Source organism: Podarcis raffonei, chromosome 8 (assembly GCF_027172205.1).
Source record: "Podarcis raffonei isolate rPodRaf1 chromosome 8, rPodRaf1.pri, whole genome shotgun sequence".
NCBI classification, from domain to species: domain Eukaryota; kingdom Metazoa; phylum Chordata; class Lepidosauria; order Squamata; family Lacertidae; genus Podarcis; species Podarcis raffonei.
In genome coordinates this window covers 32,560,014-32,631,954 of record NC_070609.1, presented here as the reverse complement: position 1 = coordinate 32,631,954, position 71,941 = coordinate 32,560,014, and the positions used below count along the sequence as shown (strand labels likewise).

The following is a 71,941-nucleotide window of genomic DNA, read 5'->3' as shown; positions in this document are numbered from 1 at the left end:
CTCTCTCTCTCTCTCCCCTTCTCTCTTTCTCTTTTTCCACCCTCCTTTCTCTCCTTCCCTGCCACTTTTGCTCTGCAAAGCTTGGAGGAAATTCTTCCTGGGATTGTGATGGAGAAGAGACTAGTCAATAAATCTCCCGGCCTGCGCAGACGTGCTCAGAATAATCCTGTTGCTCAGGCAAGAAGTGTATGCTGAGCACCCCCAAATTCAACAGGAATGCTGTTCATTGGCCCAATTCCCAGGGAATTACCCTCTCTCCTGGGTGAGATGGATTCCCCCCTGCCCCCCGCCGGAGACTGAGTCCCATGGAATCTCCCTGCCTCCCTCAAAGCTAGCCTTTGCCAACCTGGTGCCCTCCATAAATTTTGGACTACAACTTCCAGGAGTCCCAGCCAGCTGTGGCTCATGGGAGTTGTAGTTCCAATGTATCAGGAGGGCACCAGGTTGGTGAAGGCAGCTCCAGGCACTCCCCATCCTAACACTTTGGACCAACTCAGTGCATCAGAGAGAAACTCATTCCTTTCAGCCTGAAATCTCTCCCGGACTCTGGATGGCAAAGCAGTGCATCACTGGATTTGGCCAAGAGGCGAGTTTGTGCCTTGCAGCTGTTTCTGGTTTTATCTGGACAATTGTCAGTTTAGTTGCCACCTTGTTGTGCCTTCAATAGCAGTCTGACAGGCATTATTTCACTGGTGGTCTTCCTTGGAGAAGAGTGGCAGGGAAAAGCTCTTCTTTAATTCCACTGGGTTGGGCTTTTAAAGGCACAGGGGGAGGGCCAGTAAGGGAGGAGGAAGGAGTAGTCATGTTCCCTCTTTAAAGTGAGAACCATGATTTCTGCAGCTGTTAGAGCTGCCTGAGGGTCCCATTCTATTCTGTCGGTGGGCAGGACCAGAGCAACGACATGTAAATGTTCCCTTTGTGCAGTAGGCTACTTTCTCCATACACTCAGACCCCACTCTCCATCCTTCATTGATAAAAGCAAGGGACTTTAAGAAGAATAAACATTAAAGGGTTGAAGGCAGAACAAAAAGCATGTTCTAATTGTTTGAACCAAGAAAGTTTTAAACCATCAAGGGAGTTCTGAGTGCTAGGAATTTTAATTTTTTTAATTCTCTGTTTTCCCGACAAAAGCGTTGCCTTGAAATTGAAATGTTGCTACTTCATATTTCCTCTGGGGGAAAGGAATGTGTTTTGATAAGAGAGAATACTGTGAAGATCCTAAGGTGGACATGGGAGATTGTAGGTCTTAAGGTGGAGACGGACTTGTGAATAAGGTGAAGAATGTTTAGTATGGCAAATATACATTGCTGGACAGTCCATTCACTGTTGGCATGCTTTAGCAATTGTTTGATGAGCAAATAAAAGTTATTAGAGCAGAGATTGATGTAATGGTGAATGAAAGCGGACCAGAGAAGGATGAAATGGAAAATGGAATTAAAGAGGGCACAGGGACTTCAGAGAACAATATAAACAGGAGGTGAAATGCTATAAAAGCAAAGGGCATGATCAGAGTTCAAGGGCACATCCCAGCCAAGCAAAAACACTCAGGGAGGGTGCAAAGCAGGGCTGGTGAGGGGTGTGGCCTAGGGAGAAGGGGCGTGGCTGGGAGGGGTCTGAGGGCGAGGTGGAGAGGCCTGGAGGGCTTCTCCATAGATCTCTTGCATGGAACAAAAACCTTTTCTCAATGAATACCTCACACTCTTGTCAACGCTGCTGAATGCAGCCTTGACTTTATAGCCACCTCTGCCTGTACACACATTCCTTAGAGGAAGGGAGGGTGGATGAGTCATGTTCCAGGCATTTAGCCTTGGACTCTTTCTAAGCCACCCAGGGCAGCTGGGGTGCTAACGCTAAGCAGAATCCAGACATAGGGGATGGGCAGTTCAAGACATGGCCCAAGCACTTAGTGCAGTTTCACTCGTTTTTCCAAATTACACCAACAAAAACCACCCTGTGCTGGAAGCCATCATACCCCGTGTCCTGAACCATGAGGTATCTGGCAACTTGTCCCACTGGAGTGCACGATCGCATGGCAGATGCTAGCACACAGCCCAGCAGCCAACAGGGCCAGAGAGGCCAGGTTCCCACCTCTGCAGTCAATCCAGGGGTTGAGGCACTTGGAAGTCAATCCCACACCAGCAGTCCCAAAGAGCTCCCTGGAACATCCAAGCCATAGTCCAACCATCATGGGCAGTTGAGCAGACCCAGCACCTCTGCTGCCCTTTTATACCTTGCATGCTGACTGCAGCATCTGGGCTTGACGAGGCATGGGACCCTCACCTGTTCCTACTCCAGCTGAAGAATCACATCCCTCATCCCAGAGCTAGCGAGCCCCACCTGGCCAGCTAGGGAGCTGGGCTGTGGGTCCTTGACTGCCTCAGCCTCCTAGAGCACCCCTCCCGCTGCTCCCTATGTTGCAGAGCCCACCGTGTTCATGGAGACAGGGGCCCCTCTGGCTCTGGTGATGGGTCCTGCTGCTCTGGTTCCTGTGCACTGACCCCCACATGGGCATAGCCAACGGGGGCAGCTGTCCCCCCAAATCAAGTAAATAAAGAGAAATACTAAACTAACTGATCACAAATAACTCGGTTCTGCTCCCACGACATAAAACTTGCCCCCATAAAATAAATCCTGACTACGCCCATGGTCCCCCATGCCCTCACCAGCTTCCATCACCCAGTGAGTATTTCCTACAGCACCCACTCCTTCCCCTTCCCCAGCTTGCCCCAGTGTGTCCCAGTCCTAGCTATACCCCTCCCCAGGACCCTCTTCCACCTCCCTGTGGCCCTGCCAGTTCATGACACCCAACAAGTGAGCAGGGGAGGTGACTGCTGGAAATAAGTTGGGTTTGTGCTTTGCATCATTTGCTATTTAACACATTTCCTTACCTCAGATATGTTTGCAGGAACTTGAAGCCCAGCTGGGGACTGGGGAGGGCAGGAAATTAGAAAGGCAAAGATGGCTTCCATAAGCAGGATTCTAGTTGTGCAGCAAAGATCAGTGGCTACACACCCATGCATGGAGCCCCAGAGCTGTGGCAGGCCCATGAAAAGCAAATGGAAGTCTAGAGTAGGAACTTTGTAGGGCAGGTGTGTGTGGCTAACCTTTGTTTGCCTCAAAGGCAGCAATGCCTCCCAGCAAGCCTTTCACAGGCCTAGAGATGGGAAGGCCTGGAAAACCCCCGGAAAATTTGAAAAACAACAACCCAGTCCCCCCCCTGTTTTCCCCCAAAGTCTCTTTTCCCCGGAAAAAACGAAATAAAAAGTGTGTGGAATATTCAAACTATCTCAAACTGTTTTTTCTCCAATCCTTCTGGGGGGAAAATGGCTATGGAAGAAAATGAAAAAAATGGGGGGGGGAACAGGAAAAAAACAGGAACCCCCCCAATTTTTCTGTGTCCCCCCCCCGAGGCCTTCCCATCTCTTCACAGGTCCTATGCCAGTTACCCAAAGCCATACCTGGCAAATGCCCCGAAAACCCCCAGACCTCCTATTTCTCCGCATGAGATTGTAATGGCCATTTTGGGTTCTGAATTCTTGTGTCCTCTCATGCTGAAAAAAACACTTTTTTGGTGCATGAGTGAGGCATGGGTCACGTGACTCACCCTGGAAGACACGTTTGTCCAGGTTTGGGGCATGAAAAAGTTGGATGGTAGGCCAAGCCACTCCCTGCCCCCCACTGCCTCTCCTCAGGTCACCACACACTCCCCTACATCAGAACATGACCCCCAGAGCCCCCTGAGGCCTTTGCCAAAGATGTCAAACCCTCCCCCGCCCCCGGGAGCTAAGGAGCGGCAAACTCCCAAGAGCCTGGTCCTCATTGATGAGGGGAACGCACAAGATCAAGAGCAACCTTTAATTAGCACCCTGGGCGGCTTCTGAGTGGTAGACGGTTATTGTCATTGAACTCCAATCAATGGCTGGCTGAGGGACCAGTGGGATAATTAGGGGAGAATAGAACAGGTTAGCTGGATGTCAATAGGGGGATGACTAATTTTCTCTCTTTACCGTTCAGGCAGAAGGAGGGGGCTCTGGTCTCCGAAGGCTTGGGATAGCAAGGCAGAGGCAGCTGCTCTCTGTGGTCTGCTTCCCTGGCAGGGGACCCCCCCACCTCAAACCAGATTCCCCCCTGGGCCAACCAGCCACTGTCCCACCTGCATTTGCTAATCTCCACCTGCTGCTTCTTGTCCGCTTCTTGCTTAGGTATCTATTTCTGGACAGGGTCGCTTCAGATTCAGGTGTGTGTGTGGGGGGGGGGGACTGGATATTCACACTTGCGAAGCTAGCATGTTGGAGAGGAGGCTTGCTGAGAATCAGACTCTCCCTCATAGGGTAGTTCTGAATGGGCAGGGACTGGTGGTTGTTGCTGCTGCTGTTGCTTTAGATATGGCAGAGCAGTCAAACATTTGCCCCCGCACCCTCCACCCCTGCAAGCTGAAGTGCTTCCACAGGGCATAATCCTGGCTCTGGATCCCTTGAGAAGGGGCCACATGCTCTGGTGCTTCTTCAACATCTAGCATATAATGTGTTATTAATAGTCCCAGTATGAGCAACAGAGGCGAGGGAATCTCTCCATTTTGGTTTCTCATCTCTCAGTCCTTTGCATCTCCACAAAGTTTTTTTTAAAGTCTTCATGAAATTTCAGAAGCATTTTATGGTGAAACCCCCCCTTAATATAGACAACTTTTGCTCTAGGGTATTTTTATCTTGGCTGCATGCAAGGTTTTCCCTGAGCATCTTGGTCTGACCATCCCGTCCCTGAAATCTAAAATACTGCACCTGGCGGAAGGGGGCAGAGATGGCAAATGCTGCTGCATGCTAGCCCCACATTGGTTTCAAACAAACTCTGTGATTCCAGAGAGCTGACTCCCCTCCCTCGGTCCCCTCATGGCTGGCTGATGCTCCCTCCCCCACTAGTTGGGCCAGTGGGCTAGTTTTGCTGCAGCCCAGATTGTTGTGATCACCCTCCAGCCTGCTTGTGGAAGGAGTCCAGTGGTGTGTGTGTGTGTGCCCCTGCTGAGCCACATGCTGCAGAAGCAGGCGTCCAAACCTGGCAAGCGCACAGAGGTGGGGCGAGTGATGGCAAGGAAGGGAAATGGCAAAAGCAGGTCTGTGCAATGAGAGAGGGAGAGAGAGAGAGAGAGAATGAATGAGTGAGTGAATGTCAATCTGGCTGGGCACACCACACAGCCTTATCGAGCCAGATTGGTGGTGGTGGTGGGGGAAGCTCTTAGGGAAATGAACTTCATGAAATAGCACCCTGCTATGAATGGAGTTTTAATGAGCAGGGGACATGGGTCTAAGTGGGCAAATGAATAAGCCTATTAAAGGCAGATGAACGGTGATGTTTTTTCATGATGCAATGAGCACTGATTAAAAGGGCAGTGTCAGTCACTTCTAGTGGGAATAGATGATAGCGCTTTCCCTTCCTTCCTGGGAGGCTTTTTTTCCTTAGAAAAGGCCTGTTTGATTACAGACAACTGCACAAGGACATATGAAGAGCCTTGCTGGGGAACGAGCCCTGTGGCCAGGGGTGGCCTGCCCTGTTTCAGTGCCGGAGGCAAAATGGGAAGGTGACACAGCTACTGCCTTCCACCGGAGTCTCACTTACTGGGGTTCTGCTGTTGTTGCTGCTGTTGCTGCGGCCTCCAGCAAGAATGTGTGAGGTCTTGCAGGATTCTTGCAAGATCTCTCCAGAAGCCACAGCCATGCAATCCTAGCAATGGCAGCAGGGGGGTACGGAATATCCGTGGGTACACCACATCATGGGATTCTCCTGCTCAAGGTGGCTGCTTCACTCCACCTCATTTGTGGACCAGACCGGTGGGAGGAACATGATGACTATTGTGTGCTCCAGTGCTTTTTTCCTAGAAAAAAAAGATATCTGTACTCACCAGGTTTGTGGCGATCTACCACACTGTGACAAGCTCCCCTCCTGCCTGATCTCCCAGTACCTATAAAGGCATGAAGTGGGAGGGGAAAAGGCAGGCAGGCACAGTCTCAGATTGCTTGGGAAAACTCTGAAGAGGAGGGGACTTAGGCAACTGTGGGAAGGTGGAAATCTCCAAAACTGCCTCATAGGGGCAAGACCTACTGGAGATGAGATGCTGTGCTCATTAGGCCTTGCACTCCTGTGCAGATCCTGTTTTCTCTAATAAAGAGTTATCTTCATTCACACAGTGTGATTTACTGCTGGCTTGCTCCTGACACTTCTCCTCTGCCCCCTGATGCCTGCTCCTTCTCCCCCTGCCCCACTCTCTTTGGTGCCCCAAGCTGCCTCCAGTTGCTTTAAGTAGGAGTGGAGGAGGAGGCGATGGCAGCGAGGGTGTGGGGACAGAGGAGGTATCAGAGGCAGGGGGCATTTTGTGTTTTGTCTCAAGTGGGCTGGCCCTGCCTGCCATATAAGCTCCTTTACTCCTCCCTCTGTGAGACTTCTGTATTCTCTTGAAGGGACGTCTCCCTTGTCTCACCCATGAAGGCTGCCGGATGGATTCAAAGACCTGGTCTTATTAAGCCTCCGGTCAGCATTTGCGCTGTTCCTGATAAATCATCTTTCGACGACGAAAAGGGAAGGCGATCTGACTGCCCTGCTCCCTCCAGTGAGCGCATCTTGAATGAACCTGTGTGGCGAGGATTTGTTTAGCCTAATGAAAACATCAGATCAATTTAGTTGCCATTAAATCAATACCACATGGTCCCTATTACAGCAGTGGTTGACAGCGAGGCCTGTTGGAGACCCCTTCTAAATCGCCCAACTCTGACAGTCGCTAAGGCCTGGTTTCCCCTGATCGAGGGCACTGGCAGCCAGGGGCAGGGGTGGGGGAAAATGCCGTTCAGTTCACATTTCAGTGTGTGAACTGGCCTCGTTTGCACTTCCTGAAGGAACACACAAAGCACATCGTGCTTTGCCGTTCAGACTTCTTTGAATTTTGCAACAGGTGTTCTCCAGCCAAAACATGTGCCAAAATGTGTACACCGGGGGGGGGGATAGTGTGCATATATTTGTGAAAACAGCATACAGCAATTTATTATTTAGGGTTGCCATATTTTGAAGAGCAGAAAAGAGGACACACCTGCCAACTTCTACTTTTAACTATGGATCACTATGACGACTCTACCCATGAAAAAGAGGATGTGTCCTGGAAAAAGGGGACATATGGCAACCTTAGCATGCATCTTAGGCAAAATGGCATGCCAAAAATGTGTTTAATTAGAGAAATGTGTTCTGAATTGTTTTCAAAACACACACATACACATAAACATACACATGTATGTATGTATGTATGTATGTATAAGGGATGCGGGTGGAGCTGTGGCCTAAACCACTGAGCCTCTTGGGCTAGCCAATCAGAAGGTTGGCGGTTCGAATCCACTCAACCGGGTGAGCTCCCATTGCTCTGTCCCAGCTCCTGCCAACCTAGCAGTTCGAAAGCACACCAGTACAAGTAGATAAATAGGTACCACTGTGGCTGGAAGGTAAACAGCATTTCTGTGAGCTCTGGCACTCATCACGGTGTCCCGTTGCACCAGAAACGGTTTAGTCATGCTGACCACATGTCCTGGAAAGCTGTCTGTGGACAAACGTCAGCTCCCTTGGCCTGAAAGTGAGATGAGCGCCACAACCCCAGAGTCGCCTTTGACTGGACTTAACCGGGGTCCTTTACGCTTTACCTTTTACCTATGTATGTATGTATGTATGTATGTATGTATGTATGTATTGCAAACTGATTCAGGAATGAAGTGAACTGAATTTAGGAATGGAAAAATGAGACATTGAGAGAAGCCAAAAGTGTTACAGCGTAAAGTCCTGCCATGTTGCAACAACCTCTGCCCCAAGGTGTCTGTAGCTGACGGAGCAGCCCCAGCTGGTCAAAAAGGCTCCCTGAGCGGCAAAGCTGGATCCATTGACTCCCTACTTACTGTCTTCTTGGCACTGAACTCCAGCTTATTGTCCCTCCTCCAGCCTCTCAAGGGCTCAGGACTCTGGCCTTGAGCCCCACCATGCCTGAGGAAGCGGCCTAAGGGCAGGCCATGAGAGTCGGGCCTCCTTGTTATCCCCTCCACCTCCGTGCTCTTCCGACGGCAGCAAATGGCAGTCACGTCTCATCAGGGAAATGTGAAGCAAATTCTGCCTGAGCAGAAGGCGCACCCCGGCTTCTCTTCCTCCCTTTACAATTTAAATGTCAAAATCATTATCTGCAGCAGAGCACAGCCGTCAACTGCTTGGAAGGGAGGTGGATGGCAGTGGGAGGGGGGCAGCGAATTGTAGGGGAAATGGCATATCCTGCTGAAAGGCTAACGGAGGGATGGGAGCAACAGGAAACCGAGGAATGTAAAAGGCTGCGCCAACGGTGAGATCCTTACAAGTAAACATTATACAGAGTCATAGGAATGTAGAGTTGGAAGGGATCCCAAGGGTCATCTGACCCAACCCCCTGCAACGTGTGCCTACCTGTGGAACACACAGCTTGGCTCACTTGTTAAGAGCCTCACGAGAACGCACGAAATGGCAGGATCCATTCCTTGTACAGTTAGTTCAGAACGCACAGCTGCCATGCGGCTAACTGGGACTAGCTGATACCTTGGCAGTGCTTGAAGAACACCATCGCCAGCTGCTGCTCTGTTTCTGGGCACAATTCACATGCTGGCGTCCCCTTCGGGGAGAACTGTGGGAAGGTGACCCTTCTTCAACATGACTCTGTCCACACGTGTGGCCTCAGACCCACTTCTGGCTGCCTGAAATGTGGGAGGTGGTTGGGTCAGCCCTTCCATTTGGTAGAGAGAAGCATTCACCTCAGGGCATGGGTGCAGCTGCCCCCCCCCAGATCAAGTAAAACAATAAAAATGCTTAACTAACTGATCAATCACATTGGTCCTGCCCCCCAACAAAAATCTTGGCTACATCCATGCCTCAGGGAGCTGGGGGAGCAATGGCATGGGGTTGGGGGACACCACTGTTTGTGCTGGAGGCCAGCCCTGTGCCCCCTAAGCTATCCTGCCCTTGGAGGCTGTGGACGACACTGTCATCCCATCATCACCAGCACTGAAGTAAGACCCACCTACCAGTCTGGTTGGATTCTGTAGGTGGAACGGGAAGGGGCCTGCCGTTATTATTCTTACTACCTGCCCAAGGTCCCAGGACAGGATACAGTGGTGTAAAACTACAATACTGAACTCAGTTGAAATAATTTATTATCAAAAGAATTGTGTGGGTCCTAAAATATATATCTCAGGTGTCAAAGGCCTGGTAAAGATGTGCTTCTTAAGTGCACCCTGCCCTTTAAGTAGTAAAATGTCTTGGACCGGCTCCGGTGGGTGGCAGTGGGGGAAGACGCCTTTCACAGCAGTGAGTGGCATGCCACTGTTGACATTTCCATTCCACCTTAAGGAACAGGCATGTGGAATTGTTGCATGTCACATGTCTGTTTACATTCCAGCACAGTATGCTGGGAACTTCCATTGTGTGTATAGCTTTTGCTTTTGCTGTTCTCTCTGAGATGACATGAGACAGAGACAACATGTTTCTTTGTCCTGATTTATGCTTAATAAATTTGTAGTTGTAGTGTGCTTCCACAAGCCTCACACCTATTCTGTGTGCGCAGTTTGATCTGCTGATAGTGTGCCCTGGCTGAGTAAGCCTGGGTCGCTGATTTATGTTGGGCAGAGGTGATGTTCCTCGCAGTGGGATGGCTGAAAGGAGATGACCCAGCCGGGGCTAGCCAGCTGGCCTCCCGGCCCTCTGCATGCCAAAGCCACTTGGGGGATGTTTTCCTCATGGAAGTGCATTGATGCCTTTTGGGCACTTGCACAAGACCTTTGGAAAATTTTTTCAGGCTTTAAAACTTTTGCATTGTTTTAAGTGTTCTTTTCTTCTTAATTGTGCGGGTGTGTCTTGTTTTATGATTTTTAACTTGGCAGCTGCTCTGGAAATATTATATATATTTCCTAAGCGTTCTTTAAATCAATGAGCTTTGCTAGATCCGACCAAACAGTTGATCCCATCCATCCTCCTTTGTCCACAGCAGGCAGCCAGCTCTTCTTGGGGGTGCCTTAAAGTACCTCGACTCCTGAGTGCCTCTGGCTGTTCATGGCAGTAGAAGTGAATGAATGAATGAATGCAAACACGGCTTCCTCTGACAGGCTTTGGAGTTACCAAAGGCATACCATGGGCTTGCTATGGCCAATAGCCACAAATATTCCATGAATCCATTTAAGTTAGATAACCTGATCTGCCCATACCTTTGGGTCTCTTTGCATCCCATCCCCATAGAGGATTAGGGGCTCTTGATTCACTTCTCTTCTATCCAAGGCTACACAGTCATTGGATGGACCTGTGTGTTTTATTTAAGGTTTGGGTCAGATATAGGTTACATATCAGATTTCAATTTCTCAGAGATGTGGAACAGTCCTTACTTCTTCTGTACCCCAGATTCCACACTGTGGAAACCTGATTTCTGTGGCACAGGAGTGGGACGTCACCATGATGCCAAGTGGCTTGTTTTCCCCTTGCAGCCTGGCCTGAACTTGAGCCACACTGCCAAGAAAGATGCCAGCTCATCCCAGCAGTACTGGGATGCCAGCTGCATGGCCATGGCTTCAAACCCCACTGGGATTGGCTACACTCTGGGCTGCCTAGTTGGAAATCCCCGAGTGTAGCTGATCTCAACAGACTTCCTTGAATGCACCTAGGCCTCCACTGATCTTGGGGCTCAATCCTGACCAGATTCAGTTGAAAGCAAACAGAGGCATGCTCAGTACATGCCATTTGTATGTTCTGCCCTTGGATGGTGACTGGCAGGGGTGGGGGGATGGGTGGAGGAATGGAGAAGACAGTGGTCAATCAAGAAGGCCTCTCCCATTTGGCACATACTCCGGAGATGGGGGCTGCCCATCCACAGGAATTAAGGCAGGAGAGGTGTAAACTCCAGGGGATATTTTCCTCTCTTGCCTGCCAGACAGAAGGAGAACATGTTGTGTATTTAGGAGAGAAACAAAATAATAAAAAAGGCAGGAGTGAGAGGAATGAAGGCAGCTCTTTCATTGCAACCGTCCTTGGTATCGTCAAAGAATCCTTGCAATTGGAACAGAGAGCCTTGTGGCACATTCAAGACCAGCACATTTATTATGGCAGAAGCTTTCGAGGACTACAGCCCACTTCATCAGATACATGAAATGTTATCCTGAGCTACAGCTGATGAAGTGCCCAAAGTCCATGGAAGCTGATGCCATAATGAATGCGTTGGTCTTCAAGGTGCCATGAGCCTCTTTGGTTGGTTTTTCTGCAATAGACTAACACAGCTGCTCTGGATGTCCTTGTAACTGGAGAATGCTGAAGATCCACTGTTGCTACATTTTTCAGAAAATGGTGGTTCTTATGCTCCCTAGCAGGGAGGGAGACACATAGCCTTCCTTCCTTCCTTCCTTCCTTCCTTCCTTCCTTCCTTCCTTCCTTCCTTCCTTCTTACTCTAAAGCTTGTGACAGGTTAAAAGCAGTAACAGCAATACAAACACCAGCAAAATGGACTGCCTCTCCTCATATGAACTGACCTGGAGCCTAAAGTGTGTGCCTTTTCTGTGGTGGCTCCCCGTTTGTGGAGTGCTCTCCCCAGGGATGCTCACCTGGCGCCTTCATTACATATCTTTAGGCATTCCTGATTTTCATATGTCATCTATTCCAGCCTTTTCTGATCTGGGGGCCTGCAGCTGATTTGGACTACAACTTCCATTGGCCTTAGCTAGCACAGGAGTTGTAGTTCAAAACTTCTGGAGGCCACCAGTTTGTAGAAGGATGCAGCCAATTTTTATAGCTTTTATTTTTTTAAAAAACTTGCTCAAATCCTCCTCCCTATCCTCCCTTAGCCAGTGTCAAGTCTGGCTATGTGTTATTATCGTGTGAAAAATAGACCCATGTATGCAGTCTTCCCGTGACTGCTGAGATTCCTGGCTTTGCCAGAGATAGGCAGATAAATCTGGAGAGGACGGTAGGCAAACACTCACAGAAACAGGATACTCTGCTTTCCTTCCTCCACTCTATTTACTTTTATCTCTAATTAAGCATCTCCTTGTCCTGTTGCTCCACTTCAGCTGCCAGGGGAAGGTAAGCAGGAAGTCTGCCCTCTTGGCCTCATATTTGGGAAGCTGTCGTAATTCTCCCCAGTCAGAGAGCCTAGATTTAGAGGGGCAACATTTCGCTGGCTGAGTGCAATAATATCAATAACTGGGTGCTGCCAATGGCAGCCTCTTCCCCCATAGGTCCCCAGTGTGTGTTTATTTATTAGGAACATTTATAATCAAAGGTCCCAGGGCAGAATGAAAATCACAAATGAAAAATATAAAACTAATAATGATACAACATATTTTTTTTTAAAAAAAGACAGCAACAGCTCCACAATAAACTCAGAAACCAATAAAGTCCCAGGGAGCCACAGTGCAGGGAGCCCCCTCCTCTCCCTTGCTCAAAGAGCAGTACAAAGAGATGGGTCTTCACCGGCTGAAATAGCAAAAGCAAGATGCTGTAACAGGTCATGTTGGTTGGGGAGGGACATGACACCCACAAAACCCAATGGTAGCACTCCCCCCTCCCACAAATTGCAACAGATCGTAGAATCAAAAAGTTGGAAGGGACCCCAAGGGTCATCTAGTCCAACCCCCCCCCACCATGAAGGGATCTTAACTAAAGCATCCATGAATGCAAAGAGTGATGTTGCCACTTTATGTGTTTTCCCCCAACCTGCAACTATACATTGCCAGGGAGATGCAGAAGGGAAGCATGTCCAGGGGCTGTCTGGAGACAAATTTGCTGCTTGAGGAGAAGGAGAAGAAAATAGCCACTTGAGAAGGGCTGGAAGACCAGTTACAAATCTGAGAAATGAATAAGTTGTCGTGTAATGGAAGCCATACAAGGTACCTGGTTTGATGGCATCATTATCATCTACTTATTTATAAACCGTATAAACCATCACCCTGCATCTGAACAGAGAGGCATATGCAAAATTGTAAATTACAAGAACAGAGCAGTGAGACTAAGCAGAATAAAGCTGTCCAACCAGCTGAAAACATGATCTAAAATGCCAGGGCAAACAAAAAGGTGTTAGCCTGAATGCAGTGCTTGTGCCAGGGGAAGCACATCCCTTGGGACAGAGGGCGTTTCAGAGCTGGTGCACCACCTCTCCTTTGCAGATGCATGAGGAATGTCTTCTAAACATGGAACACCAAGAGGTGTCTCCTCACCTGACAATCGCAATGCACAGCTTGGTACAGGAAGAAGGGATCCTTCAGGTATCCTTTAGGGCTTTCAGGCAAAGGACGATCACCTTGAACTGGGCTCAGGAGCATACAAGGAGACAACATAATTCCTTTAGAACTGGTGTCACATAGCATCAAATGGCTCACATGGCTCCACCTTGGGAAGCCGTTCCCAGGATGCAGGAGGAGACTAAGGACTCATCCACACTTCCCTTTGTCCCACAATTTCTTCCTTTTGGTCCATGGCTTCTAAGCACGGCTCCAAGACGTTTTTCTTTCGTCCCACTGGTTTCCCCAGAAAACCAGCTATTTACTGCTGAATCAGAACAAACGTCAGTTCTCAGAAAACTCAGTTGATATTTGCTCCAATTAAGCAGTAAATAGTGGGTTTCCCCTGGGAAACAAAGCAAAACCTCTTAGACCTATGCTCAGAAGTCAGGGACCAAACAGAAGTTTGGACGAGGCCTAAGTCATTTTGTCCTCTCCTGCTCTGTTTGGTTGCGAGAATCTCAATGGTGCTGCTCACCTCTTGCAAAGCTTATCTTAGTTCCCTGGCAGAGCTCCTCTAATCACTAGATGACTCGATTCAGGAGCTCAGCTCTTGCAATTCAGATCTTGCGAGAATTTGCACATGACTGCTGGGCTGATGGTTTCAGCGAAGAAGAGAGAGTTGCTCTACAGCAATTTAAATGGAGCGGAAATGAAAGCAAGTGACAAATTCGTCAGGAGGGTAGCTGAACAATTGTATCAATAATGTAATATCCAAAGAGGTCAGCTTAACAGGTCTCCCATACATAATACATTTTTCAGTGCCTGCGTGATTCTGGGATGCAAGCCGCAGCCTTGAAGAGAAAACCCTGAGGGAGAAGTTTCATGGCAGCTTTCTTAAAAGTGTGGCATTTGCGCAACCAGGAGCCTCCTTCTCTCTGCTCTGTTTAAATTAGTAGGAAGTAATTTAGAGTGAGGAAAATAAACCCTCTGGATGCTATAAATTAAGAAAGCAAGCGTTCCACATTTCCCAACATAACTTTAAATAAAAGCAAACCCTCCCTCAACCCCACACCAGCCTTTTGTGCATGTTGCCAAGAGATTTTAGCAGGAGAAGGACTTTATAGTCGAAAATCCCATATAACGTACTCCAAATTACCTAGCACTCATTTAAAACAATTACAGTTTTTATCCTTGGATATTTTTTTTAAAAGATTGTTCACTGTGGTTTAAAGAAAAAACAAAAAATGGAGGCTTAGAAAACCCCACTGTATAATTTTTATAGCTCTAAGGGGGAGAGTGTTGCTGCATGATATGGAACGTTGACTACTACATCAAACAATGCAGGCGATGGAGAGGGTCTGAGTAAGTTCCACTGAACAGGAATTGGACCTGGGAACCTGGGTGTCCAGGGGGGAGGCACCCCCAGAATAAATAATGTTCCCCAGATTTCCAGCTTCATTTCTTTTTTCAAAGAGTGAGTTTCTTAGCATTTGTAGAAGAAGTATTCTTCTGGTTTCCCCCCTTTTTTGGTTGTGATACTAGCCAGCTTCCCCTTTCAGTATTTTCCCTTGCCCTCCCTCCCTGGGGAAATCCCTGCAGATGTCCAGAAATTCGTCCATTGATCAGCTCAGCAATTGACACACATCATTTTGTAAATTTGGCAACAACACTGTAGAGTAGGGCAGTGTTATTACTCCTGCACAACAGTATTTGAAACAGGAATTTTCCAATTTGTGTCAGACTTTTTAATAATAATAATAATAATTAATAATAATAATAATAATAAATAAATAAATAAATAAATAAATAATTTATTATTTATACCATGCCTATCTGGCTGGGTTTCCCCAGCCACTCTGGGGAACTTCCAACAAAATATTAAAATACAATAGTGTGTCAAACATTAAAAGCTTGCCTAAACAGGGCTGCCTTCAGATGTCTTTGGGGGTGCTTTTCTGGTGTAAAACCATGAACATCTGGAGGGGACTGTACCAGGATCCCTTCCAAAGACACAGAAGATGCAAGCTGGGGACTCACTTCTGGGATTCCCACTTTGGGTTAGATCAGCTTTCCTCAACCTGGTACCTTCTGGCTGTTCTGGATTACAACTACAACCCAGCCTCAGATAGCACAGCTGATGGGAGATCAAAACAGCAAGAGGGTTCTGGGTTGGGGAAGCCTGGCTTACACTATAACAAAATGTGCTGGTTCTTAGGGTGCCATATGACTCTTGGTAATTTCAGAACAGGGATGGGGAACCCCAGTCCTCAGGCGGAATGTGGTCCTCTAAGCCTCTCTATTCGGCCTTTGGGAATATTTCTAGGTCACAACCCCTCCCAGGCCCCACCCCTCACCGTCCCTGCTTCACACCTTCTTTGTGTGCTTTTGCCTGGCTGGGATGTGGCCTTGAAGTCTGACAATTTCTCTCCATTGCCTGGATGGAGAATGGAGAGGTGTGTATCTATCAATCCATCTACTGTACAAAGTTAAAACTCACACCCATTGCTCCGCCCATTTTGACCACTAACCCCACCCACCACGGCATGTGGCCCTTGGCTTGAAAAAGGGACCCCACCCCTGTTTTGGAGCAAGAGAGTCTAACAGCTGCATTTCAAGCACCAGCCTCCAACTGCCCCACTTGGCTTCAGTGCCCTTTGACCGGGAGATCCATTTGGGTCAGACTGCCCACCACCTCACCCTGGAGAGCAGTGCTGCCAGAGCCCTCCAATCCCTCTATTTGCTCATCCCCAGACGGCTTCTGTCCTGCCGGCTGTTACTCTTCTAATCTTGAGTAATTGGATTTACAGGGAGTGCTGTATCCAATTACGGAATCCTAATTAAAGGACCAAAGTTACAAGTGTGATGTGTCTTGCTTTCAGCAATTATGATTAATTTTGCCAGAATACACACGCAGACGTTGATTATGGGATCTGCAGGCAAACAGGAGCTGAATGCTGATAATTGAGCCATCAGCGGGGGGAAGAAAAGTACTCTGGCACCCAGGGGGATGATGGCATTTCTGTATAGGCCTCTGTTTCTGTGGGGCGGGAGGAGGAAGAGAGCCCCCCCCCGATGCTGTCAACATGGATGGTGCAGAGGGACAAAGTGGTGGTGCGGCTCAAGCAGCTGCCTTCTTGAAACATCGCGACTCCTTTTCACAGACTTTGCAATGTGGCAACTGGAAAAACCTGAGGGGGAAAGGGTCACGGAAAAGAAGATTTGGCAAATGGGTTTTCCGCACACTCACAGGCTGACAGTCTTCCACCATCTCAGTCTGGCTAATAGCTTTGGTATTTGGCGCTGTGGTTTTGCCTTTTTCTTCAGAGAAATGGAAAGGCGGCAGCTTAGTGGTAGAGGTACTTTGCATGCAGAAGGTCCCAGGTGGGGCTGGGCTGTTCTCTGCCTGCCCCATGGAGAGCCACTTCTAGTCAGTGTGGACAGTACTGAGCTAGGTGGACTGTTGGTCTAACTCAGTATATGACAGCTTCCTATATTCCCATGCTAAATAAGCTTGGGCTATTGTCATGAAGAATATAAGCAGAACCTTCCTGCTTATGACACATCCTGGAATGGACAGTGCAGGTGGTTATTGCAAAAGTCTTCTGACTCCTATCTGCAGCTTCAGTCCAGCAGTCTCCTCACATGTGATTCCTTTTTCTTTTATGGGTTTCTTATTTCATGCTAGCAATTTTAAATGGTAACGCTTTTAGAGCATGTATTTCTAATGAAAAGCGAAAGGCTGCCTCAGAGATCTTTTCAACTCATTGTGCTTTACCAGTTGAACTTCTGCAGCCAGAAGAAAGGACCACTTATTTCCAGGAAACCGTGTATAACATTGCATCCATTTTAGTTCTAATAAACAGGCTGTTGTGCTCTGTACATCTGCTGTTTGGTGTGGATACCAACACAGCTGCTTTTCTGGCCTCTACTTGGAGACAGAGAGATAAGACTTGTCCTGATGAGCTCCAGCACTTCAGAATATGCCACTCTACCCCTGCGATTCTGAAAGGAGCCATGTTGAACCAGCAGTTCCAAAGGCTGCATTTTTAGAGGGGAATGGAAGGGAAGAAACCATGGACAGCTCCCTTGTGTCAAAACAGTCTGGTGTAGCTCAACATATTCTGCACCATTTCTTTCTAGTGTAAAGAGAGAGGCCTAGTGCGTAGGCAGAAGGCACAGCAGCTTCCTCACCCTTGGTGCAAACCCAGCAACTCCTGACCACCATAATTTACATGTCAGGAAGAAAAAAAAGGCTGGTTAAGCCACCATTCTTGCCAGCTTGCCACCCTCCCCAATACTTCAGGCATATTCAAAAAATATGCTTTTGGAACCAGCACATGAATGTTTATCACCACCCACCATATGCATGTTTAAAAGAAACATTTTTTAAAGGAGCTGCAAAAACTGATCCAGGGATTTCAAGGCGGATGGTTGGTTGGTGACATCATGGGCACCAGCCAGTTGGAACTGTTCACAGCCTCCTTCTGCTAAAAACTTGCAGAACAGAAGGCATATTTGAAATAGTGAAGCTGCTTCCTAACCACCCCCAGATGTTACACCTGCCTTCTCCCGAGATGTACATGTAAGGCCAACCCTCTCCCTGCAATAATTGTACCTGTGTATATGTGCATTTAGAGGGTTTAGCCATCTGGCATTTACCTTTATTCTCTATAAAAAACCCCAGCCTGCTTCTGAAGCAGAAGGGTGGGTTGCAACATCTCAAAGCAATCATGTTTTCAAGAGCCCCCGTGGCCCCGACGGCATCTTCTCCCAGAATCAGTCCTGGGTATTGTGTGATCCTGGCAAAAGGATTACAAGTGAAGTGGGTTGCTGAGGGATTTCTGAGCTGAAGAAGAAAGGGCAGTGCAGGCGTCGGGTGCCTTGAAACATTTGTTTGGGGGAGGTGGGGAAGGGGTAGCCATGCGAGATGGTTCACCAACGTCTCAATAATGGATGTAAAATATAAAGGGTGGGAGAGGAAGAACACCCCCGCCCCGCATTTCATCTGTTTTCTCCTCCCCTTCCCCCTGTTTTCAAATAGACAATTTGATCGAAACAAAGGAGCAGGCAGAGCCTTTGGATGCAGGCAGGTAATTATAGTTCTTGCCTGGTCTGATTTGGGTAAGCGCTGCCTTCATCAAACGAAGGGAACTTTGGGGAGGGGGGAATCTTTTGTTCTTCATAGCAGGCTAGGATCAGGCGGGATGGGCTGTGGGGAGCAAACAGCAACACAAAGCAAAAGTAAGGCTCAAAACGATGTCTTCTAGCTCACAAAAGAAATAAGGAATGAAGTGGGGGCACCCAGGAAAAAAGGAACCTCAATGGAATATAGAAGAGCGGAGGACAGGATTCTGGCAGGAGAATGAGCAGCTCTTCAGAAGGTCTGAAATAGAAAACAAGGAGGTGAAGGTGGGGGAGAGTGTTTTAGAGGCACAATTTGAAGTACTGCAGTGAGGTGTAGTGGTTAGAGCAATCCGCCCCAGCATAGTGTCCTCCAGATGTTTTGGACTACAACTCCCACCAACCCCAGAGAGCAAACGGGGAGTGGTCACTCAAAACATCTAGAAGGCACCTGGATGGGGAGGGCTGGGTTAGAGTGTTGGATAAAGGCAAGGGAGAACCTTATTCAGATCCATGCTCAGTCATGAAGCTCAGCAGACAATGTTGGGTCAATTGCTCTTTCCCAAACTCATCCACCTTGCAGGATTGTTGTGAGAATAATGTGCAGAAATTGTAGAAGAAAAAGGATACTAATATATACTTGGTTGTTGTCTCACAACCCAATCCTATGCGTATTTACTCATAAGTTAAGACCAACTGAATTCAGTGGGGCTTACTCCCAACTAAATGTGCGTAGGGATTGCAGCCTTGATGGCTGTTTTTGCCACCACCGCTATCACTCCCCTGCAACATAACTTTGTTCCAACTCTCTGACTCCAGATCTTATGATATACTTACCTGTGACCTTTACTTATTCTTAGCCACCCAGGGTCTTCTGCTCTAATAAATTACTCCACTAATTCCTCCTTATTGCTCCTACCTATTGCCTAAAATACTCTCCCAGTTTCTCGATGCAGTGCAAATCAGGTCACCCCGGGAGTCATTTCACCTTCACACTCCCCGTCTGGGCAATTTCTTGCTGAATAAAGGCACAAGCTATCCCTTTGCCCTTCCTGCAGGGCCTGTCCTACTGTTAGGCAGAATGAGGTGGCAACATGTCTTGGTCTGCCCCTGACTGCCAGACAGCTTGCCTGCCTGGCTCAATAGGGGAAGGGCCACACCTCTGGCATCTCTGTATAGGACTGAGAGAGACCCTTGTCTCAAATCCTGGAGGGTAGCTCCAATATTGAGCTTGATGAACCAATGGTCCGATTCTGTATAAGGCAGCTTCCTAGATTCCTGCTCCTTTGCTCCACATATGAGCTGCTTTCCCAGAAACTGGAAAACTGGAGCGTGCCTGTACTTGGACCTGGACACTTACTGGAATGCTTCACAGAAAACCATCCACACACACCCCAACCCAGCCTAGGAAAAGACACTTCAAGAAACAATTGATGCTGCTTTTTATTTATTGAAACAATTGGTGCCTAATTTTATTTATTGAGACAATTGAGGCTTAATTTTATTTATTGAAACAATTGGTGCTTAATTTTATTTATTGATGTAAGATTGCATATAACCCTCTCCCTTTCTATTTGCAAAAGTCCCAGAGTGACTGTCAAATGGAAGATAAAACAATTACAAATACCATAGAAATCCATACGGATAAACCAAAGAAACAGTAAAAATAGATCTGTAGGAGAAGCAGCGTAATCAATACAACCACCAGCTAGATGATGTACCGGGAAGCCTGGACAGATAAGATACATCCACTGGGCATCAGAAAGGCATTAGGTTCAGTGCCAGGTGAGCCACCCTGGGGAGGGCACTCCATTGCATGTGGTGTGTGTGCCACAAATTAGAAGCCCCCTCCCTGGGCACCACTTGCCTAACTTCAGAAAGCTTGAAAAAGGCTCTCTAAAGACAAGTGTAACATACAGACTGGATTCAGCAGCCTAGTCTTGAGGTTACCACTGTAAGCATGACCAAGACCATGGGCTTGAGCAGCATTGCCCAAGCTGCTGCCCTCCAGGTGTTTTGGACTACAGCTCCCATCAGCTGTGACAACCAGGCTGATGGGTATTGTAGTCCAAAACATCAGGAGGGTTTCAGCTTGGGGAAGGCTGCGTATGAGGTCTCTGAAGTTGTCGGTCCACACTGCAGTCTGGAATGTGTGAGTTGACCTGTGAGGTTTGGTGGAGATGGTCTTAGCTTTGTGGGTGAGCAAACTGAGATAGATGGCCTTTTGGTCTCTATGAGTTCTTAGCAGTGGCAGCTGGTACCCGCTGGACTGAGCAGGGCTGCCAGGAAGTCACTGGGGCCTGGCCAGTTGTTTGGTTTTCTCTCCATCCCCTTCCCTTCCAAAGACACCATGGACACTTAATTACAGTAAAGGGACCCCTGACCATTAGGTCCAGTCGTGACCGACTCTGGGGTTGTGACGCTCATCTTGCTTTATTGGCCGAGGGAGCCAGCGTACAGCTTCCGGGTCATGTGGCCAGCATGACTAAGCCGCTTCTGGCGAACCAGAGCAGCACCCGGAAACGCCGTTTTGCCTTCCTGCCTGAGCGGTACCTATTTATCTACTTGCGCTTTGACGTGCTTTTGAACTGCTAGGTTGGCAGGAGCAGGGACCAAGCAACAAGAGCTCACCCCGTTGCGGGGATTCGAACCGCCAACCTTCTGATTGGCAAGTCCTAGGCTCTGTGGTTTAACCCAGAGCACCACCTGCGTGCTGTTGTACAAATACTTAGCACCTTAAAAACTCAACAAATTTATTATGCCATAAGCTTTCTTGGGCTACAGGTCATTTCTCAGATGCATCATTCTCGCTAATCCATGAAATCTGACGTAATTATACATTTGGTAATAATCATTTTGCTTCTGCTGTAAGCCATGGTTAGCTGGCTACCCCTTTGATTGACGGTGTACCACAGTAATATACCCAATACGATACAAGGAGACTGTGGCAGAGGGGAGGAATCTTAAATTGGGTCTCTAGATCTTCCAGTGGGCTGGCTTTTTTAAAAAATGTTAAAAGTAATGACTTTTCTAATTGGCTTACCGAGAAGGAAAATGTGTAGACATGATTAGGAATTATGAACCTTGGAAATAAATTAGCCTTCTACCTGTAGATCTTCTGGTGGGCTCCAATTTTTTTAAGGTCTAAAAGCAACCAATCTCACCTTTCTCCACCATCCCATTGATTTTCCCTTTTGTTCCTCCAGGCCTACTAAACTGGGTCAGCATATTTTCCTCATGAACCACATCCCATGTGTATTCTTACCTGCTTGCCTTTCCTGTCAATCTCCCTCTCTCCCCTCTGGAGACTAGTTTTCCACCAGTTGAGCCTTGGACCTGTCACACGTGCAGACCACCACCTTGGGGTAGCCTTCATTGCACTGGCCAGCCCTTCAAGACTCCAGCTCCCAAAGGGAGGCCCTTTCCTCTGCCCAGGATAACATATTCTGCTTTTGACATCTGCTGCAACCCTCCGGGAAGCCTGACACAAGAGGGAACAGTGGTTGTTGTTTTAACCTACCTGGAGTGAATCTTAAACAGGCACCCATTGGATGTGGACCATGCGCAAAAAAGTTTGGAGGCTTAGAGAAGCTGAGCCCCTGCTGATGATACTTCCTTACATGCCCCGGCACACGGAGGGGGCCACCGAGCCGCTACCCTGAGGATTTTGGAAGGAACTTCTCACCTTCGTTTTCCTAGAGCGAGGGCTTTAGAAGATACTCTGGATTTTTCACAGCCTGCTTAGTGGTTTCAGATGATGCTCAGTGCTGGAGCTTATAAGGCGATTAAACTCCTTGATTTATTTAATTCCACTTTGGAGTTTTAGTCAGGGAGATGAGCAACCAATTGCATGTGTCGACATAGGTGCAAATGTGCAAGAGCTGAAGCAAATGGGATACATTCCCAGCAGAGGCGGTGGCTGTTGTATTAGCATTCAATGTTTTAGAGAACCAGGGAGTGTTGTTCAGAGATTCACAAGGACAGCCTCTGGCTTACTAGCGTAACACTCAGGGCAGCGGTGGTAGCTCCTGGGCTGCTGCTACCTCCTTAAAAGTTTATGCTTTTGGTCAGTCTGGTGAATAAGCAGAGTCTCCAGGTCTGCCTTCACCTATCAGGTGCCCTCCAGATGTTTTAGCCAACAAGCCCCATCAGTCTCAAAAAGCAGAGCTGTGCTCCTATTACCCCCAGCATCATATGGCTGCACTGCCTAGAGTTATAGTCCAAAATTTCCAGGAGGCACCAGGCTGGCAAAGGGTGCTCTAGACAATCAGGTGGGGGAAGCATGAAAAAAGTAAGTTCTTTGTAGGTGTCTTTAAAGCCAGAAATGACAAACAGGTATACAGCAGTCCTGCAGGCAGTAACTTATTCAGAGGCGGGCAGATTTCAGGTTTGCCAGATCAGCCAAAATGAGTGGGGTGCAGAAGACATACGGCAGAGTGCCTCTGAGCCTGTTCTGAGCCTAGGAAATCTACAAGGATCAGAAGGAAGGAGCAATGGTCAGTGGGGTTAATAAGACTTGGCAGCCTCTCTATCACATCTTCAGCATATCCGTCAACTATCCTGGGAAAACCAGAACATCCCATTTTTGTGTGTGCAAGAGCACAACAGCCATTTCGGGCAGCATCATCTTGCCCCAAGACCTTGCCCCCCCCCAGCTCTTTTTCCTGGGGCTGCGACCTCACACAGTGTCCCAAAACATGCACTTTCAGGTGCTGTTCTCTCGTGTCAGAGCATGCCCCTGAAAAAGCGCTTTTATTTTGGGCTGCAATCTCACGAGGGTCATGTGGCTCACCTGAGAGCATGGCCCAAAAGACGTGCATCCCAGTTTTTGGCCTGGACATGTTGGAGAGTATGCTTTCAGAAAGAAATGCTAATACAGTACCAAAATCAGAGGCGACTCCTCCATGCGTTCTGAGGCTTAAGATCTGGCATTGCAAATAGAGGCCTTGCTGTGAACTTCAGCAGATAGATGCATAGGTCTGTGAAAGAACCTGGTGAAGGCAATCATATAGCTCTGCTTCTCAGTCCTCATGCAAAGAACCACCTGCCTTTTCCTTGATCAGGCCCTTGCAGTTAATTTCCTTAATTTGCCCCCCTCCCCCAAAAAATCCTGGCAAGTGCCCACAAGGCTAAATAACTGTTTCCACACAGAGGAGAAAGGCAGGGAGGAAGGAAAGGCTTCCAAATTAGTGAAAATGGAGAGGGAGAGAATGCCTGGAGCTGATGGACTCACTTTTACTAATAAGGCCACTTGATAGAATTGAGCAAGATTCTCCCTTTTGACTTTGACCTTTAACTCTCACTGGCTAATTAGTCTCCAAGATGACAAAACCTGATGAGGCGCGTTGCCTCCGTGGTCTTGCTCTGAGACAGCTCTTTGACAAATGTTGAAGCTAGACGGCACTGAAGGAAACAGGCAGAATGACCCCCTTGAGGTCTTGCCTGCCCCTCGCTCTTCTCTTGATAGAAACAGAAATGCATTTCATTCACCCAGATTACTTTGGTTAATGCCAAGGTGGCCATTTTGTTCTCCCTCCTCCTTTCTGACTACTTTGGTTCCTAAATGCACAAGCCCAAATTGTGCTACTTCAGATATAAGCTGGCAGGCAAACGTTGTTGTTTTTTGTGGGGTGCTGGTGGCGTCCTCTGTTCTCCTCACTGGTCCTCTGCTCATTGCCCCAGCTTCTATCACCTCAGATGGGTCTTACTGTCCACATTGAACATGGCCGGGTTTCTGAGCCATTGAAAACCCAGGACAGAAAGCTTATCCAAGCACAAAGTCATTTAAAATAAAAATTAGATGCACTTTGTTTTTCTGAAGAAATAGCTTTTTCATCTGTAGATTATTTCCTGATGGGTGGCAAAATAGTGACTCCAGACCACATCTTGATTGAGATACCTTGTGAGTCCTGAAGTGGACGCATTTGTTCCTTGACTTTGGTGTGCTCTCCTCCTTCCGCACCCCTGGAAAATGCCAAAATCTGCATGAAATTGCTCTCCAAACAAGCCAGGGAAGGAAATCTGTAGCTATCAGGCTTCTTGGATGGAAAGCACGGCATCCGTCAGCAGAGGAATGAAGGGAAGCAAAAGCAATCATGGCCTTTGTCAGCTCCAGCTTGCTAAAATGATGTTGCTTTGCGGCGTGTGATGGCTTGTTGGGATTGCTAGTGGAACTGTATGAGATTGCGTCGGAGTGAGTTTGCACAGAGCAGTAATGGAGCTGCGGAGGAGAGAGGAGGAGAAGAACAAAAAGTGCAGCAGGCGCAAGTTCCGAGAACACAGATCTTCTCCTGGGTTGCCTCTGATGTTAGGGCTGCATAAGGAGAGCCACTGTGTGGCGCAATATAAGGGTAACCTGAGTTCAAGTCTCACCTCATTCCTTAGACTCTGAAGCAAGCGTCGTGTTATGGTGAGCATACTTTGAAAGCAGCATGCTTGGAACATTCACTTCCAGTTTGAAGAAAGAGAAGTTGTTTCAGGTGAGAAGAGATGACCGAGGAGTACATGGAAACCTTGCCTTCCTTCCTCTGCTCTGCAGCAGAGGCTGGAAAAGGGGTGGGGAGAGGGATCCCCTGGCCAGAAGTTCTCTGGGTAGCATCTCCCACTGACCAGGCAGTGCGTTAGGCTTAGGGCTTCTTGAATTGGCAAGTTGGTTCCCACATTTAAAAAGATCCTGAAGGGATTTACAAGGTACAGTAATAAAAATATTCAAAACATAGAATAAAAACAACCAATCACTGGTTGCCCAAATGCCCAGGCAAACAGAAGCATCTATGCCTGGCATCAGAATGATGACAAAGTTGGCTCCCTGAGGACAGCACCCCACAGCCAGCCAGCATCCCTACAACAGAGAAGGCTTGTTCTCTCATCACCACCCTAGAAGAACCTCAGATGCAGATTTCAAGAGTCCAGGCAGGTTCATATAGGAGAAAGGCAGTCCTGAGCTCCATCGGCTTTTAATTGGGCCCAGAAATGCATTTGCAGACATAATCATTCATGTTCTGCACTAGCTGTAGTTTCCGAATCAACTTCAAGGGCAGCCCCAGGTACAAAGCATTTCAGTAGTCTAACCTGGAGGCGTAGACAGGTGGAGATTTAGCCCAGTGAGCCAAATCTTCCCTGCTGTGGCATGAGTGCGAGAGAGCTTCTTCCAGTCTTTCTTGTGCTGCCTGGGCAAGTGATGGATGCCACTGTTCTTGGAGGCTCTGCTGCCGTCTCCCACCTCTGAACAACCCCCTATGCTGTGCCATCCACAGAAACAGAGTAGGTGACCAGGCAGAGGGGCTGCTCATAATTTCTCTCCATGCAGCACCAGGGTCCCAATTCTGCAGTGTGCCTAGGAAGGGTGAGCAAGAGAGAGGAGGAAGAGGCAGTGGCTGCCTTCACTTGTTTGCACCTTTCCCCTCCTCTCCCCACAGCAGAGCTCAGAGGCAAAGGCTCCATTGGTCTTAACAAAACGTATTTGGCCTTCAGACTGGATAAGATAACCCTGAGGAAATTTCTCTGAGGACACCTCTAGCTGGCCCATTTATTGAGAATTCATCCTGATTTGTTTGTGGGGAGGTTATGCCATTCTTCCCCATGCTTGTCCCTATCACTTTCCTTATCACAAAATGTCCAGTCTTTTGAAGAAGCGAGTTTCTTTCACAAGACCTCCCAATCAGCCATAATTGCACAGTCTGAATCTGCTGGTAAGTGACTGAATCCCTCTTGAAAATAGCTGCGGTCTAGGAGTGCCCTCAGTCCCATTTTTTGGTTGGTAAAATGAGAAGGATTGTGATTTGCATATTACCAAAACATCAATATAGGTGCCCTACTGTGATATTGAAGCTGATTATCCAAATATGCAATTTCCCCATTTCGTTTTCAAGATGTTGCCATTGGTTGATTAGATGGGCAAACTATATATAATTCAAAAGGAAAAGGCTATATTTAACATTCTCATCCTTGTTACAGCGAGGGCTACTCTAGGCGGTTGCAGCTGCATGACTTGAAAAGTTTAAAGGACATGTGGAATTGCCACAACCATGTCCAATTTGGGTTTGAGGAATTCCCTTTTAAACGCGGAAAGGGCATGAAGAAGAAATGTGGCCAATGATATGGAACTGAATTTCTGATGTTTTAAAGGGGCAAGCACAGCAGTGTCCCCTCCTCCCACAACTGGGACCACCCCACACCAAGATAAAATCACAGCTTTGGGGGAACAATTTGAACCAGGAAAAAAGTTACAGAGAGAAAGTGCTCAAACCCTTCTCCCAAGCACTGCAGCCCCAAACTCAAATCACCCTCCCCCTTTAAAACCAACAAACTTCTCTCTTGTCCTGTTTTTGTTCTGATTATAAAAGCTCTTGGAAAGAGGGGCAGAAGGAGGGTATGACTATGCCACTGTGGGGGGGGGAGGGAGGGAGGAGGATTTAGCTCCCCTTCCCATTACTCAGACCCAAACCTCTTCCCTCTAATGTGCTTGGAGCAGCTTCTGTGTTAAGCTACCAAGCCTAATCAGACCTCAATGCACCAGAAGCAAACAAGCCTCTGAAAATAAATACCTCCCCGTTAATATTGGCTTTGTGGTGTAACCAGCTAATGCACAATCTGCCCATTAAAGCTATTGGCCTTATGACTGGTATCCAGGAGTTCTTTGAAGACAAAAGACAGCCAAGGGGATCAAGCTGTACCTTTAAATGGAACCTGCTGCAGAGCATAATGATGTATTGCATTTTTTTATGTATACAGTGGTACCTCAGGTTACAAACACCTCAGGTTACAAACACTTCAGGTTACAGACTCCACTAACCCGGAAGTAGTACCTCAGGTTAAGAACTTTACCTCAGGATGAGAACAGAAATTGCGTGCAGCGGCATGGTGGCAGCGGGAGGCCCCATTACTAAAGTTGTACCTCAGGTTAAGAACGGTTTCAGGTTAAGAACGGACCTCTGGAATGAATTAAGTTTGTAACCCGAGGTACCACGTATAGGGAGATAAAGCAGGGTTATTCACTTTTGAAGGTCCAGAACAGGAGGCTGCTTATTTATGAAAAGGCCAACACATAACTGTTTAGGAAAATGAAAGTACAGTAATCTCGTGTCTTGGCTCCAACCTGTAATAAATGGAGATATTGCTACAGTTGCTATGCTTGCCTTTGTACCAGCCACAAACACCAATGGTATCCTGAAGGTTCCAAGAAAGGAATGCAGACTTGGGAGGGAAAAGTTCCCTGCCCTTGGTTTCAACAATTATTGTCTGAAAGTGAAAAAGCAGAATGGAATTTTAACTGGTCTGGTAATAGGGGAGGTGCAGTGTCTCAAGCACCAGCCAGTCAGGACTGTGCACAGCTGCTGCAGCAAACTAGCCAAATGGGTTTCCCTAAACTCAACCATCAGGGAAATGAGGTATGCATGAGAATAAAGTGGGAATTACATTTCTGCTCAATTCATGTGTATCTGTACACACCAGATAATATTTTGCATGTTAAAAATGCCATACATAGGAATAGTATTGCTTTAAGAATAAAAGATGCGTACTCATAATCTTACAGCGTTCACTGCTAGACTAGGACATAGCCTCTGCGTTGCTTAGCAACCCTCATTATAAGCAGGGGGGGTGGGGGAGAGCGCCACAGTCTGTCTACACCCGCCATTAAAAATGGACAAGTGCTGCAAACTCTTGTAATATTCCCATGATTCAGTGGGCCTAAATTTTGCCATTCATTTTGCCTCCAATTCCATTCACTGAGGCCTCACTGGAGCAAGGTTGCCAAATGACTGGGTAAAATTGATCTGGCTTGCTCTTGAGCTATAAAAATAGCTTGATTTGTGGGAACCAGAAGGCAAAGTTTGTTTTGTTGCCTGGAGATAAACACTTTGTCCTGCTAATGGAGAGCCAGTGTGGTGTAGTGGTTAAGAGCGGTAGTCTCGTAATCTGGTGAACCAGGTTCGCGTCTCCACTCCTCCACATGCAGCTGCTGGGTGACCTTGGGCCAGTCACACTTCTTTGAAGTCTCTCAGCCCCACTCACCTCACAGAGTGTTTGTTGTGGGGGAGGAAGGGAAAGGAGAATGTTAGCCGCTTTGAGACCCCTTAAAGGGAGTGAAAGGCGGGATATCAAATCCAAACTCTTCTTCTTCTTCTAATGTTGCAGCTCACTCTGCCATTAACAGCAGAGGAGCAAGGAGCCAGCATAAAAGTTGGCAACCCTAAAGCAGAAGTACATAAGCGTAAAATTATTCCAGTGAAATTGTCTTTGTCCTTTTAGGAGTGCTTGCTCTCATAGAATCATAGAATTGTAGAGTTGGAAGGGACCCCCAAGGCTCATCTAGTCCAGCCCCCTGCAATGCGGGAATCACAGCTAATGCAGGAATCACAGATGCCCATCCACCCTCTCCTTTAAAGCTTCCAATGAAGGACAGTCCACCACCTTCTGAGGGAGTCCATTCCACTGGCAAACTGCTCTTGCCACTGGAAAGTTCTTCCTGATGTTTAGTCGGAATCTCCTTTCTTGCAACTTGAAGCCATTGCTTCAGATCCTATCCTCCAGAGCAGGAGAAAACAAGCTTACTCCTTCTTCTTCTTTTTTTAAAAAATATATTTTTATTAAACAATTTCAACAAAACAAATTATCAATCCACATAGTCAATTACATTATTCCCCCCTTTTTATCCCCCTCCCCTCCCTCTTCCTCCCTCCCTCTTCCTCCCTCAGCTCCCTTCTCTGATTTGTTTGTGCTTATTATTCTCTGCATGTTAAAAATTGTACATATCATTACCTTATCTGTCATATATTCTACTAACAAATTTGTGGGTGTTTATTCAAAACCTGCCAAGGAGTCCAAGTCGATTTGTTGTTTTTTAAAATAATTTGTAAAAAGTTCCCAATCTTCTTTGAAGTCATGATTGTCCTTCTCACGTAGTTTACGTGTCAATTTGGCCAATTCCGCATAGCTCATCAGTTTTTCTTGCCACTGTTCTTTCGTTGGGGTTTCCTCGTTCTTCCATCCTTGTGCTAACAAGACTCTTGCTGCTGTTGTTGCATACATAAATAAGTTCTTTATTTTTCTTGGCAGGTCTTGTCCCACAATCCCTAACAAAAATGCTTTCTTTTTTTTTTTTTTTACAAATGTCATTTTAAACATTTTTTTTCAATTCATTATATATCATTTCCCAATTATATATCAATTCCCACCACATATGATAAAAAGTACCTTTTTTTTCTTTACATTTCCGGCATATATTTGACCTGGTCTTTTATATTTTCGCTATTTGTACTGGTGTAAGCTTACTCCATCTTCCATGTGACAGCCCTTGAGATATTTGGAGATGGCTATCATATCTTGTCTCATTCTCCTCTTATCCAGGTGAAGCATAGTCACCTCCCTCAACCATTCCTCTTAAGGCTTGGTTTCCAGACCATTGATCATCTTGGTTGCCCTCCTCTTCATCCCTTGCAACTTGTTGATATCCTTGCTAAATTGTGGTGTCAGGAACTGGACAGGTGATCTGTAAAAGCATCCTTTTCTTGTTGCTGTAAGCTCTGTTCCACCTGAGGCTGCCCACCCACCCTGTAAGTGATCACATCTGTAAGTGGAAGCTATCAACTGGGGTACTGGCTGTTTGGTTCCCCAATAAACTTTTGATGAGCACAGGAAAGAACATCATTCAGAGTTCTTTGCCACATGTTGGGAGATGCCAGCACGCTTGCTCCTAAATCTGTGGTGCTGATAACATGGTCAATCTCTCACCTCTTCCTTTCTTCCTGCCTCCCTTCCCTCTCCCTCCCCAATCTCCCCACTTTCTCCCAGTTCCTATAGTGTTCAAACAGGGACTTTGATCTCTTCTAGAAAGTCCCTAGCTCACTAGGGCTTGGTGATTTACTTGGGTGCTGACTTATTAAAATAGATGAAGGTTGTGCTTTGATCTTCCTCCATCTTCCCTAGGCTCCCCCCCCCCCCGCAGCCAGCCACACTCCCACTGTGAGACTACTGGCAAAGGAAGCCTCCCGTCTCTGGGAGGCAAGGGCAAATATTTTTGCTGTGACGCTTAGAGTGAACAGACCCTGTTATTGGCAGATGAGGCAGGGTGAGGTGGGCAGTAGTGGTTCAGTGGTGTGTGGAAAGAACTCTGCATGTGCTCAGAGGAACACTCATTTTATCTTCTAGGACTGACGTTCTTTACTACTAGGGGCTGGGTTCAGCTAAGCCAGCATGCTAGCAGAAGCCAACTCAAGGGCAACAGGGCTTCTTCCATCTCCTCCCACTGTATCCTCCTGCGCCTCCCCCAAATCTGCTCTGGAGGGTGGGGAGAAGCCCTGGACCAGCGTGGGGTAGGAAAGAGAGAGGAGATTGTTTTGTCTTGGAGGCAGAAATGCTTCTGCTGATGCAACAATCATCAGAAGAGTGTGACATTGCATCCTTCCCTAGAATGGGATGTAGGTGCAGAATTCAGAGGTGTGAGAGTCTCGGCTTTCTTTGTTTCAAAGCAAGTTTCTAGTCCTCATGGTTATGAAGTGAAATCTTTAAAATGGGGGTTAGGGAAGTGGGCAGAGTCAATTTTCATTTGCTCAGGGGCAGAGCTCCAGTGGCAGGCATGACTCTTGCTTCCTCCCCTTGACTTAGCCTAGCCTCTACCAACTGGGGGCTCTCCAGATGTCTGGATCACAGCCAGCCCCAGCCAGCACAGCCATGCCCACTAGTGCTGACAGAAGCTGTGGTCTGAAACATCTGGAGGGGACCATGTGGGTGGAGGCTGATGTCGCAGAATACATTATATAAACTATGCAAATATCTGCACACACACATATGTAGGTTTAATTGCAACCCTTAGATAGTCTGTGGATTTTCTTGGTGTAGAATTTGGGATTAATTAGGCACAGAATTTTCAGGTTTTTTTATTTTATAATATACCCTGTCCTGTCCACTGCAGTGAAAGGAAGAGGATTTTTTTAAAAAAAGCAGAAGGTGAAAATTAAATTAAAAGAAAAGCAGAAACAGGTTTGAAATGTGTGTGTGTGTGTGTGTGTGTGTGTGTGTGTGTGTAAAGGAAGGACCTGTGGTGAGGAACATCGCTTTGAGGACTGGAACAACTTGTTAGAACTTTAAATACGACACACGTCTGGATTTGCTAAAATATGAATAATTAACCGGAACCCCTGTGGGCTGCGCACTTCATGTATTAGCGGCCAAGTGTGATCCTGCCGGGAGTGACCCCCTGCCTGGCTCGTCTGTTTAATCTCTGCTGCTGCCGCCGCCTTTGTACAGACTGCGCCATGAAAGAGGCTGGCGCTCTCCGCCAACGCTGGCGGGGCCCAAATCTGCCGTAAACGCCAGACAAAAGTGGCGGCAGAAGCTGCCTTCAAAGGGGGCCAAGGGCTCTTTCTTTGCTTTAGCTTTGAGCAACAATAAAATAAAATAAAATCGTTCATCAGCCACTGAGTGCAGCGGGGAGCCTGGATGGGTTTTGAGGCAGAACAAGAGGCTCCACTGCAGTGGGAAGTCTAGACTGCTGCTCTGAGGCTTTGGCTGAGCGGGGGTGACAGTTTTTCAAAGACTTGGATGAGGGGAGCATGGCTGGATCATTGTGGCCTGAGGGACACCCAGGGGTCTCCCCCCAGTTCTGCTGCAGTGTGTGGCTCTCAAAGAGATGTTGCAATGTTTTAAAGCATCAGCAGCAGCAATAAGAACAACAACAAAAACTCCTACAAAATCTGTTTGACCAAAGAGCAAGACCCTGCTAGACCTGTTTGACCAGAGATCAAGATCCTGCTAGACCTGATTGACCAGAGAAGACTAGGACAGAGAAGTCTGCCTGTGAGTGCTGCAGGTAACCATGGTTCTCTCATACCACTTTCATTTGCATTATCCCCACCCAGGAAAAGCATCTTCCTTGTGCCCTGCCAGCCATACTGGAGCTGAGCCAAGGCAGGATGGGAACTGATCAGGTGAACAAGGAGACCAAAAAACTGTTGGCTGGTGGAGACAAATTGTGAGACCTCTTGAGTGTGAAGTTTCTCCACCCTCCTGTGCTGGAGAAGAAAAGTAGGGTGGGAGAAGGCCTGAGGGAATGTTGCCATGAGGAGACACCACGTTCTGATGTCCACTGAAATGAATTGCCTTGATAGCCAGGAGGAGGCGAATCGTCCAAGTTACAGATGATTAACAGCTGGAAGGTCGTAATTTCCGTTTCCTGTAGAAAAGGCTGTGAGGTGCTTTGCAGAGTGTGACTTGGCAAGCTGGCTGCTCATTATCCCTGTGTGACAGTGTGTTGCGGCGGTTTCTGTTTCTGGGCTACACACGGCTGTCGTTGCCTTGACGGTGCTGCCCTCAACCTGCCTCTGAGCTGTGCAGGGAGCAGCAAGGAACACAGAGGGTGTGTGATGGCATGCGCAGAAGAAAAATGGAAGTGAAGTGTCATCAATATGCAACTCTGTCTCTCTGTTCCACCTGAATCAGGAGAGGCAGCTGAGGTGTTAGACCACAGTGGCTTGGAGGCAGTGATGGGCTGGGTGTGGGCCAATAAATGGAAGCTGAATCCTGAAAAGAGAAAGGTGTCACATGTTCTGAGTTCTCATGTCAGGGAAGTGGGCAGACAGCCTGTTATGGATGGGATCATACCCTCCTGGGGTGCTCCTGGATTCAATGCTGTCGCAGAGGCTCAGTAGCCTATCTCTGGTTCCAGCTGTCTTGCCAGCTATGGCTCCTTTTGGACAGAATTGTCTTGGCCACTGTGCCCATACTTTGGCAACTTCCAGACTGTGGATGTCATGCTCTTGGGCAATTGTCTTTTTGTAGTAAGGAAAGTGATGGGAAAATGCACTGGGAAGTGTTGAGTAATCGTTTGAGGGAATGTGTAACAAATCAAGAACGTTCAGTAAACAGGTTGGAAGTGACCTCTGTGTCTTGCAAATTGCTGTTTTCATACCACACAAACACCCCCTCCTTGAGCTTTTGATGGATATCTCAAGCAAATGCACCTCTCAGGAAACCATCTCCTAACAGCCATTGACAAGACAATCAGCCAATTATCTGGACTATTAACCAGCAATCTGCCTAACAAAGGAATGGCTGGCCATAACAATATACGGTACTTAATCCAGAGGGATTGCCACATGGCTTTTCCCACAAATAGCCAGTATAGATGTATCCCCCATCCAGCTATTCTGCTACAAGTGGAGGTTGTTTATGCCTCCTCACACACTGCCCAAGTTCTACTTCAGGGCCACTTCAGGGCCCTGTGAGCATGTACTCCAATGTGTAAACTCTGAATATGGGATCCATACTGCGGAAAAATTCGGCACACTCACGCGCACACATGCACATGCAGACGCACGGCAATCCTGCCTGAAGATCAGCTTCAGAGGCTCTGCCTTTTGGCCCCCCATTAAGAGAGATGTGATTGGACCCAGCACTTCCTGCCTTCCAAAGAGCTTTGAAGACCCATCCCTTCCAAATGGCTTTTGGTTTAGATGATTATATTAAGGATGCTGCTGGTTTGCAGATTATAGACTTTTAGACTGTTAGGTTTGGGAGTCTTGTGTGAGCTGGTTGATTAGCCATTAATGTGCCAAAGTTTTTATCCACTGTAGTTATTGTTCTTGGTCTTCAATATCTGAAGTTGGTGTTTTAGATTGTGTTTTACTGAAGTTGTGGTTTTATTATATATATGCAATGCAAGCTGACTTGAGAGGATGTGACTTTTGTCTTCTAAGAAGAGAATAACCCTCCACCTTAATATAAATAAAGATTCAAACGGCAGGTGAGAGGTGTCTGTCTTGCATGAACCAAGGCCCATCTATCATAAGGATGCCTCTGATGTGCAGAGAAAAGGACCTGTCCAGGGGGAGAGTTCCACCTTGGTCTTCTCTGTGACATGCTAGATTTCTCAAAGCAAGGATTCTACTTCTGCCCTCCTCATCATCTGTAGACTGAAATTGAGCAGTCCAGGAACAGTTTTACCACCTTTGTGTAGTTTATGTGACTTGTTGAAAATATTCTAGGGTTGAGGGCTCCCTCTATTTAAGCTCTCAGTTGAGACCCCCCACCCTGCACCAGGCAAATCCTTCAGTTAGACTAGATCAGGCATAGGCAAACTCAGCCCTTCAGATGTTTTGGGACTACAATTCCCATCATCCCTGACCATTGGTCCTGTTAACTAGGGATGATGAGTGTCCGAGTTTGCCTATGCCTGGACTAGATGACCCTCATGGCCCCTTCCAACTCTGCAATACTATAATTCCCCACACCTCTTTTTCTTCAACACCCTCAAGATTATTATTTACAGCACTATGGAGCTGGCAATACCTCCTTGTGCTGATAGACGGTTTTTCTGCAGACATCTGAGGAGCAGTGTGCCCTGCTGTGTGCAGGTGGGGGCCCTGAGAACTCCGCTTTCCTTTAACCATGGAGAAGCCTGCCCTGGGATACTCAAAGGTCAGGGCCCTGCAGCTGGAAGCATCTCTACATTAAGGAGACTGCCTGTTGCCTGTTTGACAGTTGCCTTTGTTCCATGGAAAAAGGGGAGAGAAGGGAGCACACACAAATAACAGGCAACAGGGTGGCTCATGCCTGCCATGTGTTGCCCCTCCTTCCTCTCTTCTTCAGTCTCCTTTGATGGACCCTGTTGCAGGAGGCCTTGTTGACCCCAAAATGGAGATGATAGAGGGAGAGGCAGAACACGGCGTTAACTCAACAGAGCAAGGGAAGTTTGGGAAGAATCACTTCTGCTTATTAGCTCGATTACCCTACTGGGCTTTTATTGTCTGCTCTGCTTGGGGGCTGCTGTGTTTTGGAGGAGGCTTGGCTGGAGAGGCTCTGGATCTGCTGCATACAAAGCCTTTCAGGAGTCTGTTTTGGATGGATACATTGGCTGACTATATATGCGGGTGAGCTGCTCACCCAGCAGTTCAGCCTTAGCGCTGTGAGTCTTGCAAGCAGTGGGGATGGCTGCTCTCAACTCTGTCAGCCAGCAGCATTGTGCCAGGCTGACCCTCCATCGTGGAAGCCCAATGGGCAGGTTTCATGCTACATCTCCAAGGAGGAAGTGAGTGTATTTTCTGGCACATTTCTTTCCCTTGTCTGTGCCACAGTTCTGAACAATGTGCAAACTCTGTGGGGTCCAGCACCAACTGATTTGTGTGGGGTTGCTGTTTGCTTTGCCACTGTGCTGTGGTTCCCTTCTCCCTTTCCTGGTGCTTTTTGTCATGCATGATACTAGAAGTTTATAAAATTATATATAGCATGGAGAAAGAGGGTAGAGAAAAGACGTCGCTCCTTCTCACAACACTAGTGAATATCAAATAAAGCTGAATGTTGGAAGATTCAGGAGACACAAAAACAAGTCCTCCTTCACATGAATGTCTTTAAAAGAGGATTAGACAAATTCATGGAGAACTATCAATGGCCACTAGCTTTGAGAGCTATGCCCTGACACCATGGTTGGGGAAAGCTATGCTTCTGAATACCAGCTGCTGGAAGCTGCATGAGGGCAGAGTGCTCTTGTGCTTGGATCTGTTTGCAGGTTTCCACAGGCATCTGGATGGCCACTGTGAGAACAGGATCCTGAATTCATATGTTCTTATGCAAGCGTGGGACCTGAATTACCATTAGAGGCTTTGCACAGAGTGTACCCCTTCCACCCTGACAAGAATCTATGAACACAGTTTTTAAAAACCCTGATGGTAGGTATCAATTGTTCAGTAAGATGCAACTGATGCCCCTGTGGGAAAAAAAAGTGGTCTGCTGTTGAATTCTGCAGAGAACTTGAATACCTTAAAACAAATGTCAGGAGACAGCTGGTTGTTTGTTTGTTTGTTTGTTTTAAAAAGGTGATTAAACCCATGGCCTCCCCTGCTGAAGGGTCTGCCTATCTTTGAGAACTTTCAGGCCAGATTCACAACCCATGTGGGACAACGAGGAAGCTGATCTAAGGTGATGTAATGTGGCAAGAAGTTGTCTGAAATTTTGTGAGTCAGGCTTGAACCCCTCTAGCAGGCAAAGCTCTCTGGGTACCAGGGAAAGGCTACAGGTAAGCCGATGGCAAAGGGCATTCTTTTCCTGCCTGGACAGTTGGTTTCTTCCAACTTCTACCTCCCTCACGTGTGTCTCTCTGTGTGCCACCCACAAACATTTGGACTCCTGTCATTTTGTTCCGTTAACATTCCTGCTTTTTCTGAACATTTTTTGCTGCTTTATGTGCATTCACAGGCAAATGCCTCACTGGATTATTATGCTCACAGCAAATGCAAGTGAGCTGGTGCCTGCATGCAGAAAGTGCTCTGGCACTACTGAGGCCAAGCTTGTTAAACCCACTAATAAATTTTGCTACCATATATTATGCCTAAATAGGTGTATTTTCTATGGATGAGCACAGGTCCCCTGTATCTGTGCATTAAAACACACACACACATGCATACACAAACACAAACACACCCTAATCTGTTTCTGCTTCTGCTTTCATCTGTAATTCTGGTTCTGAGCTGCTCAGTATAAAACAAAATTCTGGTTTCCCCACTCACTATACCAAGGAATCTAAAAATGGTTATCACCCCCCCCTTTTTGACCAAAGTGGATGAAATATACAGGCAAATTTGCTCCTTCAGAGTGGATTAAGCTTGCCAAACTGCGGACAAATAGGTACAGGGGCTTTCTGAGGGGGAAGTGAAAGGGATTAGCTTTCCTCCACAATCCTGTCATGGCTCCAGAGTCCAGCAGCAATCAAGATTGCAGAGGCTGCAGTGTCTCCATCTGAGGAGCCAGACAAGGCACCAGGCTAAGTCAAGGGCTCTGAGCTTGCCGGTGGAATCTGTGGCTTGAGTACCTCAAAACGATTATGAGGTGCTACGTATTTTTGCTTGTGCATTTTAAAACTTTGCAGCTGCACACCAACTTCCCTTTGCAGTGCTTGTCTCTTCCGATGTGCCTTAAGCATGAGAAGCAACACGCTCCCTTCCTGACCAATTTTGGAAATGGATAAAGTTGCACTGTATCGAGGAAAAACATCTCAGGTTTTCCTTCTCCCTTTAATGTTCTTATTTAAGGAGTTAATTTTTCAGCAGTGGCTATTTTGCACACGTTTTTGTAGCGATGCTTTGATCTCCAAGCTCTGTAATGCTTTTCCAACTTTGGGTAATCAAAAGACGTGCTTCCGTCAAAGGCTTCTTGACAGGAGCCAAGACCCCCATGAGGGATCTTTGATCCATTTCCCCCACTGGTGAAGCAACCTGTCCCGGCTGGTAGAAGGTCACCATCTTTGATCTTCTCCATCCGCTAAGTCAGCTGCTGGTACCTCCAGCGACTCCCCTTTCCTGAGGACAGGAAAGTTCTTTTCCTTGCCACAATGACACCACATTACCCTAAATTGTCTCTCCCTTCTTCAGTCATTGAAAACTGTTCGCATCACTTCACAAGCTATTGACAAAAGCATCTTCAACCCATCCACTCTTCTTCCCCACAATGAATAAAGCGAAAAGCTGAAATGCTTTCCTTCCCAGAGGATGATAGAAAGATAGTCTAAACGGTAAATGATGGTTGTAGGTTCTAAAAAAAGAAAGAAAAAGCAATGGTACATTCTGCAGTGCATTCTAAATTAATTTTCCTGGGAATAATAGGAACCTTTTAGGGGGATATAAAGTTCTTTCCCAATCAAAATTCAGCATAAGGAAAGCTGTATTCAGAATCTCATATTCCATCCATGGAGGGTGTCTTCAGTCTTTTGCAAAGAGGGGGCCATAAATTCCCCTCATTTTTGTCACTGCCTTCTTCTCTCTTAATTTCATTAAATTTTGAAGCTCCAAGAGTTATCCCCAAATCCACTTCCACACTTGGAGCCATTTTCATTCTGCAATTTATGGCAGTCCGGAAACCTTTAATAGCACTAAAAACCTGAAGCTGAGGAACACACAGGTGGGCAGGGGCTGTTGCTGGAAGTGAGTGATTTATGACAGTTCACAGAGAATATTGCAGGTCAGGCTCTAACTGGTTTATAACAACCCTCCAGTGCTGCCCAGAAGTGTTAGAGCCCCTGTTGCAGGTTGGGGCTTAGGCTGAAGCTGAAAGAGTAAGTTAAAACAACCCTGAGGTGTTATCCACTGCCTTTATTGCAGCTTGGGTTCAGAGAACAGCATACTACAATTCTGCAGGATAGTTTGCTATTATACTCCTATGCACACCAGGCAGCTGTACGAAGAGAACGTGCTGTACAGCAGCTCTGCAAGGTAGTCTACTGTTAATATTATAAGTAAGAAGCGAGGGTGAGTCTGGCCAAAAAAATTTAAAATTAACCCCCTCCATACTTAAAATGCCCTCTTGGGCTCCCAGGCAAACTCATGCATACAGAAGACTCATGGTTTCAGGCAGACTGGCTGCACATTTAAGTGTTCAAAAACTAACTAAAACAAAATTACCCACGAAGTAAGATTTAAGTTAGAGGAAGTTAGAACAACCTTCATTGCTAACTCTCCCCCCCCCAATTTATTCAGCCACAGGCTCAGGTAAAGCACATGCAGCAGAGTTATGCTGCAAAAATTTATTGCAGCGCTCCAGTATTGTAGTCTAATTTTCCTTTGGTCATGGAGCTGGAGCCGAAACCACTCATGTGCAGAAGGGAAACATCCGAAGACTTGGGCTCACCATGAGGTTTGCAGACGCTCCACAAATCCACCTGTGCCCCCAACACTACAATAACTCAATGGCACAGAATGTTGAGGTGATAACCAGGTGTGTGTGTGTGAAGAATAAAGTGAAGCAGCTGAAACAGGGACACAGGGATAAAGGACAGAAAGGACCATCTCTTTGCCTGGATAGGGCACTTCCTAGTTCTCACCGGGAAGCTCTTTTTAAATGAATAAGTGTGATCTCCGGTCTGTGCAGATGCTCCTATGCACATACAGCATTATGGGCTCCTTTTGGTGCATGCAGCCAAATTTGATGACCGGATCACCCTGGGAAGCTTCTGCCATAATAAATGTGTTAATCTCGGAGAGTCACAAGACTCTTTGTTGTGTGAATATGAGACTCAAAAAGCTGAATCACTGGCAGGGGTATTTTGCTCCTTTGCTTACCTGAATGGGGGCCTTCAGACAGAAGAGGGCACTTTAATCTCAAAGATTTAGCATCTCGAAGGGAAGACAGGAAATTAAGAATATGAACAAAGTAAAAATAGGAAGTGTTGAATATTCTGAAATATAGACATGATCTAACTTTAGCTAGGCAGAGTGTGGTACTACTGAATGGAAGGTTTAAGGTTCTGTCCTTGCGGGATGACAGCAAAGCTTGTTGGTGGTGAAGATAAAGAGAAAAGGTGGATTAATATGAAGGCAGCAAAATCTGTGTCTGCTGCTTTATCCTTAAGCCACCTCCTTCCCTCATCCATTCTTCACATCCCACCCCGTTCCTCTGCAACAGCTTTGTTTATCTTATTCTTTTATGTTTATTTGTTGCATTTATATCCCACCTTTTTCTCCAAGAAGCTCAAGGTGGGGCACATGGTTCTTCCCCTTCCTCATTTAATCCCCATAACAACCCTGTGAGGTAGATCACCCAGTGAGCTTACAAAAGGATGGGAGAGTTCTGGAGAGTTCAAAAACCCGCTCACTATTTCATGGATTTTGATTCATCCTAATAAAGATATTTAGGGACACTGGTGGTGCTGTGGGTTAAACCACAGAGCCTAGGGCTTGCTGATCAGAAGGCCGGTGGTTCGAATCCCCGCGACGGGGTGAGCTCCCGTTGCTCGGTCCCTGCTCCTGCCAACCTAGCAGTTTGAAAGCACGTCAAAGTGCAAGTAGATAAATAGGTACCGCTCTGGTGGGAATGTAAACGGCGTTTCCGTGTGCTGCTCTGATTCGCCAGAAGTGGCTTAGTCATGCTGGCCACATGACCCGGAAGCTGTACGCCGGCTCCCTCAGCCAGTAAAGCAAGATGAGTGCCGCAACTCCAGAGTTGGCCACGACTGGACCTAATGGTCAGGGGTCTCTTTACCCTTTAATAAAGATATTTATTTAAGCATGGATTCCTTCCCCCTTCAACAAACATGCCTTCCTTTAGCATACATTTTTTTCCTGTCCAGGAAGACTTCTTTCCGGAGTAACACAGGCAAAAAAAGCTGAACGTAGCTGTCAGAGGCTCAGGAGCAGAAGAGCAGGGGAGAGAGCAGATAGAGAGCGGAGGAGAGGAATCAGAGGGGAGCGTAGGGGAATATGACAGTGGACCGAGAGATTCCATGAGCTTCTCCAGCGAATCAGAAGATTCCCAGGAGAGGGCGCCTATGGTAAGGGCGAGGCGAATCCCAGAGGGGACGATCCATAAACAAGGAACCAGAGGGGAGTCCCAAAGGAGCAGCGGAGGAGTAGGGCCAGTTTCCCCACCAGAGCACAGTGGGGGGGAAGAGTCACGTGAGTCAGGACCATCTTCTCCTCCATCGGGGAGTGGGGAGAAGGAGGGAAGGCCAGGTCCAGCTAGCCTCCCCGAAAGGGGGAGCAGTGACACAAGTGTAACGGTCAGAAGGAAAGTGGGAGGCTGCGCGCGCGCGCCAAGTTCAAATGTGGAGGAGCGCGGGACAGCAGAAAACCCGGATTGGGAGCCAGGTCCTAAAGCCCGAAAGAGGGGGGGGGAGGAGTCGGGAGAATCAGCGTCAGAAGAATCTCGGAGGGCAGAGACTCCGACTAGCAGAAGGACCCAGAGAAAGAAGGAACAGAGGAAGAGGTGGAGTAAAGCTAGAATCTTAAGCTGGTGTCAGGGGGGCGGAGATTCAGATGGGACTTCTACGGTCTGACGGATAGATGTAGCGTTGCGCGCTGCACGTCTGGAAATGAGACTGAACTTCAATAAAGACTTTTAAACTTGAGCAAGAAGCAGCGTTGGTCTTGTGTGAGCTGGGACCTTGGGCAGCGCTGACAGTAAGTCCCATCTCTGCTCAAAAACTCTGCAAGCTCACGAAGATAGGCAAAGATGACTACAGAGGAAAAAATCAAGCAATTGCAGGAAGCGGTGTCAACGCTCTACGCAGAATTGGGTGCGTCTAAGAAAAAAGAAGGAGAAACAGCTGCGCTCTGCCAGGATCTGCAAGCCAGGTGGGACAAATGGGGAAAGGAGGGGCAGCTGGGAGCCAAGCCGGAGGGAGTTGCCCTCGGGAAAAGGGGGGCAAGCCTTGTGACCCATTTTGACGGGAACCTGCAGCAGTACCCTAACTTCAGAGCAGAAGTAGTTTTCGCGCTCAATTTGCTTCGGAAAGATTTTAGAGATGAGGAGGAGAAAGTGGGTTTCATAATCACTCATCTGCATGGGGAAGCTAAGTCGTGGCTGCGAACCTTGTTACGCGAAAATGACCCCGCCCTCAAAGATTCAAGCGCCTTTATTGGAGCCATGGACGCTTGCTTTAAATCAATGGTGGATGTGGATGTCGCTAGAAGGGAAATGCATGGATTGCGGCAAGGAAAAGCGACAGTGCGCCAGTATCATTCCCGCTTTTTTGGGTTAGTAAATGTGCTGGGCTGGCAGAAGGACTCAGCTGCCGTCAGGGATCTGTTCTGGGAGGGGCTGAATGGAGCCGTGAAAGATGAGCTGGCGAGGGGAGAGAGACCCCAAAATACAACAGAAGTTGTCCAAAGGGCGCTCGCAATTGGGGTGCGCCTGGAAGAACGCCCGTGGAGCAGGGAGCAGGGGGGAAGAGCAAACACGTCAGTTAGAACGACTCCCTTCCTACCCAGAGAGACAGAGCGCGCTCAGTCCACGCCTGCTCTGATGAGGGGGGAGGAGCCAATGGAAATCGGAGGTGCAAGGGCTCAGACAGCAAGCAGAGCCCAAACACCAGGAGCAGTCAAGGCGAAGGCTCCTAGAGGGAGCAGGAAGTGTTACATCTGCGACAGTGCACTGCACATGGCCAAAGAGTGTCCCCAGAGGCTCCAGAAGCACACTGCAGCCTCAGCAACTGTTAAAGGAGCAATTCAGCAGGAGGAGCAGCCCCAGGGAAATGGAGGAGCCTGGTTGGAGACAGAAGCACTGGGGCTCAACCAGGCGAGTCAGTGAAGCAGTCCCCAGAGATTTTGCAGCCCACAGACCCCCTCCCACCCAAACCAGTGGTGCAACTCACTGCATCGCTCCAGCTGCCCGATGGACTCACCCTGGAGGTCCCTATTACCATTGACTCTGGTAGCAACGCAGACTTTGTAGGGTTGGACTTCGTCAAGCAGCATCGCATAGCACTCCTGCCAGCCACGACGCCCCTAAATGTTGTCACAGTAGATGGCAGGAAGATACTGGGAGGAGAGGTGGTACAGCAGACACCGCCTCTGGTGATGCAAATTGGGAACCACCGTGAAGTCATCAGTTTCAACGTCACTCACCTGTCGGACACGCCCATAGTGTTGGGCATGAGTTGGCTGGATAGGCACAGCCCGGCATTAGCGTGGTACCAGCGGCAATTGACTTTCTGCTCTTCCTACTGCGCAGCGCATTGCATCCAGACCTGCCAGGAAGAGGAGGGGCAAGAGGATGCACCGCAGCTACACCTAGGCATGGTGCAAGCGGTGCCCAACAAGTACAAGGCCTTTTTGGAAGTCTTCTGCGAGAAGGAAGCAGACAAGCTGCCTCCCCACAGACCCTACGACTGCAAGATTGACCTCCTGCCAGGGGCGACGCTGCCGACTGGGAAACTGTACTCCATGTCTGAAGACGAAATACAAGAACTCAGGGAGTTCATAGATCGCAATTTGAAGCGGGGATTCATCCGGGAATCCAAAGCAGTGGGGGGCAGTCCCGTGTTTTTCGTGAAGAAGAGAGACACGCCCGAACGGAGGCTCATAGTGGATTATAGAATCATCAATTCCAGGACAAAGCCCACAGCATTCCCCATGCCCAAAATTGACGACCTGCTCGCGACGGTGAGGAAGGGGCGGATCTTCACCAAGTTGGATCTACGAGGGGCCTACAACCTTATACGCATGCGGGAGGGCGACGAGTGGAAGACAGCCATGTTTACGCCTTTAGGAACCTATGAATACAGAGTCATGCCGTTTGGTCTCCAAAATGGCTCCCATTGTTTCCAAGCTTTCATGCACCACGTGCTAGCGGGACTCCTCTACAAGAAGTGCGTCTGCTTCTTAGATGATATCCTGATCTTTTCGGACTCGCAGGAGGCGCACGAGGAGGACGTCAAGGAGGTCCTGCAAAGACTACGGGAGCACAGACTTTACGCCAAACTGGAGAAGTGCCAGTTCGACACGACAGAGGTGGATTTCCTGGGCTACAAGCTGTCCGACAAGGGACTTGCCATGGACAGCGCCAAGGTCCGCTCAGTGTTGGACTGGAAGAGCCCGCGCAACCGGAAGGAGGTCCAGAAGTTCGTCGGTTTCGCCAACTTTTATCGCAAGTTCATCAAGGGGTTCGCGAAGGAGACAGCAGCCATCACGGACACCCTCAGCTCCAAGAAGAAGAAGTTCACCTGGACGGACCAGGCGGAGCAGTCCTTTCGGAGGCTCAAGCGTCTCTTCGCGTCCAAAGAACAGCTGCTACACGTAAACCCCAGCAAACCGATGAGGGTTGAAACGGACGCCTCGGACAGAGCGGTGGGGGCGGTCCTGTTGCAGCAAGATCCGCAAGGGGACTGGAGACCGTGCGCATTCTACTCCAGGAAGCTCAGCACGTCGGAGCAGAACTACACCATCTGGGACAGGGAGTTGCTGGCCATTCATGCTGCTTTCAAGGCGTGGCGGCACTTCCTCGTCGGAGCCAGACACACAGTGCAGGTTCGCACGGACCACAAGAACCTGGAGTACTGGCGCACGGCGAAGTTCCTGAACCAGAGACACATCCGCTGGGCGGAGTTCTTTGCAGATTTCGATTTCCGGATAGAATACATCCCGGGAGACAACAACGTCATGGCGGATGCGCTATCCAGGAAGCCGCAGTATCTCGAGGAAGCGGCACCGGCAGCGGCCAAACACATTTTCGCACCAGAGGTGTGGGCGTGCGCTTCAGCCGCAGTGGACCTGGACGCAGTCCGTCGTGCGCTACAGGCGGATTCGTTTGCGCAATCCAAGATGGAGGAGGTGCGAAACGGCACAGCGAGGGACGACGAGTTCCAGATACGCGACGGACTACTCCTCCGCAAAGGGGCTCTCTACGTACCGGGAGACGACCTTCGCGCGAGAGTCTTGCAGCAGCTGCACGACGCGCCCAGCGCTGGGCACTTCGGCAAGGACAAGACGGCGGAATTAGTCACCAGGGACTTTTGGTGGCCCAAGGTGCGGGGAGAAGTTGCGGATTACGTTTCCAGGTATGACACCTGCCAAAGGGCCAAGCCAGTACACAGGAAGCCGGCGGGTCTGCTGGAACCGCTGCAGACGCCGCTCGAACCATGGGAGAAAGTGGCCCTGGACTTTGTTACAGATCTGCCCAGTTCGCGCGGCAAAACAGCGGTACTCGTGGTCGTAGACCTCTTCACCAAGATGGCGCATTTCATTCCGTGCGCGAAGGTGGCCACAGCGGAACAGACCGCCAAGCTGTTCATAGACCACGTTTTCAAAGCTCACGGCCTGCCGCGGTCCATCCTGTCCGACCGGGGTCGCCAATTCATCTCGAACTTTTGGCAGAAGCTGCTGGGCATCCTGAACGTCAAGATCAACTTAGCGTCGGCACGACACCCGCAGACCAACGGACAAGCGGAGAGGGTCAACGCCATCATGCAGCAGTACCTGCGATGCTACGCCAATCAACAGCCCTCGACCTGGGTGGACTACCTACCGCTAGCCGAGTTTGCCTACAACAACACGAAGCACGGGTCTACAGGGGTGACACCGTTCTTCGCCAACAATGGGCGCCACCCCAGAACCTTCCCGGGGTTGGAGACCGAGGCAGAGGGGGAGCCACGGGGGGCAGAGCACTTAGCCGCAGAGTTACAGGAGGTCCATGAGCAACTCCGAAGGCACTTGGAACTCGCGAAACACGCCTACAAGATGCAGGCAGACAGGCACAGGAGGGTTGGGGAAGACATACAGGTAGGGGACTGGGTCTGGTTAGCAGCTCAGGCAGTGCCGGCCAGAACGCTAGCTAAGAGGAAGCTAGGACACAAGCAGCTGGGACCTTACCAGGTCGCGGCACAAATCAATCCAGTGGCCTACCGGTTGACACTCCCGGAGGGCTCCAGAATGCACCCAGTCTTTCACAGGTCAGTGCTCACGCCTTACAAGGCGCCCCACAGGTTTCAGGCGCCAGGGAACGCACCAGCTCCACGTAGCCCATCGCCAACAGGGGAGGGACCACAGAGGGCGACGCCACTCAACGAGGTCACAGAGATTTTGGACTCCAGATGGGGGGAAGAGGGAGTTGAATATCTCCTCGCCAGGGAGGGTACTCCGGCCAGCGCCAACGAGTGGGTGCCTTGCTACGCCGTGGAGGAGCACTATCTCAAAGACGAGTTCCATTCGATCTTCCCACACAGACCCATGCCGGCGGAGTATTTCGACGACTGGCTTTTCACACCCACACTGTCAGCCAGCACGTTCCAAGGTTTCTCCTCAGATGAGGAGCCGACGCCGGGGATGAGCTCCCCGGAGGGGTCGCTCTCGGGGTTTGCCACGGACCGCTCCTATTGGTGGGACACTCAACCAGAAGTGGGGTGGAGCAGGGAACTGCTGAGGGGGCCCTTGCACACAGCCTCACCCGAGGGACCGGGTGGAGAGGAGGACATGGACGTGTGGGGGGAGGATCTTGGTTTTGAGCACGACAGCAGAGAAATGGAAGCAGGGGAAGTCGACGTCGACGAACCCATCGTGGGGGGGCCTGATCCCACGGGCCGGTTGCACACCAGGGGGAGAGAACAGAAGCCAGCACTCACACCCCCAGCGCTGGAGCACCTGGAACCCACACCCGAAGAGGGGGAGGGGGGAAGGGGGGGCTTCGAGGGGGGGATGGATGTCAGAGGCTCAGGAGCAGAAGAGCAGGGGAGAGAGCAGATAGAGAGCGGAGGAGAGGAATCAGAGGGGAGCGTAGGGGAATATGACAGTGGACCGAGAGATTCCATGAGCTTCTCCAGCGAATCAGAAGATTCCCAGGAGAGGGCGCCTATGGTAAGGGCGAGGCGAATCCCAGAGGGGACGATCCATAAACAAGGAACCAGAGGGGAGTCCCAAAGGAGCAGCGGAGGAGTAGGGCCAGTTTCCCCACCAGAGCACAGTGGGGGGGAAGAGTCACGTGAGTCAGGACCATCTTCTCCTCCATCGGGGAGTGGGGAGAAGGAGGGAAGGCCAGGTCCAGCTAGCCTCCCCGAAAGGGGGAGCAGTGACACAAGTGTAACGGTCAGAAGGAAAGTGGGAGGCTGCGCGCGCGCGCCAAGTTCAAATGTGGAGGAGCGCGGGACAGCAGAAAACCCGGATTGGGAGCCAGGTCCTAAAGCCCGAAAGAGGGGGGGGGAGGAGTCGGGAGAATCAGCGTCAGAAGAATCTCGGAGGGCAGAGACTCCGACTAGCAGAAGGACCCAGAGAAAGAAGGAACAGAGGAAGAGGTGGAGTAAAGCTAGAATCTTAAGCTGGTGTCAGGGGGGCGGAGATTCAGATGGGACTTCTACGGTCTGACGGATAGATGTAGCGTTGCGCGCTGCACGTCTGGAAATGAGACTGAACTTCAATAAAGACTTTTAAACTTGAGCAAGAAGCAGCGTTGGTCTTGTGTGAGCTGGGACCTTGGGCAGCGCTGACAGTAGCGTTAGATGGGAAGGGGTGGATTGCAAAGCAGCGAGGTTGACCCTGCTGTTCTGCAGGTTGAGGCAGCAGCTGTCTCAGTCAACTGGTTTTGCGTGGCAGCAAAAAATTCATTATTTAATTTCTTCTGGTTTGAGTTTTACTTCTGAAGAGAGGCACTGTGAGCTGAGTGATAAAGCCGTTTGTTTGGCATGCAAAAGATTCCAGGTTCAATCCCCAGCAATCCTTGGCAGGTCAGGGGAAAAATAAGTTGGCAGAGCACTGGGGTGATATCCTTCACAGCTCTGATGGGGATGCAAATTGACATCTTAAAACAACAACTAAAAACTGAATATATCACAATGAAGCCATGCCTGAGAAGCATTTCAGTCCCAGCATAGCTCCTCAGGGGATGTGAAAGCATATCAGGCCACCATCTGGCTTAAGCTAAGCCGGTCTGGGTCTGGCTGGTGCCTGGAAGCACATGCATGATGGCTTGGGTTCTGTGCTGGAAGAAAATAAACCAAATAAATAAAAGTCAGCCTTGTAAAATCCTAAGATATATGTGCTATCATCCACACCTAGGGCAAACTTTTTTCTTTTAATCTCGACTTGGCACACCTCTGAGGTAAAGTGTTGGTATAAATTGCTGCTGATATTATCAGTGTTTTCATAAAATATTTTCTTGTGGAACTCCTTAGGAGATTCAGCCCCTGTGAGGGGCTTACGGCACCTAGGAAATAAATGGGCCTCTCTAAATCTCTTTTGTCATCATGGTGGTCTTTGGCTGAAACGGTTCAAAGCTTTGTTCTCACCTTTACAGAAGCAAAATGAAGTTCTCTTTCCAACGGCTTTCAAGTTCCACCTAGTCCTGGGCCAAGGTTAAAGTAAAGGAAGAACAGCCCTGGGGTTTTCACATTGTACAAAGTGAGGAGGAGGAGCCTGCACAAACTTAACTAAATGGGTTTGAGGGAAGGGAAGATGTGAATAAAAGACAGACATTCAGGAAGGAAGGAACAGGAAAATCACAGAGAGAGAGAGATAAAGTTGGACCTGCAGAACAGCTGAAGAACAAACTGGTTGTGCCAAACAGGAATAAATAATCCCCAAAGGATTCTGCTGGGGGTTGCAGTGCAGAGGAACCAAGAGACAATACAGTGGTACCTCAGGTTACATACGCTTCAGGTTACAGACTCCGCTAACCCAGAAATAGTAACTTGGGTTAAGAACTTTGCTTCAGGATGAGAACAGAAATCGTGCTCCAGTGGTGCGGCAGCAGCAGCAGCAGGAGGAGGCCCCATTAGCTAAAGTGGTGCTTCAGGTTAAGAACAGTTTCAGGTTAAGAACGGAACTCCAGAACGAATTAAGTACTTAACTTGAGGTACCACTGTAGAAGGGTCAACCAGGCATTTCAATTTTGAGGGAAAAAAGAGAGTGTGGATTTGCATAAATTTTACATATGCTAATTCATAAGGACAGATGCAAATCTATAACTTAAATAGAAGGCAATGCATCTCACCCTAGTGGGGAAGACCATGTCCAGGTGATGTGCTCGTCTGCCAGCTCAAGCTGCTGCTGTCCAGGTGCTGAATGCAGATAGGCAACTCCAAGGCAACCTCCCGCTCTCCCTTCTTAGGACTCCTTATGTTTAAACCAGACATGGACTGGGCAGATGATTAAATAGAGGATGCTTCCAAATGGAGAACTGCCTTTGATGAAGTAGGGCACATGGCCACTCTCTGACTGGGCCCATCATGTGGTGAGTCTGCTCGTGCTGCCTGGCAGTGCCAGTCTTGGGGCAGAGAGAGAGTCTGGTGGGAATTTCAACCCATTGAGCAGAGTTGATGCCCTTGCCCGTCATTCTTTGCCAGTGTCACCCCATGGAACTCTTCTCCCCCACTATGCCAGACATCTTGCCAGTCCCCTGCCACGCCTTCTCTTTGCCAACCTGCTGGCAGGACGGCAAGTTAAGTGAGGCTTGTGTTGGGCCCTTAATAAGATGTGATTCACTCGTTGAGCTTAATTAGCAATTCAGCTAACGGTTTGTAATTCAGGCACGACCCTGATTGCATCTGAATGCTACTTTATTTCTTCGCTGCTGTTCGCATTCTGAGCACTAATTATGCTTCTCTGCCTGCTAATTGCTTTCCAGCCTTCCACTGCTGCCTCTTTCCAGTAACATTTATTTTTCATGCCTCTGTGTGTTTAAAGGTATGAGGGAGGAGGATGAGGGCATCCGGGTGGAGCTGAGCTCAAGCCAAGTTGAAAGGAAGATGGGGAGGACCTCCGACTGGTTCCCCGCTCTCCACTCCTCCCCTGCTCTGCTTCCAAACTCCAAATGCGTCAGAGGAGGGGTGTGTGTGTCAAACAGTGCTCCTCTCTGCTTCCTTCAGGCCAGCTGTCAAGGAATTGTTGTCATTAATGCTGCTTGGAAAAACCCTGTTGTTCAAATAATAAAATACAGTGGTACCTCGGTTTAAGAACAGCCCTGTTTACGAACTATTCAGTATATGAACTCCGCAAAACTGGAAGTAGTGTCCCGGTTTGTGAACTTTACCTCGATCTAAGAACGGATCCGAACAGTGGAAGGGCACCGGCGGCAGGAGGCCTCATTAGGGAAAGCATGCCTTGTTTTAAGAACGGTTTTGGTTTAAGAACGGACTTCTGGAACGGATTATGTTCGTAAACTGAGGTACCACTGTATTACAATGTTACCTACCTGAAAAGTGACTGTTGGGTAATCAGAAACGTCGAAGGTGCCTTCACCTCCTGTTCGGATTAGATTTATTACATATTCTTGCCACTTTTCATTCAAATGAATCTCAAAGCAGCTTACAAACAAAATAACAACAACAAGGTAGAACTTAATAGACCATCACAAACACAGCATAACTCTTATAGAATAATTAACAAATCATCCGTGAAACAATTGCAACATATAAAGCACTGTCAACAAAGCTGCAACTAAAAAAATAAGCTACCGTAAACACCACAATTAAAGCAATTATATGATTAATAAATCAATACAGCATTTATAATCTATAAAAGAAAATTAACAAACAAAATAGCAACCAAAAATAAGACAAACTAAGCACTCTGCTGCCTCAACTGGGGGAAGTGAGGTCATAGTTTCTTTCTTGCACTACTGAACTACTACAAAAAACACCTCCGCTGATGTTCCCAATTGGGTAGGATGACCCTGTTAGGGCTGCAGTTCCTCAGCTGTTCCTTTGTCCCTGGTACACCCCGAAGCAGCTTTAAAGCAAGAAACAACAACCAAGTACATCCCAGGTTTATAAACAAAAACCAAATGGCTGAAAGTCTTGTTCCTTCACTCCTTTGCTCTCCACTTTAGTACCATGGGGATAACAACACCTCCGTCCTTGCAGTGATGTTGTAAGGATTGCAACAAGCAAATGCATGTGAATCATGTTGAGGGCCTGAAAGCACCATATCAAAGCAAGCATTAGTATTGATATTAGCAATACTGCAATACATTTTTCAGGGTTCTGGGGTGAAATAGGGCCAGGGGCTGAGCCCTGGCTAAAACAAAGTCTCATTTGGGGCAGTTAGAGTAGGATTCTTTGCTTTGAAACTGAAGCAGTCAAGTTTATCCCCTTTTCTACCCATTTCCTGTGAAGAAGTGGACATGGACAGATGGCAGAAAATGCTTTTCCATTGCATAGCAACAGATTGGAAAATATAATTACTGTGTGGCGTAAGGGCTGTAACAGCTGTGACCCCCCCTTCAAAAAAATCCAGTGTGTGGATTGCAGGAAGCAAGAGGACACAAAACATATAATTCAGCCTGAACTGAAGGGAGAATTGAAAACAGCCAGGGGGGCCGCTGTGTATTGATTCTCCTTGATCAGCCTGTAGGTTGTGCATAACAGGAGAAAACGAGGGCAGCTGGTTCCCTGACATAGATTATCATATTTGAAAAGACTGTGATTGACTGTGGGACTAGTCTTGCAATATTGCTATCAGGGATCATTCTTCTGAGAATGGTTGGATCTCAGATCCAGCCAAACTAGCTGCACTGAGGCCTCACTTAAATCCATGAGACTTAAGCTGAGTCGTGACTAAATTGATCATTGATTTCAATGGGATTTAAGTTCAGCTAATTTAGGGCTCATCCAGACTTTCATTTAGTGCCGAGATCTGTAGTCACAGGTCTGTGATTTCCCAATGTGGGTCTGGGCAGTTTTCCTTTTGTCCCTTTGCTTTCCCTGGAAAAACTTGATGTTTACTGCTGAATCAGAACAAATGTTTATCGGGTTTCCCTCAGATAGATATTTGTTCTGATTTAGTGGGTAAACAGTGGGTTTTCCTGGGGAATGTGGCAGGACCCAAAAAATACAAACAAAAACCTGCTCAGAGTTGTGCCTGGAAATCATGGAGCTGTGCCTACAAATCACAGCATGGACAGAAGTATGGGTGCTCTTCTGTCCCAGGGCAACACTGAGCTGGAGTGAAGTGTTCTTTGTTTTATTATATTGAATTTTCTCCGCAGAGCACAAGGTGACATACATAGTTCTCTCCTTCCTCATCTAATCAGCACAAAGTTAGGTTGAGAGGCAGTGACTGCTCCGAGGTCTCTCAGGGAGCTTCATCACTGAGTGAAGATTCGAACCCTGATCTCCCAGGTCCTAGTCTGAGATTGGAGCCGTTACACCACCCTGACTCAATAGCAGCACGTGTGCGAAGCAAGTTTCTTCCAGCTGTTCCTCCTCTGGCAGTTGGATTTTAATTTAACCATGAACCAATTAACAGCTTCAGGCCCAGTGAAGACACACTGTACGCTGGTGGAGGTGGAGGGACAGGGGAAGCTGCCTGATATTGTCAGACCATTAATAGTGGTGAGAGCCAGTGTGGTGTAGTGGTTAAGAGCGGTAGTCTCGTAATCTGGGGAACCGGGTTCGCATCTCCGCTCCTCCACATGCAGCAGCTGGGCGACCTTGGGCCAGTCACACTTCTCTGAAGTCTCTCAGCCCCACTCACCTCACAGAGTGTTTGTTGTGGGGGAGGAAGGGAAAGGAGATTGTTAGCCGCTTTGTTTTTTTTTTAAAATATTTTTATTAAACAGTTTTTATAGCCACACAAACAAAACATAACAACAACAAATACATAAACAAACAATAACAGAAAAAAACAAAAAACAAGTATCATTTCATATCCTAATTTCTTAAACCTTTCTTCCTCGACTTCCTCATGCCTCCCTTTTCTGTATTCCAAATTCTAATCAATTACTCAGCAAATCTTCTCTTATTTTACTTTAAATTTAAGCTAATCTTCCTTATTCTCCTTGTCTTAACCATTGCTAATAGTAACCATTTACTTTCCAGTCCAACATCATTCTAACTTTCATTAATTTTGTAGTATTTCTTTAGATAGTCCTTAAACTTTTTCCATTCTTCTTCCGCTGCTTCTCTTCCCTGGTTTCGGATTCTGCTCGTCATTTCTGCCAAACCCATGTAGTCCATCACCTTCATCTGCCATTCTTCCAGTGTGGGTAGATCCTGTGTCTTCCAGTACTTTGCAATGAGTATTCTAGCTGCTGTTGTAGCAGATTGTTAGCCGCTTTGAGACTCCTTCGGGTAGTGATAAAGCGGGATATCAAATCCAAACTCTTCTTCTTCTAGTGTGATGTCATAGAAGTCATAGACTTGCATGATCATCCATCCAGACTTGAGGATCATCCAGTCCAACTCCCTGCAATGCAGGAATATGCAGCTAGCCTGCAACCTTGGTGTTCAGCACCAAACTCCAACCAACTGAGCTATCAAGGTCTACACAGGAGATGGAGAACCTGTGGTCCTCCAGATGTTGCTGGTCTACAACGCCCATCATCCTTGAGCATTGGCCATGTGGGCTGAGACTGGTGGAATTTAGGAGTCCAGCACCAGCTGGAGGGCCACAGGTTCCTTGTTTCTGGTCAACACTGACTGGCTTTTCAGGGTTTTAGAACCTGGATGTTCTGCTTGGCTGCTGCTGGCATTTCTTTCTGTATGCATGGAAGCTGGGAGGATAAAGATGTATGCTCCAGGTGGCTCCAAGATTCATCTGTGCCAAGCAGAGCATGAAATCACCAGTTAGCTCAAGACAATTAAGTCCTGATCTGATCAAAAGGTCCATCATCCAATAGCTCCCTCTGAAAATGGCCCAGTCTCCTCCTCTTCATTTTGATCCATTTAGCTTCCAATAGTTAGTGGGATATGCACTCGTGGGGCTGCTCTCCAAACACCTTCTTCCTAGTTGATCAGGAAGAAGATTCATATCGGAAAGAAGGAGAGAGAGAGAAAGAAAGAAAGAAAGAAAGAAAGAAAGAAAGAAAGAAAGAAAGAAAGAAAGAAATTGAGCAGGAGAAGCAAGCCCACCCAAGCCAATTATAATGCTGTAAAAAGAGCCAACCAGCGAGAGAAGCCCCAGGAAGCCAGCAGTCCCTATTGATCCTTCAAATCTCCCATCTTCAAAGAGGGAGAGAGGTGTAATGGTCGGAGCAGGGACCGCTGGTGCTTCAAAACCAAAATTAGCATTGTAAACTCTCTCTCGCTTTTCAGCTTCAAAGATCTGCAATTCAAAACGTGGGAAGTGGAAGCTTGTTAAATGGAGGCAAACTTCAAGAGAATCCCTGGTTGAAACACTTCTCTTTTTTTAAAAAAAAAATGTTCCCAGAATAATTATATCTGATTTTACTTTTGTGGTAGCTTTCTCTGTTGTTCCTCTTTGACATACCTGCGCCATTTAATGGTGCATAGTGTTTTACAAGCGGCATTACTTTCATGCTTGCGACGCTCCTCTGAGGTAGACCGCTCTTGAGGGCTCATCCACACTTACCTTTCGCTTAGCACTTTCTAGGCATAGGTTTGTGGTTTAAAGTGCTGTGTCTGTCTTCTTCTTCTTCTTCTTCTTCTTCTTCTTCTTCTTCCTCCTCCTCCTCCTCCTCCTCCTCCTCCTCCTCCTCCTCCTCCTCTTCCTCTTCCTCTTCCTCTTCCTCTTCTTCCCTCAGTGCTTTCCTTTCAAAAACCCACTCTTTAATATTGAATTGGAACAAACGGCAACTCTGGTTTTCCACATATTGCTGATTGCTCCAATTCAGCTAACTTTGTTTTATATTTGGTTTCATTTATCTGTGGAAGGTGTTGCACACAATTCCTTTCCCCACACATTTTTTTTCTTTACAACAATCCTTTGAGGTAGGTGCAGTGGAGAGAGGTTGTAATTGGCTCAAGGTGACAGATGGAAATGCGAATATGACATCTATGTGTGCAGCAAGATCAAATGAGGCTTCCTGATGTAGAATAGGATGTCCCTTTTTTCGTCAGAGAAATGTTGGAGGGCATGGAATGGGCCTATGCTGTAGGGGTGTAGGAAGCCAGATTCAGCTCTGGGGCTGCCTGTTGGCTACTCTAGTTCCACACCCAGATGCATCAGCGGTGCTTTTGGTGACACAGAGAAGACAGAAAGAGCTGACTTTGTGTAGGAACCTAAGAAGACTCTTGCTGGTCAAAGGCCCATCTAGCCCAGCATCCTCCTTCCAACACTGGCCGACCAGTCACCTATGGGAAGCATGCAAGCAGGACCTGAGCACACCAGCACACTTCCCACTTGTGAGTCCCAGTAACTGGCATTCAGAGACATAATGCCCCCAACACTGGAAATGGTACATAACCATTGAAAGCCTCATTCCCCATGATTGTGTCTGAAACCATCCAAGCTGAAGGCCGTCTCTGCCCAGGGACCTGCTCCTCATCAATTGCCTATAATTATTGCCATATATTATGTTTTCGTTCCCTAAGCTGGTGCCCTTGAGATGTTCTGGGTGGTGACTCCCATCAGCCCCAGGATCAAGCAGCAGTGCTGTCTGGGCCTGATGGAGTTTGTGGTCCATAACATCTGAAGGGCACAGCCTGGGTAAGGCTTGTCTATTTCTTTAAAGAGGAGGATGCAGCTAAATGCAGGTGGCTACAGGAGGCATGTTGAGCCACAAGCCCAACGCTGATGCTGTTGCTTCCCTGCCACTGCTACCCTCTTCAAAGGGAAGGACTGATTCATCAGCTGCCTCCCTTGGATGTCTCATCTGTGTCTCTGCAGGTGGAGGGAGCAGTAATGAAAGTGACAGGATTTTATTGGGCAGGTAATTGATTCAAGGTGGCCGCCGTGGTGCCAGGTCTACCTCACCTGTGCAAATCATGTAAAGAGGGGATCATCTGGGTGAAGAACACATGGTGTGTGTATGTGTACACAGTGTGCCAGGTGCTCTCTGCGCTGAAAACACAGCTTCTGAATGTGCAAATATTTTAGTTGGCAACTTGGTAGCGGCTCCCTCGGGAATGTCATGATGAAGGGTGTGATGTATGCAGTGGAGAGAATTGGATTCCACATGCCACCCGAATTATTATGGCTAGGAAAACCCTCCAGAAAGCCCGTGATCACAATTAATTATGTCACATTTAGTGTGTTAGGGATTTACTGGCTGTGCATAATTTACTCCAACCTGCTTCAATACACAGGGTTGCCAACTTTTCAGCAGACCACTGCAGCTGTGCCTTTAGTAGCAGTTTGATCTACTCATCAAGCTGGTCAGTTGGCTGGGTCCTCTGGCAAAAGTAAATCCCCAAATGCTGCACCTCAAATTTCAGTGGTGCCCTGCATGACTCCAAAATCCAGAGCCCCTGCCTCTCACCCTGCAGTGGACTTCATCATTGCGGCACCTGCTGTGGTGCCCCAGAAGCTTCATGCCCTGTGTGACTGAACCAGTTGGGCTCCCCTAGGTCCACTTTTGACAGCCAACAGGCGAGTGCAGCAGCCACAGCGCCGCCATCACTTTGCTCTGTCTTTTGCTTCTCTGGCCCTTGTCTGGAACAAATCCCTCCTCCCCCCAATCCTGGTCCTCTTTCCCCCTTTACGATCTGAGCAATCAATAACCCGTCTTTCCAGTGCGCTCCCTCGCCAGCTTAAGAGGCCCATAATCGCTACTTTGTTCACACACGGTGGCATCTCCTGCTAAAGGGGGAGCCAATTCGTTATTGCCTTATCTTTTTGTCTGGCAGAGAAGCCAAAAGGGTCACACTCCCGAGCAGCTACAAAACAGCTGGAATAAATCATTAGGAAAGAAGAGAAAACAGACAAACATCTTAAGTGGATTGTGAATAAGGTTGCCAGCTGACCAGGGGAACAAAACCCAACTTGATCCAGACTGCTCTTGTGTCTTTATTTATTTATTTAGAGGCATGTGTTTTATTGCACTCCCCCACTTCATCATGCAATTCCATGGCAGAGCACAGTACAATTAAAATACAAAAGCAGTATGTTTTAACATCTACCGGATGTGCAGAAGTCTGCATGGGAAGCTACTAACAGTATGGAGATAAGCACCAGTGCTACACTAGAATGTCAGCACTAGAACTGGCAGACATCCAATGTAGCTGAATGATGGAGGATTTGGGACAGATCAAAGTATTTTTTCTTCTAGCACATAGCTAAACTATGGAACTCGCTTCCACCAGAAGCAGTGATGGCTACCAGCCTGGATGGCTTCAAAAGTGATTGGCTCAATTAATGGAGGAGAGGGCTACTAGCCATGGCTGGAGGCACCAATGCTTCTGGATTCCAGTTTCTGGAAGCCACAGGAGGGGAGAGGGCTCTTGTGCTTGGATTCTGCTGGCTGGTTTCCCACAGGCATCTGGTTGGCCACTGTGAGAACAGGATGCTGGACTAGATGGCCACTGGCCTGAACCAGCAGGCTCTGTGTGATTAATAGCAGGATGTGTCAGAGAACCGAAAACTTGGCAACCCTAGGTGCCCAGCTGCAACAGTTCAGAGAAGACTCAGGACTCAGTTGCCCATCCCAGTCAGGTTAGCTGATGGGATCATGGCTTTCTTTCTCCCCCTGTTCCTGCCTCCTCCCTATAAGAAGGCAGAAACTGAGCAGGCCCAGCATTTTGAGCTGCTTTGGGCTTCAGTCACATACCAGCAAATTCAGGTTGTGCATTGAAAGGTGTTGCAGGGGCCTTGCACAACAAACCGGCTTCCCCAATGCATCAGACATTTTTTGCAATAAGGTAAGCAACAAGGGAAAAGCCCTGGGAAGTGTGGGATACGACTTGCTTTGCTTTGCTGCAATTGCCATCTAACCTCCCCACAAATTAAACAGAATGAATGCTCATTAAACAACCAGCTTCATCTTTTTCCCCTGCAAACAAAGCAGGATTCTCAGGAAACAGATGGTCTGGAAGCATCCCTGATCTCCATATCAGGAATAGCTTCACCTCCTTGATTGGGGTCCATTGGGAAGGGCAAGAAGAACAAAAGCCCTTTGCCATGGTTCAGTTTGGCTTGCAAACCAAGCCCTCTGTCCTAGGAGAAGCCCTGTTCTCCTAATTTCAGGTCTGCAATGTTTGGGTTTTTTTTAATAAATAGAGACAGCAGGGCTCAGCCCTGCCTGTAGATGACTATTGGTGCTTCCACACCACAGCTTATTGTGGATTCAGTTCTGCTCTTGCATGGAAGTTTTGCATGCCACCACCATCAAAATTCAATCCCATGTCCCCCACTTTTAGACTGGATTTACTGTTTCCATGGAAAATCCATTAAGTAAAAAAGCCCAGAGAAACAGTAAATTCAGACTAAACGGTGGGGGGTAGGGGTGGGCATGGAACAGCATTTTGATGAGCATTGTGTGGATGCTGCTGAGTCCACAATCAATTGTGGCGTGGAAGCAGAGCTGAGCACTTAGCACCGAAAACAAAGCACTGAAAAGGAGGCATGAGGGAGAAAATTGATTCCGTTTGCATCTACAGGCGAATCGATCAAATCTGCGCTTTCTGAAACAATTTGAGCCAAAACGCAGCTATCCTTCAAAATTCCAAATTTTGTGATGCATGTCTCCAACCAAAGAACCTGCACAAAAATGCATATATTTGGGGAAAGTGTGTATGAAAATTAATATATTACTGAAAAGAACATACAAAATTACATTATATTAGGGGAAGCTGACTGCAAAAATGTGTACATTAGTCAAAGGTGCATATAAAAATGTGTATAACGGGATAAATTCACACTAGGATGCTGATGAATTTTCATGTGAATTTATTTGTGTGTGTGTAAATTGCTGCAAGATGTGAACTGGATTTAAGACTGGAAAAATGAGAAACCGGGAGAACAAAAATGGAAGAAGAAGAGGAGGAGGAGTAGTAGTAGTAGTAGTAGTAGTAGTAGTTTGGATTTGATATCCCACTTTATCACTACCCTAAGGAGTCTCAAAGCGGCTAACATTCTCCTTCCCTTCCTCCCCCACAACAAACACTCTGTGAGGTGAGTGGGGCTGAGAGACTTCAGAGAAGTGTGACTAGCTCAAGGTCATCCAGCAGCTGCATGTGGAGGAGCAGGGATGCGAACCCGGTTCACCAGATTTTGAGACTACCGCTCTTAACCACTACACCACACATATGCTTCCATCCCTACTAAAAACAGAGGCCTGTTAAGACAGGTTTTTCTGGGTGGAGGGGGTACACTCTGTCTAGGCTGAAAGATTCAAGAGATGTGCTCCCTGTGGGGGTTACTGAGTGTGCCAGGGGCATGCGTGGGAGGAAGGGAGGGAGGTTGGTTGCCATTTGGATTTTCCATGGCAGGCAGTAAGAATATTGCAAGGCAAGATCTGTGAGGCAAGATGTGTGATCCTTGGTGGGGAGCTGTTTGTAACTACAGTCAAGAAGAGGTGCTTGACCTTCTTTGGGTCGGCTGATCTCATCAAGGGGCCTCTTGCAGTGGTGCTAGCACCACATTTTTTCATGTGTTTTCAGACAAGATGCCCTCCCCTCTCTTTTTCCAAATAAGGCCCACAAGGGTGGGGTTTGAGGTGGCCAGCCCCTGACACCAGCCTTCTTTCATGTACAAAGCAGGGCAAGAGGAGGTGTCCCATTGTGTGTGGGTGAGGGGCCATGGCCTCTTTCTCTCCTTACCCCTTTATGGTCTTTGCTCTAAGCTGTTTTCTTCCAGAAGTGCAGGGAAGTAATGGCAGGAGGAGCAGGGAATGGCTCAGGTCGCTTCCCCTCTGCACTTCTTTGGATTTGCAACACCAACCCATGGGGCAGGTGTGTGGTGAACCAACGTGTCAGAAACTGCCCCTCCTCTGTCTAGTCTCTCTCTGGCTTGGTTCTTCCCACAAGGCCCTAGGCCATGAGCTTACACAGCTCTGAAAGAGGTTTAAACAAATTCATGAGACCCATTGCTCCATTTCATTAAAAAAAAAACCTGACATCTAGCCTACTTTCCAAGGAATTCAAGGCCACTAACAAGTCAAAATGCCCATAGAATTAGATTATTCTATGGTAGCTGTCTCCCCATCCCACCCAAAGTATTTTTCTTGTTCTTTTGTAGGATTCTGCTGCTTCAAAGAAACATTTCATGCTCTCCATTCCGGTGAGCAATGAGGAATTTCCACGCGTTGTCAGTTTCCTTGAAAAAGAGACAGCGCTGGAGATGATTGTGTTTCTCCAACAGCTGGTTATTTACTAGTGTGCAGGTACAGTGGGTGGAAAGCCTAACAGTCACTTGGGTTTGGACATTGGTCCTAAAGCAGCAGCAGCCTTCCCTGTACCCCCACCCTGGGAAGCACCCAAAGGTGCTCTCTCTTCCTCTGTGTCCACTCTACTGAAGGACGAGGAGGAAAGACGTGGATTGGGAGAGAAGGGCACAGTGAAAGGGAAAAGTTGCAGGGCTGAAAGAGGAGTGAGCTTCTGGGAGACCCAGTTCCACATCTGGCAGAACCTTGCAGTGATTTCCCCATGCAGGCCATTGAATTGCTGTGGCTAACAAGGTTTTTCTTTAATGAACATGGGAAGCTCCCTGCTTGCCCGGGGGAGTTTGTAATGAGGAAGGGATCGTATTCAACCTGCAGGTGTATTGTTCCTCCAGACCAAATGACTCCTCTCAAATATTACTTTCCAAATATGTTTGTTTTTGCAGATAATTAAACTGCAATTACCTTACAAATAACGCTAACGAAGCAATTAGACAGAGTGAGGGGGAGAAGGAGAGCAGGCAGGCAGGAGACTTGCTCTTAGCTTTTGCAGTAAATGCTTTGTTTGGGCACATTCAGGTGTTCAGTTCTTCTAAAGCTTTGGAAACAACACAACCCTCTGGGTTTAAGCACTTTGGCGGTTCTGGCAAAACTGTTTACTGGGTTCTTCTTCATTCCTGAGCCCTAACAGGGGACCTACACTTCATTTCTGTAAACAGGGAATTCCATCCACGATAATTAAACATTTATGTAAGTATGGGGAAGGAGTTTCCCCCTCCCATATCCCTGATTTTAAGCTTGTTACATGACTAATTATAAGGCTACATCAGCTGAATCTCATTCTGACATTATAATGAAAAATTTGGCAGCGGGGAGCAGGTTCTATAATATATAGTTAGGAAATGGTTCAGTTAACTGATTTGAAATTTGGCAGTGAAAGAAAAGTAGGTTTGAGGACAGTCCATACCATGATTGGGGTAGAAAGGATAAGAAGTGTTGGATGAGTTCAATGTTTGGTGAGAGACTCTGGCATGTGGACAAGTGCTGTGTGTGTTTTCTTCATAGATTCTGCTGGGGTGGTTTTTCCTGGAAAGAGGTATCTGTTTGTGCTGTCTGTTGTTTTTAGGTCAGTGAGAATATCTAGTAATTGCTTCTACCATGAGTTCTTATTAAAAAGCCATTGTCCTGGTCATTGTAAGTCAATGGACTTGCTTATTCCTCTGTTGCTAGACAAGATTTCCAGCCAATCTTAGCCACAGGAAATTTAGACAGCTTATTAAAAAGCCATTGTCCTGGTCATTGTAAGTCAATGGACTTGCTTATTCCTCTGTTGCTAGACAAGACTTCCGGCCAATCTTAGCCACAGGAAATTTAGACAGCTTATTAAAAAGCCATTGTCCTGGTCATTGTAAGTCAATGGACTTGCTTATTCCTCTGTTGCTAGACAAGACTTCCGGCCAATCTTAGCCACAGGAAATTTAGACAGCTAGACTGTTGCTAGGCAAGATTCTCACAGAGCAGGCATTAACCTTGAAGAGTTTTCAGTTGAGGTAATAGGTAGGTGTGGAAGAAAACAGGAGGAAGAAATCACAAGAGATGAGTAAAATAGTGTATGAGTCATGGGCAGAGGGGGAATACATCTGAGCTGCATAGTGGCTGGATATCAGACATGCAGTTTTTGAAAAATTGGGGGGGGGGTAAAGTGGGAAGGAAGATTCATGGGGGCACCGTGTGGCTGTGTGCTTTATCTGCTGAGTGCCCTCTTTTTCCACTGCAATCTTTGAAGGCTAGGCTTGCCAATTGACCTGATAACCTCAGCTAGGCCTGTTTCTGCAACTTTACCACCCATACAATGCACATGTCAAGAAAAAAAATAAGCCCCACTGAGTAGAGTAATAGAAATGTAGAGTTAGAAGGGACCCAAAAGGTCATCGAATTCAACCCCCTGCACTGCAGGAATCACTGCTAAAGTAAACATGCATACACTTGCAGCTTAATTTAATATGGCACATGCTTTCAAGCATTACAGCTCATTTCATCAGACATGATCCTGAGCTACAGGTATATATAGTTGGCAGGGATTTCAAATGGTGAGGTCAGCAGGAAATGAAATGTGAAAAAGTCCAGATGGTGATAATTACCTTATTAGCAGTGGGCATTGACAAAACCAGTGTCTGATGATAAGAAGTACATCCTGGCATTGGTGAGCTAATTGATACATGTACTTTGATTTTCATTTGATTTAATATGTGCATTCAGCTTTTCCAACCACAATGTTGAGCTCAAAGTGACTCACAACCATAACAATAGCATTAAAATTTTACTAATATTGAAACTGCTGCAATTGAAAAAAAACCCCACAGTAGCATATTAAAAGGCAAAAACATACGTATCAAACAATGAATTCCATTCAATACGAACTTGTAATGATTAAAAACATCAGAAAGAGCTGCTCAGCACCAGTACTGTGGCCCACTTGACCTCCTCTCTCTGCGAGGGGGCTTCATCACCCAGTGTACCAGCATCAACACATGCCCAGACATGTTCCCTCATAGCATTTAATGTTGACTTCTTTTTCACTCTCAAAGAGAGAAATCGATCACTTCTATGTTGTTTTAGGAGGAATAGGGCAACAGGTTCCATTGAAGACCCACATTGTCTATGGTCTTCTCCCCGTGTGTTATATTTAAGATCATTCTTTCCCACAGTCCCTTTGGAGGAGTGCCCTGTGCTCTCCCCCCATTGGGGGATCAAGTCCTTTACCCCTTCCCCTCCGTTCACGCCAATTCAGTCCACACATGGCAGCACTGAAACTCTCAATGAATTGCAATTCAGTGGTTTCAGACTGCAATCTACCTTTGAAGCTCTTTTGTTCCATTATGGCCACCTTAAGGTCAGTTACAGAATGTCCTGGAAAGGTGAAATATTCTCTCACTGGGTTTTGGATATTGGTATTTTTCATCATGTCAGGTTTGTGTCCATTTATTCTGTCTCAAAAGGAGATGTAGTCATGCCACAAACAATACTAAAACTTGTTATCCTGTCTTTCATTTAGCCTCTGTTTAGTCTTATGGCTAAAGTGGCTGCCATGATGATCTTCTCCACATCCAAATTGACTGCAATTTCACTGCTTCAGTCTCCATGCGTACAGGCCTGTGACATTTGCAGCAGCCTGTATTTCAATTCTGGCCAAAGAGACGCCTACTGAAGGGACCCTGATGACTTGCAGAGCCCTGAATCCACGTGGACATCTTTACTGCTGAAACCAAAGCCTCATTTTTCACGAATAATTATCCTAGGGGACGTGACTCTAATCTCATTGCCCTTGTGTTTGCTCAAGGAATCTCCAATGAGCTCAGCCTTTGTCTTGTGACTAATGAACACACCAAATCAAATTAGAAGCAAGACTAATTGTCTGGAAATGCACTGGGGTTTGTAGGGCTCCTGGAATGAGTTGCAGAAAGGGTGAAGGACCTTCCAAAAGGATCCTTCCTGTTCCTTTTGTGAAAGAGGCACCAGCTGCCCTTGGCCGACTTGCAGTTGCCTTCATAATAAGTTGCAGGATGGATTGCTGTCAACAACTAAATTTGCTTCTGCAGAGTGCTGTGTCCCTGATTGATCCAGTCTTGGTACCTGGTCAGACAGCTATTCTGCTGACTTTGAAAGCACCTTGGCTTGGCAACACGGTGTATCTGGAAATGCCAGGGATTGAATTTGGAACCTTCTGCATACGAACCATGGAGGTGTGGCTCAACTAGATTGGCTACAGCTTCAGTCAACGGTACCTAAAGAGCGAAAGAGGAACTGAAAAAGATGGCAGGCAAACATGAATGACAAATTAGATTTGCTGAGGACCATATGACTGTTTTGTGGTACAGCACCACCACCACCCCACTCCGCCAGCTGCATACAGAGGTACAAATTCACTTTCAAGAAACCTCGTTTTCCTTTTGTGGCTTCTGCTTTAAGGTGAGGCCTGTACTAAAGTTATGATTTAGAAGCCAGTTGGTCTCTGCTTTTTAACCATTAGCCCACGCCTGTGGCATAAATGATAGAGCAGTAGAGTTAGTTGAATGCCGCCAAGCTGTACTGAAAAGCATGAAGTGCAAAGCATCTAATCATCAGCAGGTGGAGCTCTTGCTTTACAGTAAAGACTATGTGTTTGGTGTGTATTTTTCTTTCCTAGTCAGGACTCTGTAAAATTATGTATGGGAGGGAGGGGAAACCGCAACACTTGCCCACATATGCTATTTAGTTCACTCCCAACAAAGTATACTACTCAAATAGAGAGTGCGTTAGACTAAGGAGAACTTTGCACCGGGAGGGAGTTTGGAAAAACAGTGAGTGAGGAAAATGGGAGGATGGGAGACTTCTATTATTTTATTTTGTAATATTGCCCATTAACCATGTCGTCTGAGCAGCTGACAAAAAAATTAAAGTAATAAAATATGAAACAATCAAATAGCTTAGAACTACATCAATACAAAAATCCACATAAACCCAATATAAATAGCATAAAATAATTATTAAACAGCATTGGGACTTAGCCAATAATAATTTGACTAAAATACAATGAAGCATAGTTTTAAAATTCCTGGTGGAACAAAGGTCTCCTTGACTGAGAAAGCCAAACCAAGAGTGTGTCTGGCCACATGGCATGTTGGGTCCCTCTCACAGTTGCTGGGACAGCCATGAAATTGGGAGCTGCTCTAGGATTGATGGCTATGAAATATGTTGAAACACTCAAGAACAGCCAGATCAGAAATTCTCTCCCCTACTCCTGAGATCATCTCCATCATGGAATCATAGAATTGTAGAGTTGGAAGGGATACCGAGGGTCATCTAATCCAACCCCTTTGCAGTGCACGAATCGCAACTAAAGAATCCCTGATAAATGGCCACTCAGCAAAAAATAAGAAACCATTCCCTCCTCTTGAAGGTAATCAGGGTGGCCCTCACTCAGGAATCAATGAATCTTATCAATTTTGGTATCTCAGTTTCTGATCTTAAATCCACATTTCTGCAGCCATTTGCATTGAAAAAACAAAAAATGCTCACAAAAATTCGGCAGCGATTTAGTGTGAATTTCTCCTTGCGAATGCATTTTTATTTGCCATTTGGACTAATACACACATTTATGCAAGCATTTTCCCCTAATATTTTCCTGTATTGCTTTCTCTACAGTGTGAAGTTTCTCACACCTCCCCCCCATAACGTATGCAATTCTGAATGCAATCCTGTTTGGAGAACTGCATTGCAAAATTCAGAGAAATGTGAAGTTCAAAGGATTCCTCTGTTTTGGTTCACATATTGCTTTGAGAAGTGTGAATTAGGTAGTTTCTCATTAAAATCCAAATGAAGCTGAATTTCTCCACCATCCCATCTCTCCCCCTTGTATTACTCCAAAGGTGGCAAAGGAAGAAATGTGTATTTTTTAAATCACTGGTCTTCAACTGTTGGGTTATGTACTTACCAGACTGGATTATATCAGAAGCAGTAACGACTGTCCTTTGGTGGCTGACAGAGAGACAGTGTAGGAAAGGAAGAGGCACGGTGATGGATCTCATAGACAAACAGATATAGAAAATGCTGACAAACCGTCACTTGTATAAAATAACTAACTGGGGCTCCTTTGTTTCCTGGGCAAGGAAAGGTTGATTGCCAGCGTTATCCACTGCAAGTCTTTTAGATGGGTAGAAATAACATGAAATAATGCAGAGGAGCTGACTATCACAATGAAAGACGTTAAGCAACCTGCTGCAGGAAGACCACAGCAGGGGTTTCTGGAAATCAGAACCTTAAAATGCTTCACAGCAACAGGCTATGCAATAGATTTGAGCCTTTATTGCTCTACTCTTGTCTAAGTGTCTGACAACAAAGTAAGCAAGAAGCACTTAGATCACAACCTGACAACCAACAAGCTAAGGTCCTGCAATGCTCCTACATCACAGCTACATAGCAGCTCAGGTTTATCAACATTCATCTTCGTTTGCCTGCTGCAGTGTTGAAGCCTCAGAAAGAGCTGCTGCCACTTTGATCTGGCTGCTCCGATTCTGCTATCTGAGCAGGACTAAGTCAGGATGGCATAGCAAGGTAAGGGACGGCAACCTGAGAATCTGCCGTCTCCTGTACACAGTAGGAGAGCTGGCTGGTGGGGGACAGGCATCTTTCTTGGCCAAGCCCCTTGAACAGATCAAATAGCATGACTGGCCTCAAGCAAGCTGCGTCTTGCAGCCTGACCTAGCAGGGGTGCTCTTCCACTGACACTTGTCCCTTGCTTGATTTTTCTCCCTGTGGAGAGAACACAGAAACTGTCAAAGGCAGGTGATGGGTGAATAGCTATTGTCAACGTTGGGGTGTGCATGTGAGCTGTCATTCCATCCTGGGGTTCCCTCTGGGGCCTAGTGAGGCTGAACTCAGTGGAAAGCTTCTCTCCATGGTTTGATAATTAGACTAGCTGAATTGGCCGAGCCATTTAGTGAAAACTCTCCACCCCCCTATGAATGAGGAGAAAAGTTTTGAACTGGATTCTTGTGAGAACGTTTTGAATCACTCTCTGCTCCCATTTTGTCCCGTTTTGAAGAAGAGATGTACAAATGACCCTCCTTTCAGCTTTTTCAGGCCACAAGTGTGTCAAGGGGAACAGAAAGCCCACAGCTCAGCGGGCCTTTCCACGTGTGGCTTCTTTGCTGTGGCTCGTGCTGGCCTCTGTTCTGAGGTAACTTCATGTGTCAAGATTTTGACTGTGTAACAATGGCCCATTTTCAGACTGGTCCACTTATTTATTTTTATTTACTTGCTACATTTACATCCCACCTTTTACCTCAAGGAGCTCAAGGCAACACACAATGCTTCCCTTCTCCTTTCCCCCCATGCAACAACTCTGTGAGGTAGGTTAGCCTGAGACGCAGTGACTGGCTCAAGGTCAACCAGTGAGCTTTGTAGCTGAGTGGGGATTTGAACCCAGGTCTCCCAGAGTCTAGTCTGACACTCTAGCCACTCTAGGGACTGATGTTCGTAGCTAAAGTTGTCTAGCAGAGTGGTGTGGAAAATCCTTCTGTGCACCCCATGCCCCTCATTTTGAAGGAAATATGTCCCAAAATGTTCAGTGTCAAGACCTTTCTTGTAATCTATATTGTGTAGAAACACATTGGCAATTTCTGTTTCCCTGTGAGAGAACGAGCGAGGTCCAATTCTTTCTTGGCTTCAGTGCAGAGACTCAACTTCTCTCTCTCTCTCTCTCTCTTTCTGCTCTACTCTCCCCACCCCTCCAGCCTTCCAGTATCTCTATAGCAACTACTGCCTTCACTTGAGCCTGCTCATCTTCCACATGGTGCACACAGAACTCAATAGACAGAAGAATTCCTCTCTGCTCTGTACTTAACATCCCTTGGGGAATAAACTCCAATATGTGTGGTCTCTGGCTTCTCCGGCATTAGAGATGATACAGCTGAATGAAAGCTGCACAAAGGAGGGACAGGCCTGAACTACGGAGGCTGTTGATTTCCATGAGGTGAATTGTGTGTGCTCCAGAGAAGCAACAGGCATATTCATTAAAGGGGTGAAATTCTGACTCCATGGTGTGGCCTTGAATTGTGCCCCTTTCCCATTCTCCAGCTAGGATGCCAAGAAAATCAAAGTGCCTCTGAGTCCCATTGGCAGGGATGGGTGAATCTGTCAATTTGGGTCTCTCTCAGGCCATATTCACAGCATGCATTTAAAGCTCCCAGAATCCTTGGGGGGAAGCCATGGCTGTTTGAATTGGTATTATGGTGTTTTAAATGGATGGTGTGAATGTGGCCTCAGTTTCCTCAGCCTTAAGTTCAGTTCATAACACTTCTGCAACAGTTTCAAATTACGGTACTTTTGAAAGTTCCCAGAAAAAACAATGCACATTTTAGGGCTCCTTTCTAAAAATATACAGTGGTACCTCAGGTTACATACTCTTCAGGTTACATACGCTTCAGGTTACAGACTCCGCTAACTCAGAAATAGTACCTCGGGTTAAGAACTTTGCTTCAGGATGAGAACAGAAATCGTGCTCCGGCGGCGCAGTGGCAGCGGGAGGCCTCATTAGCTAAAGTGGTGCTTCAGGATAAGAATAGTTTCAGGTTAAGAACGGACTTCCGGAACAAATTAAGTACTTAACCCGAGGTACCACTGTACACGTTTGGGTGCAGTTTTGCCTGTTACACACATTTTTTTGCAAGCAATTTCCCAGTATAATAACCTTTTGTAGCTATTGTCATGAATGCATGTGTTTTTATGCATGCTCCCCCCTAATAATGTAAATTCTTCTTTGTAGGCGAACTTCATTGCAAAATTCAGAAAACTGTGAACTCCGAAGGGAACCTGCATTTAGTTCATATATTGTTTCAGGAAGTGCCAATGAGGTAGATACATATTAACATGACAGCCAACCCAAAATTCTCCCCCCTCCCTGCTCATCAGCGGGTTAATTGGGGGCTTAACTAGAGTGTGATGAGGCAGACAGGGGGAGGGACTCCTCTACTTATTATTATTTAAATATTGCAGCTTTAAAAAGCAGAGACATCACCTTGCTGACAAAGGTTCATATAGTTAAAGCTATGGTTTTCCCAGTAGTGATGTATGGAAGTGAGAGCTGGACCATAAAGAAGGCTGATTGCCGAAGAATTGATGCTTTTGAATTATGGTGCTGGAGGAGACTTTTGAGAGTTCCACAGACTGCAAGAAGATCAAACCTATCCATTCTTAAGGAAATCAGCCCTGAGTGCTCACTGGAAGGACAGATCCTGAAGCTGAGGCTCCAATACTTTGGCCACCTCATGAGAAGAGAAGACTCCCTGGAAAAGACCCTGATGTTGGGAAAGATGGAGGGCACAAGGAGAAGGGGACAACAGAGGATGAGATGGTTGGACAATGTTATCGAAGCTACCAACTTGAGTTTTAGCAAACTGTGGGAGGCAGTAGAAGACAGGAGTGCCTGGTGTGCTCTGGTTCATGAAGTCGGATATGACTAAATGACTAAACAACAACAACATTGAAGCTTTGTGCATGCTCTGAATCTGATTGGAGCAGCAATTGAAGGAGGAGACGTTTGACTGGGAAATGGGCTGTTTGGAAAGAATGACACCCCTCCCCTCCTGTAGTTGATGCTCCAATCTGATTCAGGGCCCCTCCTGCATGGCTGAAGGAAAGTGATAAGCAAACTAGGGAGTAGTGGTGGACTTTGGGATCTCTAACTTCAATGACGCCCTGTGTGCCCCCTGCCACTTGTGCTCCATTCTAAATCATGGCTGCTGTGTCCTCCTGCAGCACCCAGATACTCTGTGACCAGTGTGACTGAACCGGTCATGCTCCCCTAAACCCGTCTCTGTGGGGAGACACTCCCTCTATTGCCATTGTCCTATGCAATTTGGATTCCTCTCTAGGAAAGTCCAAGGAGCTCTTTCCGGTTCTGGATTCTGGCCACACCTTCTCCCATAAAGACCTACTTTTAGAGTGCCTGAGAAGAACTTCCTCCTTCAGAGGAGACCACTCGCTGTGCTTCTTTGTATGCCACTGCTATGTGTGTGTGTCTTCTCTGACAGATGGTGATCCTCCTGCAACTTGTGTGTCAGGGAGTGACAACAGAATCCAGTGAAGGCCATTGGGAACGAGGCAAGGTCACAGCGATGACTCATACACAGAAGCAGTGGGCAGACTCCTTGGAGAGTGGCTAGTTCTGTAGCAGAGGTGGGGAAACCTTGGCCTTATTATATGCTCCAGCCAGCAGTGTCTCCCATTCTCTCCTGTTCCTTCTATCTGTCTTGCAGTGATTTGGCTGTTAACAAGTGGGGTAAGAGAGGCTGGCAGGTTGGCTTACATGTGAGGCCCAACCCCAGAGCACAACAATTGGAGTGCTGTGGCACCCATGATCTGGTCCACTCACATCCAACACTGAATCATTCAGAGACACAGCAGGCCTCCTCCTTTGTGGGTCTTTGGCATTTCTCTCTGTCAGCTTTCTGAGAGGGGTCAAAAACAAACAAGCAGGAAGAATCCACTGGCTCTGTTTGGGCCAATTGTCACCTACACACACACACACACACACACACACACACTGAGATGTGGCAAGCCCAGGCCTCCTAATCGTGTAACTCAGCAGTGTTCCTCCTCTGATTGTGTTTGTTTCTAACGCGCACCTCCCAATCTTCAGTCCTTGGAGCTCTTTACTAAATTGAATCGATTTCCTTTGAGCAGCGAGCTGAGTTTTATTTAAGGGCAATTAGGCAGGAGGGGAGAGGCGGCTTCGGCTTGATGACACGATCCCTGCCGACTCCTGGGGGAAGGTGGAGGGTCAAAGCAGGCGTAAAGAAGGAGATCTGCATACACTGGCATTTTTAAGCAAAAACGAAGCATTTTTGTGTGCACTGATTTTTATTGGAGCAGAAATGCCCAGGTAGGGTGAGGTGGGGGGAAGGTTTTTAACCTGCTCCTTCTACACCACTTTTCAGATCTAAATCATCCCCCAAGGGTCCTATGAGCACCCTCAGTGCCCCCAAAATAGATTGCATGTTACAGATACCTCTATTTTTCCATTGGGTTGGGGGACTACTGGCAGCATTGGGGGCACTTTAAATTGGGGAAATTTCATGGAGAAGCGGGGGCAGTTTAGATAGGGGGAAAGAGTAGCTCCCCTTGTTCTCCCAGTGCCACTGCTCTGATCAGATCTGCAGTCCGCCACCCCACAGCTGTTTTGAAATAAACTTGAAAGCCTTGGGGGAGCCACTCGTGGATCTTCCACATCTCATCTGGTTTGGCTGAGAGAGAGGAGGGGGCTTATTTTAAACTAGGGGTGGGCAGACTTAAGGTTTTTGGGGTCTACTTAAAATAACAAAAAACCTGGAAACTGGCAGCTAGTGCAAATCCCACAACATGGTGTCCTATGACGACCCCATACTGTTGCAGCTGCAAAATAGAATCAATCAATCAATCAATCAATCAATCAATCAATCAATCAATTAATTTGCATACCACACTTCCTCTGAAAATCTCAAGGCAGTTCACAAAATAAAAACACAAAATACATAATAAAAACAAGAACAAACCAAACTAAGCAAATAACTCCACTTCCACTAAACACAACGCAAACACAGACACAGCATTAAAAGCAGGGCTCCATATGACTGCCTCAACAGCATCATGAACACAAATCTTCATGAATGCACAGTTCAAAGGAAGCCTGTAGGGCCCCCAAGTTTCTACTGAGGCTCTTCAGTTTCCTTCCTGCCCTCCTCTCCACCAGTGCTGGAATTTATAAACCTTTTCTCCAGGGTGTCTCACCTCTCAGCTTTTTGAGCTGGCTGTGAGTATCTCCAGTGCATGTACACGCACACATGTGTACGAGAAGCTTGGTCTTTCCAAAGCAAGATCTCTCCAGTGCAGAAAGGCAAACCGAGAGAGAGGTCAGAGAGAGGCCCTCTGAAGTTCCACAAGGATGTTTGATGGACAGCTGACATTCCAATCTGCCCTCACTGGCCTCCTTGTCCAGCTTGTCTCCACACCGGAGCAGGAGGGTCGAGGTCAGTGCAGGAGGTGATGCTTGCCCAGAACCTTTGTGCCTGTGAGGGATGGCAGATGCGTGGAATGATGGGAGAACAGACTCGAGGTTGGTAAAGAGACGGTGGCAGACTTGAACTGCATCTGCCCATGCAAAAGTGAGGAATGCCACACGTTGCTGCAGACTTCATGTGGTTTTAATACTCATTGCTTTTAAGGAACGTTTTGGTAGGATTGAATTAAATCCTTTGGGGGAAATTTTCAGACTGAAAATTGGAAACCATTTGGCACAGCCCTTCGGACATCACTTGCCTGGAGACAAAGCCAGGAACAAGGTGATGAGATTGTGACTATCTCACTCTGTTGTAATACACAGTTACTGACTTAGACTTGCATGCATGCAAGGGTTAACTTGAGCTCAGGTTGCCAGTGAGGGGTGATGGAACTTTAACAGGCTTCCTGCAGCATTTTGTTTCCTCCCTCCCATCCCCCCCCTCTCTTCATGCTTTCTGGAACAAGGAAGGAGCCACGTGGCTATGGCTCCCAACTGCAAGAAAAACCAAGTGAACTGAATCTCCCCCAAAGGGAGGTTTTAAAGCATGCATCTTTGCTAACCTAAAGACTGCATGATGCTTTTGGTAAGGAAACAAAGTTGTTTTTCTTTTTAAGTCATTTGGAAGCTTTTTTCATTTTCACTTTACAGTACTGCCAATGGATGGCAACTTGTTTGCTGTTACTTCTTGACACTCTTTAAGTAAAACATTCACTTATTTGCAAAGCTAAGTGTGTGATTTATTTTAGCTGAAGTATTTTCATGGGGAATGTTTGTTTAAAGTTGGATTAGGACAGATGTAAATCTAGCAAAGTTCAAATGTGCCTGG

At 47.3% G+C, this 71,941-nt stretch overlaps 1 long non-coding RNA gene across 1 annotated transcript; it reads left to right on the top strand.

The window, feature by feature from the left end:
* Positions 1-32,757: 32,757 nt before the first annotated feature.
* Positions 32,758-49,499, top strand: LOC128418863 (uncharacterized). Its single transcript, XR_008331775.1, has 4 exons — positions 32,758-32,890; positions 36,167-36,366; positions 48,651-48,773; positions 49,226-49,499. It is a non-coding gene; the product is annotated as an uncharacterized LOC128418863 (long non-coding RNA).
* The last annotated feature ends 22,442 nt before the right edge of the window (positions 49,500-71,941 follow it).